Source organism: Myodes glareolus, chromosome 3, assembly GCF_982192425.1.
Source record: "Myodes glareolus chromosome 3, mMyoGla1.1, whole genome shotgun sequence".
NCBI lineage: Eukaryota > Metazoa > Chordata > Mammalia > Rodentia > Cricetidae > Myodes > Myodes glareolus.
This window is the reverse complement of record NC_142028.1, coordinates 262,274-334,362: the sequence shown is the minus strand read 5'-3', so window position 1 is coordinate 334,362 and position 72,089 is coordinate 262,274. Positions and strand designations below refer to the sequence as shown.

Genomic DNA, 72,089 nt, shown 5'->3' with positions numbered 1-72,089 from the left:
CACTAGTTTTTGAAAAAATATAAAACAAGCAACTTGTGGTGTGAGAGGACCTTCTGTCTATGTGCTTTCATTGATTAATGAATAAAGAAACTTCCCTGGCCTATTGATAGGGAAGAACTTAGGTAGGTGGGAAAGATGGAACTGAATTCTGGGAGGAAGAAAGCAGAGTCAAGGAATTGCCATGAACTGCTGCCAGAGATAGAAGTGCTGACTTTGCTGGTATGCCACGACCTTGTTGTGATATGCAGATTAATACAAGTAAGTTAAACTAAGATGTAAGAGTTAGCCAAGAAGTTAGAGCTAATGGGCCAAGCAGTGATTTAATTCTTACAGGTTCTGTGTGGTTATTTTAGGGCTAAGCTAGCCAGGCAGCCGGGACTAACAAGCGGGTTCTCCTTGCAATAAACTTTCAGTTTTTCATACTTACACTCTCCAATAGGAATTTATCAATCTCAGACACATTTTTATATCTTGGCTTTTGCACATAAAACTGAGAAGACACCACCACAGTATTAGCATTTAGCATCTTAAGGGGAGTTCATTCATATATGGTAGAAAATTTTAATTATTTCTTGAATTTTTACAAATAAGTTATCTAGACCAGCTGGAGCATCCCATAGATGACAAAATTTCTTTGGAATGTTAGAGCTTTTAGTTAAAGAAAAAAGTAAGTTACATTCAAATAATTTGCTGAAGATTCCACATGAATTCTGAACATAAGAAAATCTAATGTACTGGGCATGTTAGTTCAAACATTTATTCCCAGCACTTGGGAGCAGAAGTAGGCAGATCTCTGTGAGCTCGAGGCCGTTGTTGTCCACATAGTGAGTTTCAGTACTCCTGAGTTCATGTAGAAAGACCTTGTCTCAAGAGAACAAAATGAAAATAAAAGAAAATATAATATAAAATAAAAATACATAAATTGCCTTGTTCATTGATATATTTTTACAATAATAAAATATAATTCTTACATGGACACACAAAGTATTAAAATCAGAAAGATAACAAGTATTAAAAAATGATAATTCTATAATATGTTACCAATTCTAAGAAGAAAGTTTCAAATACACATACATACTCATATATATCTATATCTGTATCTGTATGTATACATATATATATGTGTGTGTGTGTATATTCAACACTAAATAAATTCAGCAATTGTTACTTATAAATCTATATGTTATATTTGTCTGTGCATATGTTTATGTGTGTGCTTGCAACAATAATAATTAGAGACAAATACATGCATATATGGAAGATTAAGAAACACAGAATGAATTGAAAAGAACAGAAAAGTGATGAAATAACATAAATCCAGATGTATACATGAAATCCCCCTCAAAAGCAAGTAAATTATAAGAGGAAAAATACTGAACTCATAAAATAAATTGAAATTTATTAATCTTGTGCAAACAAATTTCAAATCTTCCTCTAGATTTTCTTCTCTGTTCTTGTAGTTTATATGTAGTTGTTCCCCATAAGTTCATAGGGAGTAGTACTATTAGGAGGTGTTGCTTTATTGAAGTAGGTGTGTCTTTGTTGGAGGAATGATGTCACTGTGGTGGTGGGCTTTGAGGTCTCTTATGCTCAAAATAATGTCCAGGGTCTCAGTCAGCTTCCTGCTGCCTGCAAAATTAAGATGCAGAATATTCTCCACTCCCAGTTTTTTCTCCAACATCATGTCTACCTACAGGGTGTTATGTCTCACCATAATGATAATGCACTACACCTCTAAAACTGTCAACAACACCAAATAAATGTTTCCTTCTATAGAAGGGTCCATGGTCATGGTGACTACAGAGCGGTAGAAACCTTAACTAAGGCATCTGAAAATAACAGGAGATATATGCTCATCATATGAACATTTTAGATAATAATCAATATTTGTCTATGGTTTATGCTGTAACATGTGGTTTTCCCTGGGAATCAAGTCACATAGCTCATCCAAGAGAGGTACCCACATCAATCCTTAGAAATTCTAATTGTCTAGTCATTTTAGAAATTCAGCACCTGACTCAAACTTTCCTCCAGGCATGACGAGTCCCAAGTTTAAAATGTGTTCAAATGATCCAGCAACACTTAGACTTTAGGCTTTAACCGTGAGCCTATGCATTTCTAGGTTCTGAGTTCTCATCATCTCTTATAGGAACCCATTTTCTCTTGGAGCATTCACATATGCTTCTTCTCCTTACTTAAAATACACACTAATTTAGTAAGACAAATTTACTCATTCCAAGTGTTTGAAAAATCACTGTTTTTTTGAAAGAATAAAATTAAATTAGCTTCAATTTTTGCCAACATCTAGTGCATTGGGGTTCCTTGGTAAGGGTTTCGAGCATATCAGGACACAGGGGATGCAGAGTGTGAACAACTGCATAACAAGCTTTATTTTCATGACTTTTTACACAGACTAAAAATCATTACCTCAACTCTCAAACCTCTCTTACCCACTCAGATGATCATGAGATACTCTTGCCTCACCCTGCATGAACCAATGTCTTAATAAAAAGCAGTATACAAAATAAAAAGTATAAAGAAGCAAATCAAAATGTATAAGGAAGCAAAGCACTTTGTTAATCTATATCTGGTGAAGCCTGAAAAACTGAGCTCAAAAGCCACTTCGTTATCAAATGTATAAATTCTGAAAGAACTTTGGGAAATGAGCAGAGAAAGTATGCTTCCATTTATGCTTGGTCTGCCAAGCAATCATTTCCCAACTTCATCTCATCTGTCCCAGGAGGAGCCTGTACTCTAAGCCAGTTCTGTGTCTCCACAAATTTTCATATGTCAATGCTAATTAGTCAATTCATAGTGAAAGTGTGATCTTAGAAACACAGTTTTCTCACACCAGCGTTAATGCATCCTATAGAAAATGATGCCATCTTTTAAAAATAATGACTAATAAATTACTTTTCCTAATAAATAGTGACTTCTTCATATTTTTGTTATTTTGTCTTTTTTTTTTTTTGAAGCTGAGGCCCAATCCCAGGGCCTTGTGCTTGCTAGGCAAGCTCTCTACCACTGAGTTAAATCCCCAACCCTGACTTCTTAATATTTTTAAAATTAGTTTTCTAACTGTAATTATTGATTTGTTTGTGCATGTCTATGTGAATAATGTGCATGTGTATATAAACAAATGAGAAGTACATGTTGTATGTACCTGCACACATGCATGCTGAGACAAAGGAATGCACTGACTCTGTACATTTACTGCTTTCTTCCTTATATCTTTAAGACAAGCTCTCTACTGAACCTTGATGTCACTAGTTTTGGTAATACTTTACAACACCAGTACTTCATTTAAAGTGTACTACCATGTCTGGCTTTTGACACGGGTACTGAACAACAGTAAAAATATTCTAAGTTTGCACTACATTGCTATTACCTAACACTCTGTCTCCAATGCACTGGAAGTATAATAATTTAATAGTCATGAGAAACTGCTATCAATCTCTTACACATTTTCCAGATAGCATTCTTCATTTCCTTATTCCTGAAAGTGTAAACTGTAGGATTCAGAAGTGGTGTCAAGATGGTGGCAAATAAAAATACACTTTTTTCAGAAGAGAAGGCTGATGCAGGTCGTGCATATATTAATATGCATGACACAAAGAACAAAAGCACAACAGTAATGTGGGATCCACAGGTAGAGAGAGCTTTCAGTCTCCCTTCAGAGCTGTGGGCTCTCAGAGAGTACAATATGACACCATAGGAGACAAGCAAAATAGAGAAGATTATGATGCAGATAGATCCACTGTTGGCAAACACCAAAATGACAAATATGTGTGTGTCAGTACAGGCAAGCTTCAGTAACGGGAACAAGTCACACATGTAGTGATCAATGACATTAGGTCCACAGAATGGCAGTTGCAAAGTGAAAGTAATTTGTATGACAGAATGCAAGAAGCCTCCAGCCCAGGATATTGCCACCAAAATGCCACAGAGCCTCCGGGTCATAATGGAAGAATAGTGTAAGGGCTTGCAAATGGCCACATAGCGGTCAAAGGCCATGGCTGACAGGACAATCACCTCTATCCCAGTGAAAAAATGTATAGCAAACAGTTGTGTCATGCAACATTCAAAAGATATGGTCTTCCTCTCATAGAAGAAGTCCACTATCATCTTGGGTGTGACAGTAGAAGAAGTGCATGCATCCAATAAGGACAGGAATATCAGGAAGAAGTACATGGGGGAGGCAAGCAGTGCAGAGCTGTAGATGATGGTCACCACAATTATCATATTGCCCCAAAGAGTTGCAAGATAGATCAACAAAAATACAATAAACAGTATTTTCTCAACTTCTGCATTCAGTGAAAGTCCAAGGAGTATGAACTCAGTGACAATGCTCTGGTTTTGCATTACTCTCAAGGAGATCCTGAAGTAAAATCTTTTCATATAAGTCTGAATTTATGAGAGAAGAATACATCTTTAAAGTTATATAATCACCATGTACAAGCTGGTACTTTATTGATTGTTTTGCCATTAAAAATAATATTTTAAGGCATAGTTGCATAACATGTAGTTCTAAAGTTGAGATAAATTATTGAATACTCTAAATAGCCACATTTGATATTTTGAAGATAAAATTATCTACTTTGGTGATACTAAACCCAGTAGTCTATCTATGAAGGGTCACTTATGATGGGTCAGTTTTCATTAGTCCTTAAGTGATTCTCAAAGTAAAACATTGAAATACATTATTAAATATCCTATATATAAGTGAAGAACACATTGTAAGTCTCATTATCTGATCACAACACTGACTTATTTACCAGCAGAAAAGGCAAAATATTTTAGGACAAACCTCAAAATCATAGATTCAGTTTAAATGTGTGTACACATGTTGATTTATTGGAACTTCCAATGAGTTAATCTGCTTTTATAAAACAAAAAATTATTTAAAAAAGTATGCAACACTCCTCTGTATGAATGTGTTGAAAGGTTGTAAATTTCACAAAATTCATCATTTTATAAAATAACAAGAACTTTGCAAAACTTATCCTGTTTTCATAACAGCTAAGTGAACTACTACAAAAAACACAAATAAAAAAAGTTGCTCTGACCTTAAATACCTACACCTAGTCAGTATTGTCATAGTGGTTTGTAAGTTTTAATTTTTCAAAAATTACCAAACAATTTTATGATCAAACAAGAAAAAATACTCAATCTGGGTTGTTACAGACAGAAGATCTAACATTCCTGATATCTCCACAGAATTAACAGGGTCAGGAATGAGATTTTTCTCCTTTGTAAAAACTTCAGGTAAGGGGTGTTCTTCCTAATCCCTTTCACCGTCTAAAGGGTAAAGCATAGTCTTCTTTTGTCCTTTTGTAAATGAGACATCTTGATAAAGCAACAGAGTCAATAATGAAGGATCAGAAGGCCAAGGACTCAAATGAAATTTAGAGTCTTCTAACTTAATTATTTGCTATGATGCATGCTTTCAAATTTAAAGAATTCACTATAAAACTTCTCATAATGTCTTATCTGCTCATCTCCAAGTACTAAATGTTTAAATTTGGAAAATATCAAAATGTTACTCATGGTAGCGTTCCATTATAGTGTTAGGTGTGATTAATTCACAAAAAACCCCACTCAACTGTATCATCCAAAGCAAGTACTTCCACAAATCCTTTATGTAAATATTCCAGCTTTCTAATATATTTTTTCTGGTAGTTACCACCCAAAAGATGTCTGTATCTTTTTCTGTGAATTATCCTCATGTATGAATATATTCATGCATATATATTTACATGAATATATTTGTATATACGCATGTCTACTGGTAAAATATCTGTGTGTATAAAAAAATGTTTGTTCTGAGATGAAATGTGAGATGTTTAAATAAGTGACATCTAAAGAAAGTAATCATCATTTCGAATATTCATAAATATATTATATGATATCGACAGGCTATTTATTTTCAACAATAATTTACATGATGTCCTGAGTTCAGTTCCTTATTACCTTATTTAATATTATTCACATGCTATAATCAAGGAAACAGTGGTCTGAAAGAAACCCTATAAAGTCATTGGATCAGGAGGTAATCCTTTATTATACATTAGGATGATCACCACTTAGATTACCAATTGTCCTTCAGAGCTAATTCAGGAAAAACAAAGACAACAAGATGTGATGCTCATTCATGAAATGTCAGAATGAACTTAGCATTCTACACAATGTAAATGTAATTGAAAACAACAGCTACTCCAAATCTGAGACATGTGCTCAGATCCAAAACTGTCACCGTGGATTGTATTACCTTATATTATCAAAGTTCTAGACACCTTGAATTTCATTCATGGATTTTATAAGTAGGTACATTCTAAGTTTTTTAGGGAAAAGTCACAAAAATAAGGATGGAATTAGAGGCATAGATATAAATGAGTGTTAAAAACAAATTGTCACATAAAATCAGAGAGAAGTTAAGAAACTGTTAGTTATTATAATTCCTGCTCACATGTGGTCAAAATTGACAATTGCTTTTTTTCATAATAATTCACATGGCAAATTATTTTTAAATGTTTTAGTGAGTTGTGACAATTTTAATACACAGTGCCTCCTCATGTTCTTTAAAATTAGTGGTCCAGGTTAGTTACTCCCATGTGAGCCTTCTTACAAGTAGAAAACTGAGGAATTCCAAAGAAAATAAAACCCTATGCTAATTTTAATATTAAGTGAATTTCACTTCATATTTCTAATTTTAATTAAGATATTCATTGCTTATTTGTTACAAACAAAAATGACACTAACAATTCCCAGTGAGTCAAGTTTCAAAACTCATGTTAACACATCCACTATGGAAAATAAACGTAATGTAGTTGTGGTTTCCGATCACAAGCATCACATAGACAGAAGTACCCTTCCCTGTACCATACCTAGTGTCCAATTATGGAAAAAAATATGTTTAATTTTATCTATCATTGACAAACACCCCAACTAACCCAGGTCCTGTGTCATCATTCCTTACAAAACTTCAAGCATATTGTTTTCTAAACAATGTTATCAGAAGAGTAAGAACACATGTGTTACTTGCTGAAACAATTTTTCCAAAAAACAAATAAGCTGCTAGTGGAGAGATAATATAAAACAGCATTTATCATGTCTTTTTGGTTTCAACTTAAAGATGACAAGTTGAAAATGTATTTAATTTTATTAGACTTAAAGAAGCAGACATTCACAGGAAGGAAGGAGAGAAGGAGGAAGAATAAAGGAAGGAACGACAATGTTCTCACTCTGACAACTGAGTTTTTGGAGCATCTGAGAAATTATTAGTTGAAAATTTCCGTCCTCTGAGTTCTTAATATGTCATTTTCATCACTTCCATTTTTCACAATAATATAATCATAATATCCAGACTAATGACGAGGAGTCTGAACACCAGAGTGTATGTAACCCCATATGCACAGCTGTGAATAGTATGCACTTTCCTTGCTTTAAACACAGTACCTTTACACGCAGCATCCACACTTAAAGCACTCCATATAATTTAATGTCATTAGTAAAATGTTGAAATGTACCTTAAACAGATCATCAGGAAGCACAACTGAGAAAAGTCTGAAGTTAGGTTATCACCTATTCTTTCTAGCGATGTCTATTCAGTGGTGACCAAAATTCCATTTGTGTCTGACTACCCTGTACACCTGAGAGAGAAAACAGTGATTCTGGAAGTTTATGCAAAGCATGTTAGCATGTCTTCTCAGGTTCTGCCATCAGCATGGTCTCAGGATGCAAGAAAAATACAAAAACCAAGTCTTCCTATTGTGTTATCAGTAGATTTATAGAGGTTTCTCTAAAAGGTGACCAATCTGGGAGAGTTATTATTATTCCCCTGAGTTTTTAATATTTATTTCTGCTTGTGTTTGAGATATAATTTTTTGCTTGAATACTTGCTTGTTTAAAACTCTTTTATTAAAATAGCTAGAAAGACTTAATGTTTCCAAAAGAAGTTCTTTTTTACTTTCCTTATATGCTGAATTCTGTCGCTAGAAAGATTTTTGTATCCTTGTTTTTCATATTCAATATTTTTTTAAATAAGAATTTTGTAAGTCCACATATGGTATTTTTCTTTTGAATAATAAGTTTCTATACAATAATTGTTTCATATAACACTGTATTTAGAGAGAAAACATTGTTATATGAGTGTTTTACAGTGTTTCTCTAGTAAATTTAAGCAAATTGTTCAGTTACTCATTAAACAATAGTTTATGGGTCCTTTTATAAGTAATGATTTCATTAATTCCTGTGTGAAATGTATATTGTTTGAGAAATAAAGTATCCAAGACAACTCTTCAAAGAAATATATTTTATGAAAACCTTTTTTTAAAAGGTATATGTTAATTTGAATGTTGCTCACTTATGCTAAATTTCTTGTGCTTGTGTATCTATAGCATTTGTGGCTAGGTTGGGGTTTGTCTGTTTTACTCCATAGTCGAAATTGAACTTGTTCTCTCTTAGCTTCAGAAACAATGGAATCTTAGGCTTGGGCCAAAATCTTTGACTTATATCTTAAGTTAAAAAGCATAAATGGATTTTCTAGATTTGGATGGATATAGTGTATTTTTACAATATGGAAAGGATCTTGAAGAACATTTTAAGATAAGGAATGTAGTCTTGACATTGCTTTTTGAGAGGAAACTTAAAAGTTATCTCTCAGATCACTTAAACAATGAAACAAGTCATATAGTCTGCAAAATTGTATAATTCTTAAGTATTGGTTTCTACACTTCTTATCTGTTTGTATGACTTCAAAAAGTAGAAATTGAGTAACTTATGAAAAGATTGTGAATAATGGTAGTGAAGCAGCACTAGTCTACGAGTTTAAGAGGAATAGATTATATTCTTTTAATTAAAATGTCACACGTCTGTCCCAACACAGAATAATCATCTGACATGAATTATACCCCACAGTAGCTGATAAGAGATCTTTAATGTTTAGCATTCAGATTCTAACAATTTCTGTATTCAAATCAATTTAAGCTACTAGTACTTTGCTAACAAAAAATAACAAAATGTAACTTTTTCCTTCTTTGCTTAATTCTTTATCATCTATTTGTGTATGAAAAACAGAGTTCAAAAAGTACAAATAATACTTTTAAACTTCATTAAGGAAGAAAATCGAAAAAATATGCTTATGATTATTTATAACATTTATATATAATGAAGAAATCCTATAGGTTTTTTTTTTTTAGTTCAAAACATAAAACTTAAAAAGGGGAAGAGGGGAAGGAGAAGTAGCTCAGTACTTAGGAGTACTGTCGTTCTTGGAGAGAAACCATGTTTGATTCACAACACCTACATGGTGGCTCAAAAACAACTATAATCCAGTTGCAGATGAATACAAAGTTTTCTTCTGACCTCATCAGGTACCAGGCACATACATGATGCACATATGAACATGCAGGCAAAACATTGTTAATTATGGAATTTTAAAAATCTAAGCAATTAATATAAAAAGAAATTTGGAGTAACAAAAAAAATACAAACAACAGGACTTGAAATGCCAGTTAACTCTGTGGAAGTTATATTACATCCCCCACATTTTCCCTGATTTATAATTCAATATTTCTGTATTAAATATTTGAAAACCAATACATATGCAGATGTTTCTAAAGATGAATAGTTGAATTTTTGATGTCTTCTAATAATTATATTATAAAATTACATAGATTAAATGTGTTGAGGCAGGAATATATATATATATATATATATACATAAAGAAATACTCAGAGGTAGCATAATTCAGTAAATATACATATTTGGACATTTTTTTAATAAAATATATTTAGTCTGATCACGGTTCCCATCCTTCTTATCCTCCCTGATTATCCCTCCTCCACATCAATCCAAATTCACATATGATAATCCATCTCAAAAAATCATATGACTATTATAAATGAAGCAACAATAAACATGGCAGAGTAGTGTCTTTGCAGAAGGAAGAAGCATCACTGGATGTATACAGACAGCCACCATTCTGTGGAAACATCACACTGATTACCATAGGACTGTACAAGTTTGTACTCCCACTAGCAATGTGTGTATGTTACTCTACATTCTTGCCAGCAGAAGGTGTCATTGGTTTTACTGACTTACTTAAGATGAAATCTAAAAATAGTTTTGATTTATATTTCCCTGATGAACATTTCTTTAAGTGTTTCAGAGCCCCTTGATATTCCTCTATTAAGAATTCTGTTTAGGTTTGTATCCCATTATTAAACTGGGTTATTTGTTTTATTGATATTTTCTATACTGGCATTTTTTGTATGTCAAAACAACACAAGCTAGAGTCATGACAGAAGAAGGAGCCTCATTAAAGAAATGCCTTCATGAGATCCAGTTGTAAAGCACTTTTTCAATTAGTGATCAATAGAGAAGTGTTCAGCCAATGGTGAGTGGTGACAACCCTGCGCTGGAGGGTCTTGGTTCTATAAGAAAACAGACTGAACAAGCCATGGGAAGAAAGGCATAAGCAGCACCCCTCCATGGCCCCTCCATCAGCTCCTTTCTTGAGGATCCTGCCTTGTTTGGATACCTGCTCTGACTTTCTTCAGTGATGAACAGAAATGTTGAGTCATAAGCCAAATAAACCATTTTTCCTCAACTTGTTTTTTGGTCCTGGTGTTTCTTCACAACAATGGAAACTCTAACTAAGATATCTACTTTGTTGGGGTCTTTATATACTTTAGGAATCAACCCTTTCTTGAGGTTACAGCTTTGGTTATATCACAGTGTCCTATGCATTGAAGAAGCTTCTCAGTTTCATGAGGTTCTGTTTATTAACTGTTGATCTTAGTGCCTGTGATAACTTTGTTCTTTTCAGAAAGTATTTATCTGTATCAATGAGTTCAAGGGCATTCCACATTTTCTCTTTTGTTATGTTTAGTATATCTGATGTTATGTTGAGGCCTTTAATCCATTTGAACTTAAATTTTGTGAAAGTTAATAAATCTGGATCTAGTCTCATGCTTCTACGTGAGTCATCAAGTTTGATCAGAAACTTTTCCTGAAGAAGCTGTCTCTTCCAAGTCTGTGTTTCTGGTCTCTTATCAAAAATTAAGTGTGTGTGTGTGTGTGTGTGTGTGTGTGTGTGTGTGTGTGTGTGATTTTAGTGGAATATAAGTATCTTCTCTGTAGAACAATGTGTTCTCTTTCTAAATTGTGATGAAAACACAAAATACTTGCATAAATAGATATTGACTCTTATTCTTGACAATAAGTTTTCTAAGTGTAGTGTTCTTTTTGTTTGTGTTTTTTTATATGGAAATTAGTGCACTTGCACAAGTCAACAAAGCCCAGATAAGGGCACTGACTGTGTCCATCTACTCACAAGGGTTTTATTTTCTTGAGATAAGTTGTCTGAATGAAACTTCTGCTTTTACATTCCTGAAAGATTAGCTGCCTTATCAGCCCCTGGGTATGTTTCTGTATTTCAGCATCCTTAGGTTAAAGATATGGCCCCATGTCTGTCTTTGTCCTAAATTCTGATTTGCCAAACTCAGTCTCTTACACTTGCAAAGCATGTGAGCTTACCAATGAGACATCTCCCCAGATCTGTAAATGTAGCATTTTAATACTTATCATAAACAATTATCAATGTCTTTCCCTTTTTCCTGATGGCATTCTTGATTTCCTAAAGAGGTAAACCATAGTTTTGAGGAATGATTTCAAGACAACAGCATATATGACGATGTATTCTCAAAGAATAGTGGTGATATAAGTAGTTCAAAAATAAATACTTCCAGAACAAAGAAGAAAACTAGAATAGGGTGTAGGAGCCAAAGATCGAGATAACATTGCATTGCCTTTCTGATCTGTAGGCTCTCAGACAGAAAAAGATGACATCATAGTTGTCAAAGAATAAGAATATAAAACCATTGTTGTCATTGACAAAACCTGTATGTTAGTGCTTGTAAGCTTCAGTAATGGGAACAAATCATATATGAAGCTACAATTGGCACTGGGTCGCCAGAAGGGCAATTGTAAATTAATCTGTCAGACAGAACAGATAGAACTCAAAAAGCCCCCTGCCCAAGTCACTCCTACAAGAGAGTCTTTGGAAGCCGGGCGGTGGTGGCACACGCCTTTAATCCCAGCACTCGGGAGGCAGAGGCGGGAGGATCTTTGTGAGTTCGAGGCCAGCCTGGTTTACAAGAGCTAGTTCCAGGACAGGCACCAAAGCTACAGAGAAACCCTGTCTCGAAAAACCAAAAAAAAAAAAAAAGAGAGAGAGAGTCTTTGGTTCATGACCCAAGAGTAGTGCTAGGCCTCTCAAATGGCTACATAGTAGTCTTATGTTATGGTTGTTGTAACAATCACCTCAAACTCAGTAAAAAAGGGTTTGCAATACTCACATTGTGTGAGATGGTCTTCTCACAGAAGTTCACAATCATTTTTTGTGTAACATTAGAAATTAATTCATACTGAAGGGACAAGAAGTACATAAGACATGAAAAACTATAAACGATTGGGTGTGTGTGTGTGTGTGTGTGTGTTTATGTGTCTGTGTCTATGAGAGAATTTGGGTGTGTGTGTCTGTTGTATTTGTGTGGGGTTGTGCATCTGTGTATGTGTGGTCCCTAACAATTTAATTGTATAACCATAAAAATGTCAAAAATTGTATTTTCTCAACTTCTGGTTTCTGTGGAAGCCCCACAGTATGAATTCAGTGAGAAAGCTTTGGTTTTGCATGATTCTCCAGAGAACTATGAAAGGAAAGTTTATTAAAAGAATTGTCTTCCTATATCCAGATGTGAATGAGGCTTCTCCATCAAGGAGTCAGTAAATGAAGAAGAATCAAAACATGAGGGACCAATTACCTGCATGTGAAAACTACACAGATAAAAAACAGAAAAATGTGGAACAGGGAAAGAATCAAATAAATACCTTGTATGAAAATCTCAAAGAATAACTGAAAAGAAAATGGTTAGAAATAACTAAATATAATTTGATAATGCAACTTTATTTGACAGAATACTGTTTTACAACAAACATGGTTTGAAATTTATATGAATTTATTATAACACATGTTCACAAATATTTTCCTGCTATGTCTTACTTTTATTCTTTTATTTATTACTTTAAAAATACCAATCCAAATTCCCTCTCTCTCCCCTCCTCCCAGTTCCCTCCCTCTCCCTCCACAGACCCTCCCTCCACCCCTCCAACTCTAAAGGAGTACCATGTACCCTGCCCTATGGAAAGTCCAAGGCCCTCCCTACTATGTCTAGGCTGAGAAAGGTTTACATCCAAAGAGAATAGCATTCTATAAAGCCGGTATATGCAAGTAGAGACACATCCCAGTGTCACTATCAGTGGCCCCTTAGTCTGTCCCAGCTGTTAACCCCCTTCAGAGGAGCTTGGTTGTTCCCATGCTTGTTCACTCCCAGTCCAATTGGAGTTGGTGAGCTACCATTAGCTCAAGCAAACTGTCTCAGTGGATGACCCCTTCATGGTCTTGAATTCCCTCCATTCTTCAACTGGATCTTGGGAGTTCAGTCCAGTGCTCTGATGTGGGTCATCAATCATGCTACAAGAGCATTTGTTCAACTATGTTCACAGCAGTATTATTGTAATAATCTGGAAACAACCCAGATGCCCAACTGAAAAATGGATAAAGAAAGCATGTCACATCTATACATTAGAATACTACTCAGCAGTAAAAAATAATGACATCTTGAATTTTGCACACAAATGGACAGAATTAAAAAACATCATCCTGAGTGAGGTAACCCAGCTCTCCCCAAATGAATATGGTATGTACTCACTCATAAGTGAATGCTAGTCATAAACAAAGCACAATAAGCTTGTAGCTCAGGATCCTATAGAAACTAAGTAATAAGGTGAACCCAAAGAAAAACATATATAGACCCACCTGGAAATTGGAATCAGACAAAAATTTGGGAGCAGGGGGTAAGGGGATAGAGGGCAGGGGAGAAGAGGGATGGAGGAGAACTTAAGGGAATGGGGTGGTTGAGATGGAAGAAGAACAGATATGAGAACAAGGAAAGAGATATCTTGTTTGATGGAGCCATTATAGAGTTAGCAAGAAACCTGGCTCTAGAAAAATGCCCAAGAACACACAGGAATGAACCCAGCTGAGACTCTAAGCAACAGAGGAGAGGGTGTCTGAAGCAATAGAGGAGAGGGTGTCTGAACTGACCTTACCCTGTAGTCAGACTGATAATTATCTTAACAACAGATGGGGACCAGAGGCAATGTCTTACTTTTATAATACAGGGAGTTAAATTTAACAAACAGGGAGTTAAATTTAACAACATCACAATGTCACTATTGGAATTGCTGTTATAATTTATGAGTAGTCCATTATCTTGTAAATTCTGTTGTCTTCCCCTCAGAAATCCTTCCAATAAGTTCTCTCCATATTTATATTGAAAACTATTTATCATCCCCAGCAGTTGGGAACATGCAAACCAAGTGAGCTTATTTATTTATTTATTCATTCATTCATTCATTCATTCATTTATTTATAGTTACCACAGACTTAATGACAAATATCACAAAAGAACAGCAAACAAATGCTGAGAGAAGGGGTCAGTTAAAAATGTCATTATTGGTTAATTTGCTTGGAGTCCTCCTGAGACATGCCATCTTAAACACATTCAGCCACTGTTATGAGGAGCATTTCAGTGTCAAGGTTTTATAGTTTTAAAGATGGCAGCTCAACACAAGGTGTCTCATATACTTGTAATTTTGTTGTTGTCGTTGTGTCTTTTGCTGATCAAACCTTTTCTAGTGCCTGGAGTGTAACCCTCCCTATCCCTATCTGCCTCTTGACATCTGAAGTAGTTCCCTCCTTTGAACTGAGGTTTCATCCCAGATAGACAAAGCTGACAATTTGCTTGAGGTTCTGATTCTTTATTACAACATTAAAATCCTTGGATGCCCTTACCATGTGTTATATGTCAGCCTTCTTCATGTTTACTTTCATACCAAAGCTTTCACTTACTTCCACAATTCTATTTACCATTGTCAGCAGCTCATTTGTACTTTCAGCAAATAGTGATGTATCATTGACACAACACAAGTTATTGATTCACACACCACCTGTCTGTATGTCTATCTCCTCATCCTCCAGGACTATTGCTATTATTAATGTAAGAATATATTTAAGATTAGTGGTGAGAGGATACATTTATGAAACGCTCCAATGATTACCTTAAACTGATCATTTAGTTCTCCACAGTCTTTGACTGATGTAAAGGCATCTTTGTAGGCATTTTCTAGTATTCTTATGATTTTCCCTGGATATCTGAAGAGCCTCATTGTTTCCCAAAGTCTCTTCCTTCAAATGCTATTGAATGCCTTTCTTAAATCAATGTGACAGACATAAAGTCTTTAGCAAATTCTTCATATTTTTCTGCCAGTTGCCTCAAAGTGAAGTTCTGATCATTTGTGCTCCTGTTAGTACTGAATCTGCACTGGGCCTCTGCTAGGATTTCTTCTGTTCTTCCCTTGGTTATTTTAGGAATAATAGAGGAAAACGTCTTATTGCTATGGAACAACAAACTAATGCCCCTATAAATTGAGCAGTCCAGCTTGTCCTTCTTGTGTATGGGAATTGTGACTGAGTGCTTTCATTCAGTGGGAATCATGTTATGCTCCCATATACCTCTGAAGAATCTGAGAAGTTTCTTGGCCCCTTATCCTACTGTAGACACCTCCAGGTCTTCCACCATGATGCCCTCCACTCCTGGGGTCTTCCTGCGTTTCACTTTCTTGATAACTTTCTCTATCCTTATCCTTGTGTGTACATCAGTGTGTGTGTGTGTGTGTGTGTGTGTGTGTATTAATAGTATGTACATGAGTATACAAATGAGGGGTTGATGGTATGTGTACCTGTCCATATGCATGCTGAGAAAATGGAAGGCCCTGATTGTCCAGTTGTTGCTCTCTCTGCCTTATTTCTTTAAGACAAAATCTCCACTGAACCTTGGTCTCAATGGTTTTGGTAAGAGACTTTGGGCTCTACAATAACTCTCTTCACCAGTATTTTTGTGAAAAGTGTGCTATTATGATTAATTTTTACTTGGGTGCTGAAAATCTTTAATATTTTTTGTTTGTACAACAAAAGCTCTTAAACACCAGGATGTCTCTCCACAATTGAAAGCAAAATATTTTAATAGTCATCAGAAGACACTATTAATCTCTTACACATTTTCCGGATAGCATTCTTCATTTCCTTATTCCTGAAAGTGTAAACTATAGGATTCAGAAGTGGTGTCATGATTGTAGCAAATACAAGTGCATTTTTTTCAGAAGAGAAAGCTGATGTTGGTCGTGCATATATTAATATGCATGATACAAAGAACAAAAGCACAACAGTAACGTGGGATCCACAGGTAGAGAGAGCTTTCAGTCTCCCTTCAGAGCTGTGGGCTCTCAGAGAGTACAATATGACACCATAGGAGACAAGTAAAATAGAGAAGATTATGATGCAGATAGATCCACTGTTAGCAAACACCAAAATGACAAATATGTGTGTGTCAGTACAGGCAAGCTTCAGTAACGGGAACAAGTCACACATGTAGTGATCAATGACATTAGGTCCACAGAATGGCAGTTGCAAAGTAAAAGTAATTTGTATGATAGAATGCAAGAAGCCTCCAGCCCAGGATATTGCCACCAAAATGCCACAGAGCCTCCGGGTCATAATGGAAGAATAGTGTAAGGGCTTGCAAATGGCCACATAGCGGTCAAAGGCCATGGCTGACAGGACAATCACCACTATCCCAGTGAAAAAATGTATAGCAAACAGTTGTGTCATGCAACATTCAAAAGATATGGTCTTCCTCTCATAGAAGAAGTCCACTATCATCTTGGGTGTGACAGTAGAAGAAGTGCATGCATCCAATAAGGACAGGAATATCAGGAAGAAGTACATGGGGGAGGCAAGCAGTGCAGAGCTGTAGATGATGGTCACCACAATTATCATATTGCCCCAAAGAGTTGCAAGATAGATCAACAAAAATACAATAAACAGCATTTTCTCAACTTCTGCATTCTGTGAAAGTCCAAGGAGTATGAACTCAGTGACAATGCTCTGGTTTTGCATTACTCTCAAGGAGATCCTGAAGTAAAATCTTTTCATGTAAATCTGAAATTATGAGAAAACAGTATCACATTCAAGTTTATGTAATCACTATGTACAAGCTGGTTTTTCTTTGATTGTTTTGCCATTTAAAAAGAATATCATACAATTTTAAAAGTATAATTGCATAACAAAGTACTGAAGTTGAGAAAAATTATTAAATACTTTAAATAGCCACATGTAAAGTATTGGCGATAATAGCATCTACTTTGCTGAGAAAAGAGTCAATAGTCTATCTTTAAATGGTCAGTTTTCATCTGTCCTTATGAGGTTTTTGAAGTGCAGCACTGAAATGCATTTTAACCTATTCCAAAGATAAATGAACATCAGAATGTAAGTCCTCATTAACTGACCAAAGAACTGCCTCACCTACCACCAGAACAGGCAAAATAAATCTTAGAGTATAGTTCAAAATCATTTTCAGTTTAAATGTTTGTAAAAGTATGACATTATTGGAACTTCCAATGAATTGATATGTTCTTTATAAAACAGAAAATTCTTTTGGAAAGTATGTAGTACTTCTTTTTATGCACATGATAGAATGTTGGAAATTTCATTAAATTTATCATATTATATATAGCATAAAAACTTTTCAAAACCTACCCTGTTTTCATAATAGATATGTGAAATACTGCAAAATAAAATCCATTGCTCCAGACTTAAGTACCTAGTCAGCAGTATGTCATAGTGGTGTGTGTGTTTTAATTTTGCAATACTTATCATAAAAGCTTTTATGATCAAACAAAGAAAAGAAGCTCAACCTGGGACTTTAGAGACACAAACTCTAAACATCTATGTTGTCTCCACAGAATCAACACTCTGGAGAGTGAGATTTTTCTCTTTTGTAAGAACTTCAAGAAATGGGTGTTCTTTCTAATCTCTTACACCCTCTAAAGAATAAAACATAATCTTCCTTCACTCTTTTGCAAATGAGGCATTGCAATAAAGTTAACAGAGTCAATGATGAAGAATCAGAAAGACGAGGACCAATCAACTATGAGTGAAATTTTATGATAACACACAGGTGAAAGAGAAACTCTACCTCAAATCAATTTAGAGACATTCAACTTAATTATTTGCAGGATACATCCTTCGAAACTCATAAGCATTCATATAAAACACATTACAATGTCTTAACTGCTAATCTCCAGATATTAAATGGTCAAATTTGAAAAACATCAACATATTACTCATGGTAGCATTTCATTACAATGCTAGGAGTAATTAAGTCGCAAGAAAACTTGACTGCTTCATCCATAGCAAGTGTTTTCACTACTTAAATTACCAGTTGTCCTTCAGAGTTAAAGCAGGATGGACAAAGAAGAAAATATTAAGCCATGATACCAATGTGTGAAATGTCAAAACGAACCTCAACATTTCACACAATGGAAATGTATAGGAAGACAACAGTTATGCTATACTCTGAGATCCAAATCTCTTACCTTTTACTCTACTGTGGATAGAGTCACATTATGTTCCCAATGTTCTAGAAGCCTTGTGTTTCATTCTATATGTATTTGACAGGCAGATATATCCTAAGTGTTTTAGGGAAAAGCCACAAAAATAATGATGAAATCAAAAGCATAGATGAAAATGAGTGTTAGAAATAAGTTATCACATATAATCAGAGAGAAGTTAAAACACTTTTAGCATTAATTCTTGCTCACATGTGGTCAAAACTGATAGTAGTTTTTCTTCTTATTTATTCACATGGTAAATTATTTTTTATATAGTTCAGGAAGTTATGACAGTTTCAATACACAGTACCTTCACATGTTCTTTAAAATTAATATTGCAAGTCAGCTACCCCTGCATGAGCCTTTCTGTAATTAGAAAATTGAGAAACTCCAAAGAAAATATATCCCTGTGTTAATTTTAAAAATAAGTGTATTTAGCTTAATATTTCTAGTTATAATTAAGATATTCAATGTTCTTTTGTTGTAAACAAAATGACAGCATCATTTGTCTAGTGAATCACTTCCACACCTTATGCTAACACAACCACTATGGAAAATAAATAAAATATAATCATGGTTTATGATCACAACTGTTTTGATTTTAAACCATTGAGACCATAATTGATCTAACCACAGGGCATAATACAGGCTTACTCCCACAAAATAAAAGAGGTTGTATTTAAAAATTAAGATAAATATAAATAAAATGTTTAGATAAGTATGGTTTGCTCATGTTCATTTCATGATCTTGACAAAGGTATTCACAGTAAAGCAGAATGTCTAATGATGTAAAACTATGTTAGTTATGTCCTGTAACCTTCTATACTGTTTTCTGCTAACATAAATAAAATGAGTGTACTAACATAAATAAAATGCTAAGTAGAAAAAAAGCAGCTTATTTTCTATTATTAAACAAGCGAGAGAAAGACTGTCTGTAGCCATTTGCCATTTATTGAACTACTAGACTTCAGTGTTTTGGGTCCATGACAGACAAAGGAGTAGATCCACATTTTGTGGTAAGGGCAGTACTGGAAAATGGGAGGGTTCCGAGGTCTCATGCAGCCAAGGCTGTCCTCAAACACACCACTTAGACTAGGATGACTTTAAATTTAAGATCTCTTCTCTCTCTAGAAGCTGACGTATCAAGCTTATATCACCACACCAAGACAAAATCATAGCTCTTATCAATATATTCTAAAACGTCTTAATAAAAAATTAATATGAAATACTGAATATTTAAATGCTTTCTGCATACATAAACTGATGAAATTTGAGTCAGTCAAAGAAAAATTGTCAGTTTTAAATTCATTTTAGGGGCCTGAGATGACTCAATGGTGAAGAACACTTATTGTACTTCTCAGGTATTAGATACAGTTCCAAACACCCAAGTCAAGCCTTTTAATTCTCCATAACTCTAAATAAGGGACTGAACTCCTTCCTCTAGTTTTTATTGATTCCTGCATATAAGTGCATATACCAAGAAGACAAACACAGATACCCATGAAAAAATAAAATAAAATGACATTTTCAAAATTACACTAATTATTATAAAATTGATCCACTCAAATAATAATTAATGAAAATAAATTAATTGGTGGCGGAAGTCCTACTGTCTATGTGTTGCTTTTATAGGTTAATTAATAAAGAACTGCTTTGAGCCTATGGCAGGGAAAAACAGAACTAGGCAGGAAAGCTACACTGTGTTCTTGGAAAAAGAAGGGCGGAGTCAGAGAGAAGCTATGGAACCTCCACCAGAGACAGTCATGCTGAAATTTTGCGGGCAAGCCACTATCATATGGCAATACACAGATTAATGGAGATGGGTTAAATTAATATGTAAGAGGTAGCTAATAAGAAGCTAGAGCTAATATGCCAAGCAGTGATTTAATTAACACAGTTTCTGTGTCATTATTTCGAGTCTAAACAAGCTAGGTGGCTGGGAACTAACTGGCGGCCTCCTTACTACAATCAACAAATAAATTTAAAAGCACAAACATGTTTGTACTCTTTTTGTTAGCATACCAAACCACAAAATTATACTCTAAAGTAAACTTAAATTAAGAATTTTTGCAGTAAAATATAATGTGTCTCAAAAATGTTGATGACAGAAAAATATCTACAAACCTGATGAAAAATGACTATATACAGAAGACTGTTACAATATAAACGGACACCATAAACTATAGCCAAAGCACTAATAATATAAAAATCTCAAGCTCTTTAATAGTAAACTAAGTAAAAATATAAAGTATCCACTCATGTATATTTGAATGTATTTAATTAAATTAAAGGAAACACATAAAATGAGACTTTCTTTATAACATGGATGGATACTATATCCTTGAAGCAAATTCCTAACATCAAAGCTTGTAAAATTTATCTTCCTTTAAATTTCTGTAAAGGACAATGAGGTTTGAAGAACTTTCACTAGCAAAACTGAAACCAACTGGGTAAACACATAGCATCTGGCAGTAATATTTATCCTTTTTAAAATTATTAATTTTATTTTTGAGATTATATTATAATTATATCATTTCCCCTCACTTTCTTCCCTCTATAGTATTTCATATACCCATTATTTCTCAATTTTAGATTCATGACCTTTCCTTTCATTATTTGTTGTTACATGCATAAAGTGGCAGGCATATAAAATATAGTATTAAATACTGACTTCTCAGTTCATATATTATTACTAGTGTTTTGAAATAGTATAATACTTCCATAAATATCAATACTATAAATTCAACCATTTAACACTTTCATTTAGTCTTTGACTTCCACTTCCATATTCTTATAAAGAAACTAGATCATTTTCTCTGTATTTCATCCATTGCTTTCTTTTCTGTAACAACCAGGCATTGTAAGAACCTATTCTTTATTCCTTGTCTTGCTCAGAATCTCTCACTGGATAACTGTGGTCACTGAGTCATGTTCTAGAGTAGTGAATATAAGAAGTGTGACTCCCATGTCCTGCTGTTCACATTGCAAACTCCTTCCCTCACATTCTTTTAGCAACAGAGCTTCTGACAGCATTAATATATCAGAAGATCGTGGAATGTCTTTGCTAACTGTAAAGTATATAAAACATTTAGAATTATCATCTGCATAGATGCTTTTAAGTAGATTTCAAATGAAAAACTTAATATTGTGGTCACAAAGAGTAATCATAAATTTAAAAGTTACTTGAATTGAATTTATGGTAAAATTCTACAAAGTCGACATATTTTTACCTAAGATTATTATCTAACACTAAGAAGTTTGTTACTGTGTAACTAAGCAAACTCCTTACTGCCACTCTTGGGGAAATAATTTTCTTCAGAATGCTAACTCTTTTCTCACTGCAGCTTTTCCAAAATGCCTCAGTTTTGCTTGTCTTATTGTTTCTGGCAAACAAGTAAGGACTTCACTGAACCCTTGCAAATGGAATTCTAAATCTTCTCTTTTTCTTTCTGGGTTATTATTCTCAGTTTTAGTGAAACCAAGTCACAACCATGAGAACTGAAGAAGTTCATATCTTCAACTGATTGAACTTTCTGAACAGGTCAGAGGCACTCTCTACCACTTAGAGAAGATAAGTGAATATTCTTAAATCAGCAGCCTTCACACTGACTTAAAACACTCTTCTTGATTTAGTGTCCTTCCCTGTACCAAACCTAGTATTCAGTTATTGAAAGAGTACATTTTACATTCTCTGTCAATAGCTATGTACTAAAACAACACCCCAACTAACCCAGCTCCTGTGTCTTTACAAATCTTCAAATATACTATTTTCTAATCAATAATATCAGAACAGTAAAAGCACTTACTTAGTGCATTACTTACTTATTGTATTACTTACTAAAAATGTTTTTTTTAACAAACTACTAGTGGAGAGCTAATCGAAGAACAACATATATGACATTTATCTGTTAATTGCATTCAACTTTAAGATGACAAGTTGGAAATGTGTCTAATTTCATTTGACTTAAAGATGCAGATGTAGAAGAGAAAGGAAGAAATAGAAAGGAAGGAAGAAAAAAAGAGAAGAAAGGAAAAAGATCTCACTCTAACAACTGAGTTTTAGGTATCCAAAGAATTATTAATTGACAAGCACAGGACTCTGAACTCTGAAGATAGCATTTTAATCACTAATGTATTCATTACCCATAATCATAATATTCACATTAATAATGAGGAGTCTGAACACCAGAGTGTATGAAGCCCCATACAAGCAACTCTGTGTCATATGCTCCCTGTTTGTTTTAAAGAATAGCCTGGCATACAGCATCCACACTTAAAAAACTCCAGATAACGCCATCAGTGAAAATGTTGAAATGTACCTTAAATTGATCACCTTGTATCCATCTGTGAAAAGTCAGACATTAGGTATCACTTATTATTTCTGGAGAAGTCCATTCAGTGGTGAACAAAAATCCATTTGTGTCTGACTCTCCTGTACACCTGGAAGAGAAAACAATGATTCCAGAAGTTGACACAAAGCATGCTAGTGTTGCTTCTTAGGTTCTGCCATCAGCATGGTCTCAGGATGCAAGAAAAAATGAAGAAGCCAAGGCTTCCTCCAGTGTTGTCAATGGATTTATAGAGATTTCTCAGAGATATCATCAGCCTGGAAGACTGATAATTCTTCCACTGGGATTTTATGATTTATTTATGCATGAGTTTATAACACATTTTTGTGCTTGAACACATGAATGTTTAAACACTTTCTATTAATATAGTTAGAAAGAGCTTAATTTTTCCAGAAGGAGATTCATTTAAATTTTAAATGTCTGCCACTAGAAAGATTTTTGTAATTTTTGTCTTTCATATTCAATATATTTTTAATTTTATTTGTTCATGGTTGTTATCTTTCTTTTGAATGATCAGGTTTCTATCTGATGATGATTTCATTCAACACGTATTTAAAGGGCGAAAAGTGCTGTCAAATGCACGCTTTCTCTCATGACCTTAAGCAAAATGCATGGGTACTCACCAAACATAATAGAATATGGGTTCTTTCATAAGGAATGCTTACATTAATCTCTTTGTGAAATGTGTATTGTTTGAGAAAACAATTCCTCAAAGAAAAACAGTTTATGAGGACCTATATTTAAAGTATATGTTAATTTGAATATTATTTACTCAACCTAAGATTCTTGAGCTTGTGTGTCTCTAGTATTTGTGGCTTTGGGTTGGGGTGTCTTTTTCATTCTGTAGCCAAGGGTGAACTTGAATTCGTAGCAAACTTTCTCTCTTAACATTCAGAACACTGGATTTATAGGCTTGGGAGAAAATATATATATAGCTTATATCATAAGTCAAGAATCAAAGTAGAGTTTCTAGAGGTCGAAAGACATTGTGTATCTTCACAAAATATGAAAGTTGCTTGAAGATCACTTTAACCAAGGGGATGCATTCTTTGCATTTGTTTGAGGAAAAAATATAAAAGTTGTCTTTACATCATTTCAGAGATGGAGCAAGCCAAACGGACTTTCAAATTGTAAAATTCTCAAACATGATTCTTACCCTTTAAAAAAATCTCTTTTTTACTATGTTGATTCTCCCAATCCAAGAGCAAGGGAGGTCTTTCCATTTTCTGGTATCCTCCTCAATTTCTTTCTTCAAAGACTTAAAGTTTTTGTCAAATAGGTCTTTCACTTCCTTGGTTAGAGTAGCCCCAAGATATTTTATGCTATTTGTGGCTATCATGAAAGGTGATGTTTCTCTGATTTCCCTCTCTGCTTCTTTATCCTTTGTGTATAGGAGGGCCACTGATTTTTTGGAGTTGATCTTGTATCCTGCCACGTTACTAAAGGTGTTTATCAGCTGTAGGAGTTCTTTGGTAGAGTTTTTGGGGTCACTTATGAATACTATCATATCGTCAGCAAATAACAAAAGTTTAACTTCATCCTTTCCAGTACAAATCCCCTTGATCTCCTTATGGTGTCTTATTGCTATTGCTAGAACTTCAAGCACTGTATTGAAGAGGTATGGAGAGAGTGGACAGCCTTGTCGCGTTCCTGATTTTAGTGGAAAGGCTTTGAGTTTCTCTCCATTCAGTTTGATGTTAGCTGTCGGCTTGCTGTATATTGCTTTTATTATATTTAGGTATGATCCTTGTATCCCCAGTCTCTCCAGCACCTACCAAAAGCAATCTATAGATTCAATGCAATCCCCATCAAAATCCCATCAAACTTCTTCACAGACCGTGAGAGAACAATAATCAAGTTTATATGGCAAAACAAAAAACCCAGGATAGCCAAAACAATCTTATACAATAAAAGAACTTCTGGAGGCATTGCCATCCCTGACTTCAAACTCTATTATAGAGCTACAGTATTGAAAACAGCTTGGTATTGGCATAAGAACAGAGAAGTCGACCTATGGAATCGAATAGAAGACCCAGATATTAACCCACAAACTTATGAACACCTAATTTTCGACAAGGGAGCTAAAGGTATACAATGGAAGAAGGAAAGCATCTTTAACAAATGGTGCTGGCATAACTGGATGTCAACCTTTAAAAGAATGAAAATCGATCCATATCTATCACCATGCACAAAAATCAAGTCCAAATGTATTAAAGACATCAACATTAATCCGTCTACTTTGAACCTGATAGAAGAGAAAGTGGGAAGTAGTCTACAAGATATAGGCACAGGAGGCCTCTTCCTAAGTAGGATCCCAGTAGTACAGACAATAAGAGAAACAATGAAAAAATGGGATCTACTGAAACTGAGAAGCTTCTGTAAAGCAAAGGACACTGTCAGTAGGACAAAAAGGCTGCCTTCTGACTGGGAGAAGATCTTCACCAACCCCTCATCAGACAAAGGTCTGATCTCCAAAATATACAAAGAACTCAAGAAACTAGACACTAAAACTCTAATTAACCCAATTAAAAAATGGGGTACTGAACTTAACAGAGAATTCACAACAGATGAACTTCGAATGGCCAGAAGACACTTAAGGTCATGCTCAACCTCCTTAGCGATCAGGGAAATGCAAATCAAAACCACTTTGAGATACCATCTTACACCTGTCAGAATAGCTAAAGTCAAAAACACCAATGATAGCCTATGCTGGAGAGGATGTGGGGTGAGGGGAGCACTCATCCATTGTTGGTGGGAATGCAAACTTGTGCAGCCACTGTGGAAATCAGTGTGGTGGTTTCTCAGGAAACTGGAAGTCAACCTCCCTCAGGACCCAGCAATTCCACTCTTGGGAATATACCCTAGAGATTCCCTAACATACTACAAAAGCATTTGTTCAACTATGTTCATAGCAGCACTATTTGTAATAGCCAGAACCTGGAAACAGCCTAGGTGCCCCTCAATAGAAGAATGGTTAAAAAAGGTGTGGAACATATACACATTAGAGCTTTACTCAGCGGTAAAAAACAATGACATCTTGAATTTTGGATGTTTTGGAAATAGAAAACGCTTTACTGAGTGAGGTAAGCCAGACCCAAAAAGAGGAACACGGTATGTATTCACTCATAAGTGGATTCTAACCATAATTAAAGGTCTTTGAGCCTATTATTCGTGATCCTAGAGAAGCTAAATAAGAAGATGAACCTGATGAAGATTATTTAGCTATCCGCCAGGAGGTAGGAAACAGACAAGAGTCCCAGGTACCCTCGGGTGCATGGGGGTGGGGGGGTGGGAGGGTTGATGGAAGGGGAGAGGGTTAGAGAGAAGAGAGTAGGGGAGGAATGGGGAAAGCTCGGTGGCCTGGGATGGGGGGGTAGGGAGGAAGGATGAATATGGGATCAGGGAAGAATATATTTCAACTAAGGGAGTCATTTTAGGGTTTACAGGAGACTTGATTATATATGGGATCCCAGGTCCAAGGAGAGATCCCCCAGATTGTTCTCTGGACAGAGGAGAGGGTGCCTGAACCGGCCGTGGCCCATAACCATACTGATGAATATTTTGCTTATCACCATAGATCCTTCATCTGGCGAAGGACGGCGATACAGATGGAGACCCACATTGGAGCACCGGACTGAGCCCCCCAAGGTCCAAATGAGGAGCAGAAGGAGGAAGAACATGAAAAAGGAAATCAGGACTGCGAGGGATGCTGTCGCCCACTGGTGCAGGGGGACGGATCTGGTGGGGGTTTGCCGGGGCCAGTTGGACTGGGACTGGGCGGGGACGTGGTCTAGCCGGATTCTCGGAGTTTGACCGGATTCTCTGGGTGTGGCTGGCCCGGAGTCTTTCTGAAGGGCCATTGACTGTGATACTGGGACTTGTTTTCTCTGCATGTGCTGGATTTTGGGGATCCAGTCTGTTTGGATACTCGCCTTCCTGGACCTGGAGGGAGGGGGAAGGGGCTTGGGATTCCCACGGGGCGGGAAACCCTGGCTGCCCTGGGGGACGGGGGGGGGGGGGGGGGGGGGGGGGGAGTGGGGGGAAGTTGGGGGAGTGGGAGGGTGTGGGGGGGGCGGAGGTGGAGACTTTTATAGCTTAATAGAATTTACTTTCAAAAAAAATAAAAAAATCTCTTTGTACAAATTTAAAAGTAGAAACTATATAACTTATTAAAAGATTGTAAATACTGGTGCTCAAGCAGCACTAGTATGGCATCATCTGAATGCAAGAGAAATAGATTGTCTTCCTTTAACTTAAATGACACAACTCCATCCATACACTGAATAATTACCTGATATGAATTACATCACACAGTAGGTAATATGAGATCTTTAATGTTCAGTGTTCACATACTAACAATTTCTTTCCCAACTCAGCTTAAATTTCTAGAATCTTGCTGACAAAACTAATAATAAAAATTTCTTACTTTACTCAATTCTTTATCATCTATTTTTGAATGAAACACAGGGTAATAGAAGTGTAAATAATACTTTCAAAGTTCATTATGGAATATTATAGAAAAAAATATGTTTATATTTACTTATAACATTTATACAAATTGTAGAAATGCCATAATTTTTTTAGTCTAAAACTTAAAACTAACAAAGACAGAAAAAAAGGGGCTTGGAGAAATGGCTCAACACTGAATAGCACCTTGTCTCTCAGAGAGGAATCGTGTTTGAATCACAGCACCTGCATGAGGCCTCAAAAACACATCTAATTTTATTGTCAAGGGATACAACGTCTTCTCATAACCATGATGGACATCAGGCACAGACATTTTAAATATAATTTATCCTGATTATACATTGTCCTCTACTACTCCAATTTCCTCCCCAAATCCCCCTTCCAGATCCACTCCCCTTCTGTTACTCATTATTAAAAGCTTCTAAGAGATACCAACCAAACATGACAAAATATATTCTAATAAGATTAAACAAGAATGCTCATACTGAAGTTGGGCAGGACATATTGAAACCAACATATGAAAAAGAGCCCAAGACAAGGCACAGGGTAAAAGATATACTTGTTCACATTTAGGAGCCCCATAAGAACACTAATCTAGAAGCCATAGTATATATTCAGAGGACCTGCTGAAGACTCCTACTAGCCCTCTGCATGCTGCTTCAGTCTTGGTGATTTTTTTTTGAAAGTAATTATATTAAATTATAAAAAGTTTCCATTTACGCCCCTCCTCCCAACGCCCTCCAACTCCCCCCCTCCCTCTCCTCCTCCCTCTTTGTCCCCAAGGGCAGTCAGGGTCTCCTGCCCTGTGGGAAGTCCAAGTTCTTCCCCCCTCCCTCCAGGTCCAGGAAGGTGAGCATCCAAACAGACTGGATCCCAAAAATTCAGTATATGCAGAGGAAACCAGTCCCAGTGTCATTGTCAATGGCTTCTCAGAAAGACTGCAGGCCAGCCACATTCAGAAAATCCGGCCACATTCAGAGAATCTGGTTGGATCACATGCTCGTTCAGTCACGGTCCATCTGGCCTTGGTAAACTCTCATTAGATCCGACCCCTTGTATCAGTGGGTGATAGTATCCCTCGCAGTCCTTCGTCATTTTCTTCCTCCTTCTGCTCCTCATTTGGATCTTGGGGGGCTCAGTTCGGTGCTCCAACGCGGGCCTCCATCTGTATTGCCATCCAACGCCAGATGAAGGATCTATGGTGATAAGCAAAATATTCATCAGTATGGTCACGGGACAAGGCCGGTCCAGGCACCCCCTCCTCTGTCCAGAGAACAATCTGGGGATCTCTCCTTGGACCTGGGATCCCATATATAATCAAGTTTCCTGTAAACTCTAAAATGACTCCCTTAGTTGAAATATATTCTTCCCTGATCCCACATTCATCCTTCCTCCCTTCCCCCCATCTCAGTCAGCCGAGCTTTCTCCATTCCTCCCCTACTCTCTTCTCTCTAACCCTCTCCCCTTCCAACAACCCTCCCACCCCCCCCATGCACCCAAGGTTACCTGGGACTCTTGACTATTTCCTACCTCCTGGCGGATAGCTAAATAATCTTCATCAGGTTCGTCTTCTTATTTAGCTTCTCTAGGATCACGAATAATAGGCTCAAAGACCTTTAATTATGGTTAGAATCCACTTATGAGTGAATACATACCGTGTTCCTCTTTTTGGGTCTGGCTTACCTCACTCAGTAAAGCGTTTTCTATGTCCATCCATTTGCATGCAAAATTCAAGATGTCATTATTTTTTACCGCTGAGTAAAACTCTAATGTGTATATGTTCCACACCTTTTTTAACCATTCTTCTATTGAGGGGCACCTAGGCTGTTTCCAGGTTCTGGCTATTACAAATAGTGCTGCTATGAACATAGTTGAACAAACACTTTTGTAGTATGTTTGGGAATCTCTAGGGTATATTCCCAAGAGAGGAATTGCTGAGTCCTGAGGGAGGTTGACTCCCAGTTTCCTGAGAAACCACCACACTGATTTCCAAAGTGGCTGCACAAGTTTGCATTCCCACCAACAATGAATGAGTGTTCCCCTCATTCCACATCCTCTCCAGCATAGGCTATCATTGGTGTTTTTAAGTTTAGCTATTCTGACAGGTGTAAGATGGTATCTCAAAGTGGTTTTAATTTGCATTTCCCTGATCGCTAAGGAGGTTGAGCATGACCTTAAGTGTCTTCTGGCCATTCGAAGTTCATCTGTTGTGAATTCTCTGTTCAGATCAGTACCCCATTTTTTAATTGGGTTAATTAGAGTTTTAGTGTCTAGTTTCTTGAGTTCTTTGTATATTCTGGAGATCAGACCTTTGTCTGATGAGGGGTTGGTGAAGATCTTCTCCCAGTCAGAAGGCAGCCTTTTTGTCCTACTGACAGTGTCCTTTGCTTTACAGAAGCTTCCCAGTTTCAGTAGATCCCATTTTTTCATTGTTTCTCTTATTGTCTGTGCTGCTGGGGTCCTACTTAGGAAGAGGCCTCCTGTGCCTAAATCTTGTAGACTACTTCCCTATCAGGTTCAAAGTGGACGGATTAATGTTGATGTCTTTAATCCATTTGGACTTGATTTTTGTGCATGGTGATAGATATGGATCTACTTTCATTTTTTTACAGGTTGACATCCAGTTATGCCAGCACCATTTGTTAAAGATGCTTTCCTTCTTCCATTGTATACCTTTAGCTCCCTTGTCGAAAATTAGGTGTTCATACGTTTGTGGGTTAATATCTGGGTCTTCTATTCGATTCCATAGGTCGACTTCTCTGTTCTTATGCCAATACCAAGCTGTTTTCAATACTGTAGCTCTGTAATAGAGTTTGAAGTCAGGGATGGTAATGCCTCCAGAAGTTCTTTTATTGTATAAGATTGTTTTGGCTATCCTGGGTTTTTTGTTTTTCCATATAAACTTGATTAATGTTCTCTCAAGGTCTGTGAAGAAGTTTGATGGGATTTTGATGGGGATTGCATTGAATCTGTAGATTGCTTTTGGTAGAATTGCCATTTTTACTATGTTGATTCTCCCAATCCAAGAGCAGGGGAGGTCTTTCCATTTTCTGGTATCCTCCTCAATTTCTCTTTTCAAAGGCTTAAAGTTCTTGTCAAATAGGTCTTTCACATCCTTGGTTAGAGTAACCCCAAGATATTTTATGGTGTTTGTGGCTATCGTGAAAGGTGATGTTTCTCTGATTTCCCTCTCCGTTTCTTTATCCTTTGTGTATAGGAGTGCCACTGATTTTTTGGAGTTGATCTTGTATCCTGCCACGTTACTAAAGGTGTTTATCAGCTGTAGGAGTTCTTTGGTAGAGTTTTTGGGGTCGCTTATGTACACTATCATATCGTCAGCAAATAACGAAAATTTAACTTCATCCTTTCCAATTCGAATCCCCTTGATCCCCTTATGTTGTCTTATTGCTATTGCTAGAACTTCAAGCACTATATTGAAGAGGTATGGAGAGAGTGGACAGCCTTGTCGTGTTCCTGATTTTAGTGAAAAGGCTTTGAGTTTCTCTCCATTCAATTTGATGTTAGCTGTCGGCTTGCTGTATATTGCTTTTAGTATATTTAGGTATGATCCTTGTATCCCCAGTCTCTCCAACACCTTTATCATAAATGGGTGTTGAATTTTGTCAAACGCTTTTTCAGCATCCAATGAAATGATCATATGATTTTTTTCTTTCAGTTTATTTATATGATGGATTACATTGATAGATTTGCGTATGTTGAACCATCCCTGCATCTCTGGGATGAAGCCTACTTGATCATAATGGATGATTTTTCTAATGTGTTCTTGGATTCGGTTTGCCAGTATTTTATTGAGAATTTTCGCGTTGATGTTCATGAGTGAGATTGGCCTGTAATTCTCTTTCTTGGTTGTGTCTTTGTGTGGTTTTGGTATTAGGGTGACTGTAGCTTCATAAAAGGAGTTTGGCAGTGACTTTTCTTTTTCTATATTGTGGAATACATTAAGGAGTATAGGTATTAGCTCTTCCTGGAAGTTCTGGTAGAATTCTGCATTGAAACCATCTGGTCCTGGGCTTTTTTTGGTAGGGAGATTTTTGATAACAGCTTCTAGTTCTTCAAGACTAACAGGTCTATTTAGATTGTTCACCTGGTCTTGGTTCAACTTTGGTATATCGTACTTATCTAAAAAAATGTCCATTTCTTTTACATTTTCCAACTTTGTGGCATATAAACTTTCGTAGTAAGATCTAATGATTCTCTGAATTTCCTCCGTGTCTGTGATTATGTCCCCCTTTTCATTTCTGATCCTATTAATTTGCAAGTTCTCTCTCTGCCGTTTGATTAGTTTGGATAGGGGTTTGTCAATCTTGTTAATTTTCTCCAAGAACCAGCTTTTTGCTTCATTGATTCTTGGAATTGTTTTCTGTGTTTCTATTTTGTTGATTTCAGCCCTCAGTTTGATTATTTCCAGTCTTCTACTCCTCCTGGGTAAATCAGCTTCTTTTTTTTCTAGAGCTTTCAAGTGTGTTGTTAAGTCTCCAATGTGTTCTTTCTCCGCTTTCTTTAGGTGGGCACTTAGTGCTATGAATTTCCTCTTAGCACTGCTTTCATTGTGTCCCATAGGTTTGAATACGTTGTGTCTTTGTTTTCATTATATTCAAGGAAGACTTTAATTTCTTTCTTTATTTCTTCCTTGACCCAGGGGTGATTTAGTAGTTGACTGTTTAACTTCCATGAGTTTGTTGGCTTCCTGGGTGTACCATTGTTGTTGAATTCTAATTTTAATCCATGGTGATCTGACAAGACACAGGTGGTCACTAATATTTTTTTGTATCTGTGGAAGTTTGCTTTGTTACCAAGTATGTAGTCAATTTTCGAGAAGGTTCCATGGGCTGCAGAGAAGAAGGTATACTCTTTCCTATTTGGGTGGAGTGTTCTATAGATGTCTGTTAAGTCCATTTGATTCAGTACCTCCAGTAAATCTCTTATTTCTCTGTTAGGTTTCTGTCTGATTGACCTGTCCATTGGTGAGAGAGGAGTGTTGAAGTCTCCTACTATTAGTGTGTGTGATTTGATGACTGCCTTGAGTTCTAGAAGAGTTTCTTTTACATATGTGGGTGCCTTTATATTAGGGGCATAGATATTCAAGATTGAGACTTCTTCCTGATGAATTGTTCCTGTTATGAGTATGAAATGTCCATCTCCATCTCTTCTGATTGATTTTAGTTTGAAGTCGATTTTGTTAGATATTAGAATGGCCACACCCGCTTGTTTCTTAGGTCCATTTGCTTGGAAAACCTTTTCCCAACCCTTTACTCTGAGTAGGTGTCTGTCTTTGTGGTTGAGGTGTGTTTCTTGTAGACAGCAGAATGTTGGATCCTGTTTTCGTATCCAATCTCTAAGTCTGTGCCTCTTTATAGGTGAGTTGAGACCATTGATATTAAGTGATATTAATGACCAGTGATCGATGACTCCGGTCATTTTTTTGGGTAGTAGCGTGTATGTGTTTTCCTTCTTTGAGTTGTGCTTGTGAAGGGTCGCTAGATGTCTGAGTTAATGTAGGCAGTGTTGGGAATGTTGGATTCCTTGGGTTGTGATTTTCCTTCTAGTATTCTCTGTAAGGCTGGATTAGTAGCTACGTATTGTTTAAATTTGTTTTTATCCTGGAATATTTTGTTTTCTCCATTGATAGTGAACAATAGCTTGGCTGGGTAAAGTAGTCTGGGTTTGCATCCATTGTCTCTTAGGTTCTGCAGTACCTCTATCCAGGACCTTCTGGCTTTCATGGTTTCCATCGAGAAGTCTGGTGTAAGTCTGATAGGTTTACCTTTATAAGTTACTTGACCTTTTTCCTTTGCAGCTCTCAATATCCTTTCTTTAGTCTGAATGCTTTGTGTTTTGATTATTATATGATGAGGGGATGTTTTTTTCTGATCCAGTCTATTCGGTGTTCTGTATGCTTCTTGAACCTTCATAGGAATATCGTTCTTTAGGATGGGAAAGTTTTCTTCTATAATTTTGTTGAGTATATTTTCTGGACCTTTGAAATGCAATTCTTCTCCTTCTTCTACTCCAATTATTCTTAGATTTGGTTTTTTTATTGTGTCCCACAGTTCCTGAATGTTTTGTGAATTTGTTCACAAAAGAATTTGTTGGATTTGCTGTTTTCTTTGGACAGAGTGTTTAATTTCTCTATGGTGTCCTCAGAGTCTGAGATTCTTTCTTCTATCTCTTGTATTCTATTGGTTAAGCTTGTTTCTGAAGTCTCTGTTCGTTTACCCAGATTTTCCATAGCCAGCCAGCCCTCGGTTTGTGATTTCTTCATTGACTCCATTTCAGTTTTCAAATCTTGAACTGTTTCTATTACCTGTTTGATTGTTTTTTCTTGGTTTCCCAGAATTTCATTTACGGATTTACTCATTTCTTCAAACTTTTTGGTATATTTCTCTTCCATTTCTTTACTCATTTCCTCAATTTTTTTGTTATACTTATCTTCCATTTCTTTACAGCAGATTTTCACCTCCTGTTTAAGTTCCTCTATTATTTTCATAAAGAAGCGCTTAGAGTCGATTTCTTCTATTTCTTCTGGAGTAGGGTGTTCAATTCTTCTAGTTTCGAGCTCCCTGGATTCTGGCGATGTCATGTTGCCTTTCAGGTTGTTGGAGGAAATCGTGCATTGGCGCCTGCCCATCTCCCCCACTCTGGATGAAACTCCTCAGCACTCTCTGGGTAGGACTTCACAGCACTCTCTGGATAGAGCTCCTCAGCCCTCTCTGGGAAGAACTCCTCAGCAGGGCAACAGGGCTAGCTGGTCTTCCCAGGACCCAGGAGACAAAGGGCCCGCAGCAGTGGGGGGAGGGGAGGGGTCCCTTGGAACACCGAAGACCCTGCCGCAGAAGCTGAGGGGGGAAGGGCTGTGCTCCCTTCCCGGACAGGCAGGCAGGCTGCCCAGGCTAGCACCCACTCACCTCTCTGGGAAGAACTGCTCAGCAGGGCAACAGGGCTAGCTGGTCTTCCCAGGACTCAGGAGACAAAGGGCCTGCAGCAGTGGGGGGAGGGGAGGGGTCCCTTGGAACACCGAAGACCCTGCTGCAGAAGCTGGGGGGGGGGGGGCTGTGCTCTCTTCCTGGGCAGGCAGGCTGCCCCGGTGAGCACCCACTCACCTCTCTGGGAAGAACTGCTCAGCAGGGCAACAGGGCTAGCTGGTCTTCCCAGGACTCAGGAGACAAAGGGCCCGCAGCCGTGGGGGGAGGGGAGGGGTCCCTTGGAACACCGAAGACCCTGCCGCAGAAGCTGAGGGGGGAAGGGCTGTGCTCCCTTCCCGGACAGGCAGGCAGGCTGCCCAGGCTAGCACCCACTCACCTCTCTGGGAAGAACTGCTCAGCAGGGCAACAGGGCTAGCTGGTCTTCCCAGGACTCAGGAGACAAAGGGCCCGCAGCAGTGGGGGGAGGGGAGGGGTCCCTTGGAACACCGAAGACCCTGCTGCAGAAGCTGGGGGGGGGGCTGTGCTCTCTTCCTGGGCAGGCAGGCTGCCCCGGTGAGCACCCACTCACCTCTCTGGGAAGAACTGCTCAGCAGGGCAACAGGGCTAGCTGGTCTTCCCAGGACTCAGGAGACAAAGGGCCCGCAGCCGTGGGGGGAGGGGAGGGGTCCCTTGGAACACCGAAGACCCTGCCGCAGAAGCTGAGGGGGGAAGGGCTGTGCTCCCTTCCCGGACAGGCAGGCAGGCTGCCCAGGCTAGCACCCACTCACCTCTCTGGGAAGAACTGCTCAGCAGGGCAACAGGGCTAGCTGGTCTTCCCAGGACTCAGGAGACAAAGGGCCCGCAGCAGTGGGGGGAGGGGAGGGGTCCCTTGGAACACCGAAGACCCTGCTGCAGAAGCTGGGGGGGGGCTGTGCTCTCTTCCTGGGCAGGCAGGCTGCCCCGTGAGCACCCACTCACCTCTCTGGGAAGAACTGCTCAGCAGGACAACAGGGCTAGCTCCAGTCTTGGTGATTTAATATGAGCTTTACTCATGGTGATTTAGGAGGTCTTGTTTTTTTGTTTGTTTGTTTGTTTGCTTTGATTTTGGTTTTTTGGTGCTTCCTCTTCTTCTTGCTCTTATACTCATTCTGCCTCCTTTCCCACAGGCTTCCTCAGCCTGTGAGAGGAGGGATTTCATACAGACATGATGTTTGGACTTGAGTGTTCCCAAGTCTCTCACTCTCTATGTATTATCTGCCTGTGGGTTTCTCCATTTGTTCTATGTGCTACAGGAGGAAGCTTCTCTGAAAATGGCTGAATATAGTACTAATCTATGAGTATTATACAGTGTCACTGTGAGTCATTTTTTCACTATTTTTTCTTTTATCAAGCTAGTATTATTTGATTAGACCCTAGGTCTCTGGGCTATCTAGTCTCAGGTTCCTTGTCACCCAAACAATCTTGAAAATGTACTGCTTACTACGGCATGGGTCTTAGTTCTAATCAATTACTAGTTGGTTATTTCCTCAAGTTCTTTGCCACCATTGCCCTAGTGTGTATTGCAGACAGGACACCATTATAGATCAAAGAATTTATAGAGAACTTGTTGTTTATGTTCCCCTTTTGGTAGTGCATAGAATACTTGCCTGTACCAGTCTCTAGTACTTAAGTGTGAAGGCTCTAAGTAGGTACCATTTTATCTTCTCTATGTTCAATGAGTTGTGTAAATGTTGTCCTCAACAGTGAACTTTGTTGTCAGTTTGCAGATATCAGCCCATTTTCTTGTCAACAACCTGGGTTATTTGGGAATTCCCATGGAACCCCTTTGCCCAAAAACTAAATTAGATTTTACCCAATCCCAGTTCTGGAAGTTTCAATTAATGACAAGAGATGTGCAGTTAGGACTCTATTTTTTTCTTTTATGGCAATTGCATTTAAATTGCCTTCACATTATGTACATATTTATTATATACATACTATATTATGCCTGCAACTGCTTATCAAATATTGTTTAATTTTAGCTCTGTCTCTGTGTATACCTTCATTTTACCCATTTATCCTCCCATTCAAGTTCCCTGAATCCATCTATAATTATTTATCCCATTGTCCTTTCCTAGTGTAATTTATTTCTGTTCCTTTTTGTCATTTATTCTATTCCTACCCTCTCTGGTTCTACAGACTATAGCTTGGTTACCTTTAAACTCCACAGTAACATCCACATATAAGCAAATAAACATTGTATTTGTTTTCCTGGGCCTGGGATACTTCACTCATTTTTTTTTAGTTATTCCCACTTACCTGTAATTATTATGATGTGATTTTTAATGTATTGACAATATTCAATTAGCTTTGTTACCACAATTTCTTTATTTATTAAGTTATTGATGAACATTTGTTTGAAATTTCTATTAGTCAGGCAGTGCAGGCACAAACCTTTAATCACAGAACTTGTGAGGCAGAGGCAGAAGTTTCACTGAGTTTGGTCTAAAGGGCAAGTACCAGTTGAGCCAGGGAAACACAATGAAATCCTGTCTTTAAAAAATCTAACTATTATAAATAGAGCATCAATAAACATGGCTGAGCAAGTGTCTTTGCATAAGGAAGAACCATCATTGGATGTATATCGATGTCCATTGTCCTATTAAAATACCACCATGATTTCCATAGTGACTGTGAAAGTTTGTTCTCCCACCAGCAGCGTGTGTGTTACTTCACATTCTTGCCAGCAGGTGTCATTGGTTACTGACTAATGCAAGATAAAAATCTCAAAATAGTTTTGATTTGTATTTCCCTGATGGGTAAATATGTTGAATATTTCTTTAAGTGTTTCACAGCCCCTTGAGATTCTTCTATTAAAAATTCTCTGTTTAGGTTTATACCCCATTTTTTAAACTGATTTTTATTGAGCTCTTAACTTTTTTCTCTGCTCCTCTCCCTGCCTCTCCCCTCCATCCTTCAACCCTCCCCCAAAGTCCCCATGCTCCTAATTTACTCAGGAAATCTTGTCTTTTTCTACTTCCCATGTAGATTAGATCTATGTAAGTATCTCTTAGTGACCTCATTGTTGTTTAAGTTCTCTGGGATTGTGGCTTGTAGGCTGGTTTTCTTTGTTTTATGTTTAAAAACCACCTATGTGTGAGTCCATGTGATAATTGTCTTTCTATGTCTGGGTTACCTCATTCAAAATAATGTTTTCTGGCTCCATCCATTTGCCTTCAAAATACAAGATGTTATTTTTTTTCTATTGTGTAGTACTCCATTGTGTAAATGTACCACATTTTCCTTATCCATTCTTTGGTCGAGAGACATTTAGGTTGTTTCCAGGTTCTGACTATGGCAAACAATGCTGTTATGATCATAGAGGAGTACATGCCCTTGTGGCACAATTGAGCAGACCTATAAAACCTGAAGAAATAGAAACAGTCATCAAAAGTCTCCCAAACAAAAAAGCCCAGGACCAGATGGTTTCAGGTCAGAATTCAACAAGCCTTTTGTTTTGTTTTGTTTTGTTTTGTTTTGTTTTGTTTTGTTTTTTGATCACATGCCCCATCAGTCCGAGTCCAGCTGGCCTTCGATTCAATTTCTTTCTTGCTGTATATTGCTTTTATTATATTTAGGAATGAACCTTGTATTCCTAATCTCTCCAAGATCTTTATCATAAAGGGGTGTTGAATTTGTCAAATGCTTTTTCAACATCTAATGAAATGATCATATGTTTTCTTTTTTCCTTCAGTTTATTTATATGATGGATTACATTGATAGATTTTCGTATGTTGAACCAGGCCTACCTCTCTGGGATGAAGTCTACTTGATCATAATGTACAATTTTTTGGATGTGTTCTTGGATTCAGTTTACCAGTATCTTATTGAGAATTTTTGCATCAATGTTCATGAATGGGATTGGTCTGTAATTCTCTTTCTTAGTTAAGTCTTTGTGTGGTTTTGGTATCAGGGTGACTGTAGCTTCATAAAAGGAGTTTGGCAATGACTCTTCTGTTTTTATTTGTGAAACACATTAACACATAGGTATTAGCTCTTCTTGGAAGTTCTGATAGAATTCTGCATTGAAACCATCTGGTCCATGACTTTTTTTTTCTTTTTGGTAGGGAAGTTTCTGATGACAGCTTCTAATCCTCGTGACCTACAGGTCTATTTAAATTGTTCACGTGGGTTTTTTTGAGACAGGGTTTCTCTGTAGCTTTGGAACCTGTCCTGGAACTAGGTCTTGTAGACCAAGCTGGTCTCGAACTCACAGAAATCCACCTGTCCTGCCTCCCAAATGCTTGGATTAAAGGTATGTGCCACACCGCCCAACAAACAAGACTTTCAAAGAAGAACTAATAACAATAATCCTCAATTTATTCCACACAATAGAAACAGAAGGAACATTTCCAAACTCTTTTTATGAGGCTACACCTACCCTGATACCCAAACCACAGAAAGCTGTTACTAAGAAAGGGAATTAAAGACCAGTCTTACTCATAAACATTGATACAAATATACCACATTTTTTAAACTGGGTTATTTGTTCTATTCATAATTCTTCTACTGGCAGGTTTTGTGAGTCAATTTGACACATGCTAGAGACATCATAGAAGAAGAAGCCTGTGTTGATAAAATGCCTCCATGAGATTCAGCTGTAACCTGAGGGCCTGCTTGTTGTTAGGGTTTCTGTCCTGCCTGGTTTCTGCAATCAAGTTCCAAAGAAAATCACACAGATGTCTATATAAATTATAAACTGATTGACTCATTAGCTCAGGCTTCATATTAGCTCTTATAACTTATATTAACCCATTATTCTTATCTATGTTAGCCACATGGCTCAGTACGTTTTTCAGTAGGGCAGGTGACATCCTGCTTCTTTGGTCTATGGACAGGACTGGGGAGGAATGGGCTTCCTCCTTCCCAGAATTCTCCAGTTCTCCTTCGCCAACCTCTACTTCCTGTCTGGTTGTCCTGCCTATACTTCCTGCCTGGCTAATGGACAATCAGCGCTTATTTCAAACATAATTGACAGAATACAGAATTGTCCTGCACCATTCAACTATAAAGCACTTTCTCAATTAGTGAACAATGGGAATGTTCCAGCCCATAGTGGGTAGTGCCATTCCTGGGCTGGTAGTTCTGAATTTGGGTTCTATAAGAAAGCAGACTGAATAAGCCTGGGGATGCAAACCAATAAGCTGCAGCATTACATGGACTCTGCATCAGCTGCTGCCTCTAGAATCCTGCCCTAGTTGAGTTCCTATCCTGACTTCCTTAAGTGATGAACAGCTATTCTTAGGTGTAGAGTTCAACTTATTTTGGGGACATGGTACCTCTGAAGAGCAATAGAAACCCTAACTAAGATATCTACTTTCTTGGGTCCTTTATATAGTGGGTCCTGCATATATTATACATATATTGGAGCTCTAATTGCTAAAAAATCTTTTACTATGCTGTAAGCTGTAGTTTTGACAGACAGTGTCCTTTGCCATGCAAAAGCTTCTCAGTGTCAAGAGGTCCCATTTATTTACTGTTAATCTTAGTGTTACATAAGTGTATGTAACACTAAGTTAAATAACTGTATGAATACAGTTATGAAGCAAGTCCCAGTATATATTCTGTATATGAAAGCTATATAACTAAATGAAAAGTTATATGATGACCATCTAGAGATAGATGTGCCCAGTACATGGAATATTTTCATGAGATAAACACACAAGCAGTGGGGAAACACCCACTATTCTTATGAAAAAAAAATGTAGCAACTTATGAGAGAAATTACAGACAGGAGCAATTCAAATCCATAGCCAGTAAGTAACTCCATGGCCTTTCCATGTGAGGTTTCCTATCAGAGAATCACTCATCTGGTATGTCTGCCTGTTAAAAACTTGCTAACACCTGATGTATCCCTTATGGAGTTACAACCAAGTAAAACATCCCCCCAGCTCTGTAAGTGTAGCATTTTAATACAAGAAACTATTATCAATGTGTCCCCATTTTTGCAATGTTATTCTTGATTTCCTTATAAAGGCAAACTTTATTTGTGAAAACACAAACAAAATATCACTGTAGTGAAATACTAACTGGACTACTTCCTCTCATAGAAGAAATCTATAGGCATCTTGTGTGACATCAGAAGAGATGAATTCATCCCAGAGGGACAAGAAATACATGGAACTGCCCAGATGACTGTGTGTGTGCATACATGTATGTGTGTTCCCTAAAAAAATTGTATTGTACTTCCTAAGAAGAGTTCCCACTTAATCAAGTTGCCAGCCTGAAAGTTTTACTATGCAGAAAATCCAAGCCCTTGACAGACAGGAAAGGATACTTTGATTTGCTTTTTTTCAGTCAAAAGTTCTTCCTGTTACAAGAGCTCTGTCCCAAGTGGCCACTTGTTTTCATCTTATTCCCAAACTTAATAGATCTGTTTAGCTTCCTTCTTGAGTAGATGGTACGTTGTCTTCTGAGAAGGAATGAATTTCAAATCTGTCCCCACCCATAGTTAACATTTCCTAAGTGAAATCAAATGTAGTGACACATTCTGGCCTTGAGTCTTCCACCAGGGTCTTTTACTTCTTTGCTTGGATTTGGGCAATTCATGGATGGTTACTTACTGCTTCTGCTTCCAAACAAATCTTGCAAGTAGCAGTTTAGTTTCCATTTTAGGATAATATGTCTTAACTTCTTTTTTGAACCCCTTCTATAATGAAAATAATTGCAGGTAAATTTTTATGTAAATTAAGTTCACAATTTATACTTAAAGATTGTGCTATTGAGTTTTATGTTTAAGTATTTCTTCAGATAACTGTGCTGCATTCATACAATGTGTAAGTCCTAAACAAGTAAGTTTTACACAAGTCTTAACAATATCTATTTTTGAATATCCATCGTGAAAAATTATGAAATGTTGGATGAATTAACTACTTAGCATAGTAAACACCATGTTAAGAATTTATGTTCGTTCATTTATTTTTCAACAATACTCCACACTTCTTTCGTTTGAATACTGGCAATGTAATAATAAATAAAAATGTTTTTCAAGGCTTCTTTTTTATCAATAGTCACTATAACTCAAGTGATTAAAGAGAAAGCTGGAGCCTGTAGTCACTAAGTTGTAGTTTTATTCCCTTCAAAATACTTATTCATCTTGGTTGGCTGCTCTGATGGAATTTTGCCTAAGAGTCTTAGGACTTACATTGGAAGGCATGTGTGACTTCATTTTGCTTAAATGCTTATTAATTCTAGATAGGACAACTAGTCTAAAAACCAAAGCGTATACATCTTAATCAAAAAACTGCTATCCCTTCAAAGTGAATCACAACATTCCATGGGAAAGGGCTTGCATTATTATTTAGGTCTAATAATTATTTATAATACAAATGGAATTTTGAACACTGATAGGGGAGTTCAGCCAATCACATTCTGTTTTGGGGGCATGTCGCCCTTAGGCTAAATCTTGCCTATAAACCTGGCAAGTGTGCTCCTGCTAGCTCTCTCTCGCCTGGCTCCTGCGTCCGGATGGATCGTTTGGATTCTGGTATAAACTGGTGTAAGTCTTACTTCTGTTTATTAAAGCTGTATATTTTGTATTAAGATAGTCTGGGGACTTTTCATTACCGATCGCCCTGCGGCTTCAGAACACTATTGAAGGCTGCTTGCTTCGAAGCAAGATCATATCTTATGAAGTAGGTAATTGTAATGGCTATTCCTATTTTACAACTTCCACATATGGAAGATTGATGAATGATTGACACTGACATAATAAAATGTGAAACACCAGGAAAAAATTATGAAGCCAAAAAGATAACCTATTTTAATAACTCACTGTCAGGATAATTTTCCTTACATTAGACCTAAAATTCTCCATCAGCTGCTAAATACATTAAAGGCCATTCTCAGTTTTACAGGTTTTGGCTGATTACCCCTTTTTTATGCTCAGAACTCTATAATTTCAGGTTGCTCTTCAACCACACTTATTGGTCTTTCCTCATGCATACACCAGTATTTTAATATTTTTCCATTTTTTACAGTTCCTCATATTGGAGTACATAATTATTAAGGCGTGTTCAAGGTTACACAGAAAATTACAAACCAGCAGAGAATGGAACACATAGCACCTGGTTTCCAAGCAAATACATAGTGTACTAAGTCAGAGAGGCTCTCGTGCTATCACTAAGAAAGAAAAATAAGCCAAAACTAGAAAATAAATTTAAATATAATAAAAAATGGTATTGTACACTGATAAAAGTTTCCAAAATTATGTTTTTTTTCAATTTCTGTGTTCTATGAAAATCTCACATTAAGAATTCAGTGACAAGGCTCTGGTATGCATGATTCTTAAGAGAACTGTGAAAAGACATTTTATTTTAAAGAATCATATTCCTTGGTCCATGTGTGAATGAGGCATATCAATCAAAGAACCAGTTAATGCTGAAGAATCAGAATGTGAGGTACCAAATTCTATATATGATAAATATACACATGAAGAACAGAAGAAAAATTGTGGATAGGAAGGAATTTAATAATGTATGAAAATCTCAAAGAATATCTAAAAAGAAAAAGATGAGAAATAACTGGTTGACTATAATTTAGTCTTGAGACATAAGCATTCAATCATCATTTGTACAATATAACCTTATTTGTGCTCTACAAAAAAAACATAGTTAGAAGTTTATATAAACATACTACATATCTGTTCACAAACAGCTTTCCTGCTCACATCTTACTATTAAAATATAGAGAGGTAAATTTAACTACATCAAGAAGAGACTTGTCATTGCCATTATAATTGTATGAGTAGTCAATATTCATGTAAATCCAGTTCCCTTCATACAGAAATCATTTCAATAAATTCTCTCCATGTTGATATTGAAAGCATCATCCCTAGCAATTACAGAAATGCAAAGGAAATCATCATTTTTTATTTCATCTTATCTCAGGCAAAGATCTATACAAGAATTAAAAATAAATGCTTAGAAAAGGTGGCAGTTAAATATCTCATTGTTGGTGAGACTGCAAACTGGTGCAGACAGTATGAAAATTACTGGGCAGAATTTTCAAAACTCTAAAAATAAGTCTATCCTATTGTGGAGATTTGGAGACTGTGATATAAAATGCAGGGATCGTGCCACCTGCGCCAGGGGAGGTGTTGAGTACTGTCTTGGAATCTAAGAGAAGTTCCATGGAATGCTATGGAACATTTCAGAGTGACAAGTCCTCTGACCTTGCTTCTAAATTGCAAGTTTCACAACCCTGTGTTTTGCAGAAGTGACTGCCCTGAGGCACAGTCTCAGCTTGAAACAGCTGTTCTGCTTACTGAAGGAAATCTTAGAATAGATTGAGACAGTGAGATAATGTCTCTGTAGACCCTTGTTTAAAATAGGCTAGGATGTCTTGCAAGACTCCGGACCACCCTTGCTACATTAAGCTGCTTTGTGTGCATAATCTAAATAAGTCCTTGGTTAACACATGATCTATAGTTTCTCTTTTGGATAAAACTCTGGACCGAAGCAATTGTTTCCAAACTGTTTAAAAGGATTGCTTAATAAATGCGCAGCATGCAGTGCAGCGCAAGGTTGTTTTTGCTCTTCGTCCTCCGTGTCCTGATTTGTTCGCAACCCTTACCCAAGGACCCCCGATGCACTAGACATCGACATCCTATGATCCAGCTCTACCAAACCTTGTTACATGCCAAAGACCTCAACATTCGACTGTATAAATATTTGTTCTGCCATGCTCATTGCTGCTCTTTACACAATAACTAGTAAAGACCTAAAAATCCAATACAAATTAAAAGGGTGAAACATATACTCTATGGAATATTATTCAGCTATAAAGAAAAACAAAATCATGGATTTTGCAGGTAATTTGGACAGAACTACCAAAGAACATACTGAGTGTAGTATCTCAGACTCTGAAAGACAAATGTCACTGGATGCTTCTAAATTCAAATAATCAAAATTGAATACATATCCTGGAATATCTGTGGAGAGAAAAAAAGCAAAAGGAACCAGTGGTGTTGTGGTAGAGGGACAACAGTGAAGGGAATAACAGCATACAAATGAACTGGTTGGAAAATAAGAAAAGCGGGCCTCAAATTAGGCATGGCAGAAGTATATAAACACAAGAGAAGGATGGAGAGGGTTAAACAAAAATAAGGATGTCTGAAAAAATCACAAGGGATCATGCTATTAACTATTTATCTAAAAATGTAATACATATAAGTTTTATATGAATACACATACACACTTTAAATAAAATTTTTTCACCTGAGCTGGCAATGCTCACTCCACAAACCAAAGACCAACTCTCAAAAACCCCAACAGCAGGAATGAGAAGGCCTCCTTAACGTTTTGGTTATGTGCTAAGAATTTGTTGTATTTAACACTTTTTTTTCTTTTTTTTAAAAACTTCAAACAATTTATTGAAGCTTATGGTTCTACAGAGCCCATCTTGGTTGGTAAACCTGGAGGCAAGTTGTAAGTATGAATGCAGGAACAGGAAGTTGAGAATTCACATCTTCTACATAATAAGAAGATAGAGAATGAGAGCCAGAACTATGACAAGACCATATAATCTCCAAGCATGTCCCATCCCAGGCAAGTGATATACTTTCTACAGCAAGGCTATACTTCCTAAGCCTTACAAACACAACCACCAATTGAAAACCAAAATTCTAAATACCTAAACCTTTGAGAGAATATTTCACACTCAAACTTCTGCATGTATATTACTTAATTTAATAGGCATCAATATAAATAAAAAGTTTTGGATGATCAAACATTTATATGATGTAGTTACCAAGTTCTTTTTCCCTTCTCCTGGCGATTCGCAGGGCCAGGGCCGTGTGCCCTCCGGCTCCCTGGAGATTCTGCACTAGCACTGGCTTGAGGGGATAGCTTAGCAAGAACCTGGCTCTCTTTGTTATGGTGATTCCACCTGTATTCAAGGTTCTAGCAGTGGGCCCATAGCCTGCCTCCCCCAGCTGATTCTGCCTGAGGTGCTGGGGCCTTTAATCTTTTCCTGCTCCTGGATGGGAGGAGGCCTTGCCCTTTCGATCCCTCTAGCCCACTGGTATAAATACCCGACTTGAGTTTAATAAAGTGGCCATTTACCCTTGGTAGATGAGCAAGGTCTCTTTTTTGTGTGTGTCTTTTTAAACCCTCAGGACAATCATCCATTCTCGTGAGCCCGAGTTCGGGAAGGTGCGCGCCTGGATCGGGTGTGGGTATCCACTGGAAGGCGGGGTCCAACAATATGAAGATAAAATAAATATAAAAACATATATTAGATATTAAATATAATTATAAGTACCATAAAAGTTATATGTACACAATCCTATATATAGTTTTAAATGCTTATCAAATAATAGCCTTGACAATTTATTTTTTTTATTTTTCATTACTTTATAAATAATACCAAACAAAATTTCCACTTCCATCTTCCCACAACCCTCCAGCTCCCACACACAAGTCCCCCTCTCCCCCTCCAGTCCTGAGAGAAGGCAAGATACTCTGCCCTATGGGATGTCCAAGGCTCTCCCCCCTACATCCAGGCTTAGGAAGGTATGCATCCAAATAGAGTAGGATCCCAAAAAGTCAGTACATGCAGTCTAGACAAATCCCAGTGCCGTTATCATTGGCTTCTCAGTCTGCCCCAATTGTCGGCCACATTCAGAGGGTGAGTTTGATCCCATGCTCTTTCAGTCCCAGTCCAGCTGGCTTTGGTGAGCTCCCATTAGCTCAGGCACACTGTCTCAGTGGGTGGACCAAACCCTCGGGGTCCTGACTTCCTTGGTCATATTCTCCCTCCTTCTGCTCTTCAGCTGAACCTTGGGAGCTCAGTCCAGGCTCCGATGTGGATCTTTGTTTCTATCTCCATCCATTGCAGGACGAAGGTTCTATAGTGTTATTCAAGATAGTCATCAGTTTGACTATGGGACAAGGCCAGTTCAGGCACCCTCTCCTCCACTGCCCAGGGTCCTAGCTGGGGTCATCCCCATGGACTCCTAGGAACTCCTCCAGAGCCAAACCTCTTACCAACCCCAAAATGGCGCCCTAGTTTGTGCTCACTTTGGCAGCACATATACTAAAATTGGAACAATACAGGGGGCTAGTTCAGTCCTATGCAGGCTCCCCAGCTGTCATTCTGGACTCAGTGAGCTCTACTAGCTTAGGTCAGCTGTATCTATGAGTTTCTGCATCATTGTCTTGACTCCGTTGCTCACATTGTTATTCCTCCCTCTCTTTGACTGGAATCCGGGATCTCGGCCCAATGCTTAGCTATGAATCTCTGTATCTGCCTTCATCATTTATTGAGTGAAGGTTGTATGACAATTAAAGTAGTCATCAGTTTGGTTGCAGGGGAAGTGCAGTTCAGGTATTCTCCCCAGTATTGCTTGGATTCTTAGCTGGGGTCATCCTTGTGGATTCCTGGGTTTCTTGCTAACCCCATAATGGCTCCCTCTATCAAGATATTTCTTTCCTGGGCGAGAGAGATGGCTCAGTGGTTAAGAGCACTGCTTGTTCTTCCAAAGGTCCTGAGTTCAATTCTCAGAAACCACATGGTGGCTCACAGCCATCTGTAATGAGATTTGGTGCCCTCTTCTGACCTGCAGGCATACATGCAGAATACTAAGAATACAGTGTACATAATAAATAAATAAATCTTTTTTAAAAAGATATTTCTTTCCTTGTTCTCTACCTCTGTCCTTCCTCCAACTCAGCCATCTCAATCCCTCATTTTTCCCTTCCCCTTTTCTATATCCTCCTTACTCTTCTATCATCTCCCCTGGCCCCCAAGCTGCCAAATTAATCTGGAAATCTTGTCTATTTTCCCTTCCCAGAGTGATCCATGTATGTCTCTCTAGCATCCTACTCTTTTTTTAGTTTCTTTGGGGTTGTGATGTGTTATCCTTTGCTTTATGTGTAATATCCACTTATTAGTGAGTATATACTGTGTTTGCCTTTCTTGTTCTGGGTTGTCTTATTCAGGTTTGTTTATTTATTTTTTAGTTCCATCCATTTACCTGCAAATTTCAAGATATCATTGATTTTTACCACTGACTAGTACTTCATTGTGAAAATGTACATTTTCTGTATCCATTCTTCTGTTGAGGAGAATTTAGATTATTTTCAGTTTCTGGCTATTTAAAATGACGCTGTCCTGAATGTAGTTGAGCAAGTGTCCTTATAGTATGAGTGTACATCTTTTGTGTATATGCTCAAGAGTGATATTGCTGGGACTTTAGGTAGATTGGTTCCAAATTTTCTGAGAAACTGATATATATTTTTCCAAAATGATTGTATAAATTTGTATTCCCATCAGCATCAGAGGAATGTTCACCTTACTCCACATCTTTTCCACCATAAGCTGTCATCAGAGTTTTGATCTTAATGATTCTGACAAGTGTAAGACAGTATCTCAGAGTTGTTTTGATTTTTATTTCCCTGATGGTTAAAGATATTGAGCAATTCTTTAAGTGTCTTTTGGACATTTGAGATTCCTCTGTTGAGAATTCGCTGTTTAGATATGTTCTCCATTTTTAATTAGATTATTTGGTATTCTGATTCCCATTTTCTTGAGTTCTTTTATATTTTGGAGATCAGCCTTCTTCTGATGTGGGATTGGTAAAGATCTTTTCCCATTCTGTAGGCTACCATTTTGTCTGGTTGACTGTGTCCTTTGCCTTACATAAGCTTCTGAATTTCAGGAGGTACCATATATTAATTGTTGATCTCAGTGTCTGTGCTACTGGATATATTTCCATTCACCTCTTCTAGGTGGAGGAATGTGGAACCAAACCTAGGTGGATGCTGATTCAATGAAGATGTTTAGGGATGTGAACAAGCTGCTGCCAGGTCTCAGGAGCTTCAGTGGGTGTGCCTGCAGGGGTTAGGACCTAGGGCCCTCCAGCTAGGTACCCAGACATTCACTCTTCTAGGCACAGGCTGGTGGGGGTAACATTTTCTTTTATCAACGAATCTATTTCATTTAGCGTGTCTTCAATGTCTGTGATCCTGTCTTCAATCTCTTGTATTCTGTTGGATATGTTTGTATCTATAATTACTATTCATTTACCAAGGTTTTTTTTCCTTTGATTAGAATTGTATAAGATACTCCCAAAACATACAGTATATTTCTTATGCTCTTTTTGCCCCCCAGAGGTGTATGCAAGTCCCTACTGCTGAAGGCACCATGCCTTTCTGGCTCAGGGTTCAGAGACCTCTGAATGTAACTGACATAAATACCTCCTCCATGAAGACTAGTTTCAATGGTACCAGAAGGCACTATGCAAGATTCCAAAAGAGTGGAGAAACCAGTAGTTTTATCTATAAATATTATCAACCACAATGACCAGTCTGGGAAATTACACTAAGTGTGAAGTAGTGGTGTGCATACCTTTGTAGTAACTGACAAATCTCTAATTGGATGTAAAACCTGCTCAACGCATGATAAATGATGTCTAATATCACAAATCAAATACCCATAGCTACATAGTCATTCATCTAGGAGGAGACCCTATATCACCACTTTGCAAAAAAAAAAAATAGTATAACCTCTAACTGCACTCTAAATAGTCGTCATTATGTGCTCAGATAAGAGTATCCCTGACTCTTTAAGGGAAGCTTCTTTTTTTAACATAGAGATATTGTTATAGGAAACCAAAGGCTATCATAATGAAGAGTTATGGAGCCCAGTCTCAGTGGGTATATCTATAAAATAGTTTCTCACACCTAGAGTTCTAAAAAAAATTTAATGTGGTCAACAACATTGTAAGAAACAGAGGATCAGGGCTTGGCTGTAAGACTGTGAATCCTAGTAATTTCAGAACTTAAATCCATAAAATCATTCCAACATGATCACAAAGACATGAACTACACAAAGAAAAAACAACAGATATGCCAAAGTAGAAAGGAAAAAACTATTGGGCCTAACTCTACAGCCAGCTAAAGAAGGCCGAGTGTAGAAGAAATAATGTTCCCCAGGGAAGATCTCACAAACTTATTCTATAATACCAAATATTGAGCCCTGAAAACATATATACGAGTAACATTATACATCCGGAAATGTAGGGCCCTGTCTTCCCTGTTCCTCGAGGCCAAAGCACAGGATGCAAGAATTGTTTACTCTAACCAGCTTAGCTTACCATGCTCTTTCTGCCAGCCGGAGGGAATTAGTTCAAAGCCTTGTTTCTGTCTTTGCTATGATAATTTCACCTACTAAGGAAGGTCCTCACAGGCGCCCTAAATCTCCTCCCATCTGTCTGTCAGGGTTCCCAGCTTGATACTCCCTACATGGAGGCTCCAGCTGCTGGCGTCAAGTGGTCAACACTATGATCTCACTCTCAGATGGGAGGGGGCTCTTGTCCTCTTGCCTCCAAGTATTTAAGCCGACATGTTCTAAATAAAGTTCACATTTACCCTTTGGGCAAATGATCCAGGTCTCTTGTGTGTCATGTGTCTGTTTTCAACTCCTAGGATATTGATCCCGACTCGCGGTCCAGTACGGGAAGTGCGCCCTGTACCGGAGAGTGAGGTTTTGCAGAGAAGCGTGGGATACGGAAATGTTATACTTAGGAATATACATATATATGCATATTCATACATACATGTACAAAAATCAATGAGAAAAAAAGAAGGTCATGAGCATGAAAGAGAGAAAAATGGGGGATATTGGAATGTTTTTTGAGAACAGAAAGGGAAGGTATAAGTGATATAATTATAATCTCAAAAGCCTCAAAAGAGGTTTTTTTTTATCTTTTTTGAATCTGTGCGTGTCACAGTCTCTGAGTTTTTATGTATGTTAATAAAGTATAAGAGAAGCTCATGGGGTTCTAATATTTAAATGAAAAGGAATAAAGAAGAGTAAGTGGGGTCCAGTTTATATTTCATAGCTAAACTGTAACTTCTTTCCTCCTAGGATAGCATTACTAGCATCTTCAACTGTGCAACTGGATTTAATTCTTGAATGCAATGCATAATGAAACAAAATAACTGTGTTTTAATTACTGTGTTCAGTATTTCATTTCATAGTTTTATTTCATCTTTGCATTCACAACTTCCAAAAAAACACCCAATACACTGTTATCAAATCTTCATCTCCTAAGCTAATTTGTAGTTCATAGGGACAAATGGATGACTTAACCAAGAACATCTATGAGTAGGGAACGAATCTTAAGATTCACCTGCTATGAGAAAGAAATAAAAAGCACAGAAATTAATTGGGAAAACATTCTACTATATCCAAACTTTTGTTACACATTGGTTTTGATAACATCTACGCCCATTGTTTATATATTGGTTTTAAACAACTTCTAATTCTTTATGCATAGACTTTCTGATGGAAATCAAAACCATCTCATATAAGATTTTTTATCTTAGCTCAAGTATATAAAATTAAGGAGAGACAATCACAGTATTAGCATTTAGAACTAAATGCATTATACAATGAATTCATTCATGTATGGCAGAAAATTTTAGTTCTGAATTTCTTGACAAAAGAAATGTCTATAATAACTGGAATTTCCAGTGGTGACAAAATTCCCCTGGAATGTTAGAGTTTTTTATTAAAGGGAGAAAGTATGCTGCATTCAATCAATTTGCTGAAGATTCTACATGAAACCTGAGCATAAGAAAATATAAAGTGTTGGTCATAGTGGTTCATGCCTTTAATCCAAGCACTTGGGAATCAAAGTGAGGCAAATTTCTGAATTTGAGGTCAGCATGGTCTAAATAGTGAGTTTTCAGGACTGCCAAGGTGATGTATAGAGTACCTGTCTCAAAAATATAAATAAATAAATAAAATAAAAGGATAAAATACAGAAAGATAAAATATATAACTTTCATTGATTATTGATGTCAATTGTTAATTATAGAATGTAATTGTTTATTTAAAAACACCAAGTTAAGAATATTAAAATCTGGGGGGCTGGAGAGATGACTCAGAGGTTGAGAGCATTGCCTGCTCTTCCAAAGGTCCTGAGTTCAATTCCCAGCAACCACATGGTGGCTCACAACCATCTGTGATGGGGTCTGATGCCCTCTTCTGGCCTGCAGGCATACATACAGACAGAATGTTGTGTATGTAATAAATAAATAAATGTTTAAAAAAAATAATCTTCTAAAAAAAAAAGAATATTAAAATCTGGAGAACCAGTCTTCTCAAAAGATGAGTCTGTGATATATTACTTAATCCCAAGAAGTAGGTCCCAAATATATATTTATATATAAGCATCACTAAATTAATCCCACAGTCTGTTTATAAATATTTTATTATGTGTGTGTGTGTGTGTATTTCTCCATATGTGTAACAACAGTGATTGAATAATGAAAGGACATGCATTTGAGAGGGAGTGAGAGACATACAAGGAATTTAAGAAAGTAGGAAATGGAGGAAATGGTGTAAAAATGTATTTATTTATGAAATAATATGCAATATAGATACACATATAATATGCATATATACACATATATATGGGGAAATGAATGCTAAATAAATGCTAAATAAATTCATAAAATTGAAATACACTACTCTTATATTAATTTAAAATCTGCTTCCTCTGAATTTTTTTCTCTGTAAATAGCAGGGGAATATATGAATAGTGTATTCAATATATGAATATCTTAGAAAATAATCTATACTTGCCTTTGGTTTATGCTGTAAAATGGATTTCTCCTGTGGAAGCAAATCATAAATCTCATTTAAATGGGTTAGTAACAACACCAAATGGAAATTATGATTGTTTAATTCTTTTAGAATTCAAGACCTAACTCAATTTTTCCTATAGGAATTAATAAAGTCACCTTTAAAATATGTTCAAATGATTCAGCAAAACTTAGACTTCAGACTTTGCCTACAGTTTAATGCGTTACTAGTTTCTAAGTTTTCACAATGTTACAAAGGGATGCCTTTTCTCTCAAAGCAATTCCATATGTTTCTTCCCCATACTTCAAGTTTACATTAATTAATAAGTCAATTTATTTCTTCCAATATTTAAAAAAATCACTGAAATTTTGAAAGTATAAAATTAAAACGACTTTGATTTTTACAAGTTAATGCTAATTAATCAATTCATAGTAAAAGTGTGATCTCAAAAACAAAACTTTCCCACCACATTGTTAATTGTTATAGAAAATGATGTCATCTTTTTGAAAAATAGTGACTAAATAAAATAATTTTCCTAGTAAATAATGATTTCTTGATTTGTTAGATTTGTTTTCTAGGTGTAATTATTATTTCGTGTGTGTGTGTGTGTGTGTGTGTGCGCGCGCGCACCTGTTTGGGTATACAATGAGGGGTTTATGGTATGTGTACCTGTCCACATGTATGTTGAGTCAAGGTAAAGCAATGAGTCTGTCTTATTTCCTTAAGACAAGCTCTCCTATGAAACTTGACTACACTGGTTTTGCTAAAAGCCTTGGGTTCTACAATACCTCACTTCAACAGTATTTTATTAAAAGCGTGCAACCATGACTGCTTTATGATATTGGTTATAGGAATCAGAAATAATTGCTTATGTTTGCACATTGAATGCTCTTATCCACTGTTCTATCTATCCAGCATTGAATATGTAATATTTTAGTACTCATTAAAAAACATTATCAATCTTTTCCATATGATCCTGATGGCATTCTTTATTTCCTTATTCCTGAAAGTATACACCATAGGATTAAGAAGTGGTGTTATGATAGTGGCAAATACAAATGCATTTTTTTCAGAAGAGAAAGCAGATGTAGGTCGTGCATATATTAGAAAACATGGGACAAAGAACAAAAGCACAACTGTAATGTGGGATCCACAGGTGGAAAGAGCTTTAAATCGCCCTTCAGAGCTTTGGGCTCTCAGAGAGTACAATATGACACCATAAGAGACAAGCAAAATAGAGAAGATTATGATGCTGATTGATCCACTGTTAGCAAACACCAAAATAACAAATATGTGTGTGTCAGTACAGGCAAGCTTCAGTAATGGGAACAAGTCACACATGTAGTGATCAATGACATTGGGTCCACATAAAGGCAATTGCAAAGTGAAGATCACTTGTACAATAGAATGTAAAAACCCACCTGCCCAGGATACGACCACCAAAATGCCACAGAGCCTCCGGGTCATAATGGAAGAATAGTGTAAGGGCTTGCAAATGGCCACATAGCGGTCAAAGGCCATGGCTGACAGGACAATCACCTCTATCCCAGTGAAGAAATGAATAGCAAATAATTGTATCATACAACATTCGAAAGATATGGTCTTCCTCTCATAGAAGAAGTCCACCATCATCTTAGGTGTGACGGTAGAAGAAGTGCATGCATCCAGTAGAGACAAAAATATTAAGAAGAAGTACATGGGGGAGGCAAACAGTGCAGGGCTGTAGATGATGGTCACCACAATTATCATGTTGCCCCAAATAGTTGCAAAGTATATCAACAAAAATACAACAAACAATATTTTCTCAACTTTTGAGTTCTGTGAAAGCCCAAGCAGTATGAATTCAGTGACGATGCTCTGGTTTTGCATTATTCTTAAGAAGACGCTGAAGTAAAATCTTTTCACTTCTATCTGAAATTATAACAAAACAATATATCATTCAAGTTTATATAATCACCATGTACAAGTTAGTGTTTCCTTGATTGTTTTGCCATTAAGAAGAAAATGTTACTTTTTAAACTGTAGAGTTGCACAACATATAGTACTGAAGTTGAGACATATTTTCAAATACTTAAAACAGGTGCATTAAAATACTGGAGATTAAAACATCTACTTGGCTTAGAGGACAGCAATAGCCTATCTTTGAAGGGTCAGCATTAATCATTCCCTATGAGATTGTTGAAATGAAACAGTGAAATGCATTTTAAACTATTCTAGATATGAGTGAAGAAAAAAATGTAAATTTGTATTGACTAATAAGAGTATTACCTCATCTACCAACAGAAGAGACAAAATATTTTAGGACACACTTCAAAATCATAGCTTCAGCTTAAATGTTTGTAAAAGTATGAGGTTATTGGAACTTCCAATAACTAAGTCTACTATTTATAAAACAGAAAATTCTTTGAGAAAGCATGCAGCACTCCTCATTATACATATGCTGAAATGTTGGATAAAGTTTTCAATTTAAAGCATAACAAGAACTTTATAAAACGTATTCTGTTTTTATAATGGAGAAGTGAAATACTGAAAAATAAAATAAAAAAAAAACAATTGCTCAAGACTTAAAAACCTAGTCCTAGTTAGAAATATATCATAGTGGTTTGTGTGTTTTAATTTTTCAAAAGTTATAACCAAAACTTTCATGATAAAAGATTTAAAAGGTCCACCTGAGACTTTAGAAACTCAAGCATTATCATCCATGTTGTCTCAACATAATCAACATGGTAAAATATGAGAATTTTATCCTTTCTAAGAACTTCAGAAAAGGGATGTTCTTTCTAATTTTTTTTTTACTCTTTAAAGGGTAAATCATAGTCTTCCTGTATCCTTATGCAAATGAGTCATCTTGAGTAGCAGAGTAAATGATGAAGAATCAGAAGCCCAGGGATCAATCAGTAGTGATTGAAAATTTGTCACAACTTTTAGCTGAAAAAGAGAAACTTACCTTCAAATGTAGTTTCATCTTCCAACTAAGTTATTAACCAAGTCACATGCTTTGGAATTTGTAGGAATTCACTATAAAACATATCCATTAAATCTTACCTGCTCATATTCAGTGATTATATGGTCAAATTTCAAATGTAAAAATGTTAGTCATAGTAACATTTCTTTACAATGATCAATTAATTACAATTGTAATTAATTCACAAGAAAACTCAACTGTGTCATCTACAGAAAGTAATACCACAAATTGTCTATGTAAATATTCCAGCATCTGACAACCCTAAAATCATCTATAAAATGTTCTCATGTGTGAATATATATGTAAGCATATACATATTCATGAGTATAGTTTTGTATGTACCCATGTCTACTGTTGCAGATATATGTTCATAAGAAAAAATGTGTTTGTCCTGAGAAGAAAAATGAGATGTTTCAATGACTGACATCTAAAAAAACTAGATGTCATTTCACATGTTTATGATTATATATAGTGACAGTTTATTCACTTTAAATAGTCATTTGCATGATGTCCTAAGGTCAGTTCCTCAGTGCTATGTGCAAGATGAATTCCATCCACTTCTATGACATATTCAAGGAAACAGTGGCCTGAAACAAACCCTATAACCTCATTGGATCAGGCAGTAATCATTTACTATAATATAATATGATCACTATTTAGCTTACTAGTTGTCATTTAGATATAAAGAAAGAGAGACAAAGAGACTTAATAAAAAGTCACAAGGTTACAAGTCACGGTGCCCATGCAGGGAGAGTCATAATAAAAATTAGCATTTTGCATAATGAAAATGCAAGGGAAAATAAAACCTACTAACACTCTTCGCTCTCCTGTTTTCTCAAAATGCTTCATCATCACTTGTCTTTCTGTTTCTGGCAGATAGAAAATGACTTCACTGTTCCCTCTTATTGCCTTGCTTATGGACTTCTAAAACTTCCCTTTTCCTATCTGGGTCATTTTTCTCATTTTAAGTGAGACCAAGTCACAACCATGAGCATTGAAGATGTTTGGATCTTCAACTAATTGAAGTTTTCAAACAGGTCAGAGGCACTTCTACCACCTAGAGAAAGTTAAGTAGACATATATAAACCAGTGGACTTCACATTGACTTAAGGCACTCTTCCTGATTTAGGGTCCTTACCAGTTCCTTACTAAGTGTCCAGTTATGGAAAGAGTAAGTTTTACATTGTCTATGAATAGCTATATGGTATAGACAAATACCCAAACTAATCTGGTTCCTGTGTCATCATCTTTACAAAACATTGAACATACTATCTTCTAATCAATGATATCAGAACAGTAAGGATATTTGTTTTACTTACTGAAAATTTAAAATAAAACAAATTAACTACTAGTGGAAAGGTAATGGAAGGACAGCACTTATGACATTTCTCTAACACTTGCTTTAACTTCAAGATGACATATTGAAAATGTGTTTAATTTTATTGTATTTAAAGAAGCAGATGTTCAAGGGAAAACAGGAAAGAGAAAAGTAGGAAGGAAGAAAGTGGAAAGAAAGAAAATGTTCTCATTCTGACAACTGAATTTTGGGCACCTTAGGAATTATTAGTTGACAAGCACTGGACTCTGAGCTCTGAAGATATCATTTAACCACTAATGTATTCATTACTCATCATAATATAATCATAATATACACACTAATAAAAAAAAGTCTGAACACCAGAGTGTATGAAACTCTATACACACAGCTGTGTACACTAAGCTTAGTTTGTTTTAAATAGAGTAGCGTGTATCTGTATAGAGTAGACATACAGTATCCACACTTAAAGTACTTCATATAACTTAATGTCATCAGTGAAAATGTTGAAATGTACCTTAATTAGATCACCATGTATCATCACATATGTGAAAAGTTTGAAGTTAGGTATCACCTATCATTTCTGGAGAAGTCCATCCAATAGGTAACAAAATTCTCTTTGTATCTGACTCCCCTGTACACCTGAAAAAGAAAACAGTGATTCTGGAAGTTGATGCAAATCTTCTTAGCATTGCTTCTAGTATTCTGATATCAGCATCGTCTCAGTACGCAATAAAAGTGAAGACACCAAGGTTTCCTCCTCTGTTGTCAGTGGATTTATAGAGATTTATCTGAGATGTAACCAGGCTGGGAGACTGATTCTTATTCCCCTGGGTTTTTCTGATTTCTTCATGCATGAGTTTATAACACATTTTTTGTGCTTGAACACTTGAATGTTTAAACATTTTTTTATTAACATAATTAGAAAGAGCTTAATTTTTCCAAAAGGAGATTCTTTTAAATTTTAAATGTCTGCCACTAGAATGATTTTTATATTTTTTTGTCTTTCATATTCAATATTTTTTAATTTTATATGTTCATGGATGTTATTTTTCTTTTGAATGATCAGGTTTCTATCTGATGATGATTTCACTCAACACTGTACTTAAAGGGAGAACAGTGCTGTAAAGGGAATGGAATACAAGGTTTCTCTCATGACCTTAAGCAAAATGCATGGGTACTCACCAAACATAATTAGAATATGGGTTCTTTCATAAGGAATGCTTACATTAATCCCTATGTGATAAATGTATTGTTTGAGAAATAGACTATCAAAGACTATTCCTCAAAATAAAACAGTTTATGAGAACCTATACTTAAAATATACACTAATTTGAATACTTTGTACTTACCCTAAGATTCTTGAACTTGTGTACCTCTAGCATTTGTGGCTTTGGGTTGGGGTGTCTTTTTCATTCCATAGTCAAAGGTGAACTTAAATTCCTAGCAAACTTTCTCTCTTAACATCCAGAACACTGGATTTATAGCGTATATCATAAGTCAAGAAGCAGAGTTTCTAGAGGATGAAAGACATCATGTATCTTCACAAAATCTGAAAGTTGCTTGAAGATCATGTTATGTTAGGGGATGCAGTCTTTGCATTGCTGCCTGAGAAAAAGATTAAAAATTGTCTCTTAGGTCATATTAGAGGTGAAATAAGCCAAATAGTCTGTCAGAATGTACAGTTCTTAAGCATTGATTTGTACACATTCAAATCTGTTCATACTTCATGTCAAAAAGTAGAAATTATGTTACTAATGAAACAATTGTGAATTATGGAACTCAACTAGCACCAGTTTAAAAGTCTATGCATTTAAGAGGAATTGATTATTTTCCTTTAACATAAATGCCATATCATTGTCTCAAAACAGAATAATTACCTAACATGAATTACATACACAGTAGGTGATAAGAGATCTTCAAATATCAGTATTCAATGCTAAAAATTTCTGTATCCCTCTCAATTTAAACTACTAAATACTTACACTTCATATTCTTCCTACTTTGCATAATTCTTTATCATTTTTCTATTAGAAAAATGTATTTTAATAAATGCAAATAACATTTTGAAATTGCATTAGGACAGATAGTAGAAATTTTTTTTACTTATTTATGACATTTACGTGTATTGTGTAGTCAGACATACTTTGAAATGTCAGCTCCTGATAAATGACATGGATTCTTCATACTAAGTATAAAAGCTTGGCCTTATCTTAGCATTTTTCTCTACAAGCTCTGAAAACTTAAATGAACACGTATCTATTAATTTACATTCTGCCACAAGGCTCATTATCTATCCTCATTATTGTGTGTCTGACTTCCCTCATTTCTCTGTGAATCCCACCTCTCTTATTCTTCCCCCTAGTTACTCTATCTCCCCAGAAGTCCTACTTATCCTCTCCTGCCTAGTCTTGACCACCAAACTCTTTATTAAACCATTCAGAAAGCACCTTAGGCAGGTGAGATAAAATAAAGACATCTTCATAGAGTGAAATCAAATATCAAATATCTCACAACATACTGTAGAAATAGTATAAATTAAAGTTCAAAATATAAAACCTGAAATAAGAGAGAGGAAGCCAGAGAAATGACTAAGAACTTCAGACAATTGTAGATCTTGCAGAAGATGTACTTGATTCACAGAACCCACATGCTTGAAAATAAGCACCTGTAATTCCAGTTCCAGTGGATCTAATGTCTTCTGCCCTTGGTTTGCAGTAGGCACACACATGATGCATATACACACATGCAGGCAAACATGCATGGAAACAGACACCATAAAGTGTAGGGCCCGGTCTACCCTTGTTCCTTGGGGTGCATCTTGAGGACAGTTTCTGGTCAGCCAGCTAAAGCATCCTGTTTGTTCCTGTGCTCCCTCTGTCCTAGCCTGGTGATTAGCTGTAGGGCATTGTTTTATCTTTGGTATGGTAATTTCTCACCTGCCTGGGAGGAAATCCTTATGCAGCAGCCAGGTCCCACCTGCCTGGGAGGATATCCTTATACAACAGCCAGGTATAATAGGTTTTCCCCTAGACTGAATAAATGGCATTCGTCTGATCTCCTTTCGAATGACCCAGGTCTCTTGTGTGTTTCTTTCAATCTCCAGGTCTTTGCCTGGACTCGCTATCGGTACAGAGGCGTGCGAACTGTAACGAGGGGATAACGCAGAAGCGGGTGTTACAATAAAGTAATCACATACTAGCTTAGAATTGAGTATAATAAGGGGTTTTTTATTTAGAGACAAACACACAGATCACAGTCTTGTGCACAAATGGGGAACAGGAACTGAATCCAGCAGCCAAGAGAGCACATGCAAACTTTATGGCTGCATTTATAGTATAAGAAATTACCCCTAAGTGGGCTGATATCTTAAAGGTTATTGACTGAAGGAGTTCCTACAGCATGTACATATTCAAAACAATTTAAAATTCTAAACAATAAATATAAAAATAATTATGGAGTCACAAGAAAATATAAACTACAAGATCTTGAGATGGTAATCAGATCTGTAGATGTTGCATTCTACAAATTCTTATTGATTTATAATCTCATCTTCCTGTATTAAATTTGTAAAGTTTAATAAACAGTTGAATTTTTGACAAATTGAAACATGAAGTAGATTTGACAAAAACTAGTCCCTCTCCTCCTACTTCTGAGAAGCAAACAAAGAGTAAAATCCCTTGTCTCCATATCCACACCCCTTTATTTCTCTCTTTAGAAAAAACAAGCATCTAAGAAAACAACATGATAATATTAAATAAAATAATATAAAAAAATCACATCAAAATTGAACAAGAAAAGTCAACAGAAGAAAAAGTCCTCAAGATAAGGCACAGGAGTCAGAGATTCACTCAAGAATCACATATAAGCACTACACTGGAAGCTATAATACATACTTAGAGGATCTGTATGTATATGTATAATACATATTTAGTCCCATGTCAGTCCTGTGCATGCTGTTTCACTTTTTGTGAAGTCATAGGTGTCTTGCTCCTTATGAGTTAGAGTAGTGGTTCTTAACCTGAGTCATGACTCTTTTGGGAATAGTGTATCAGATATACTACATATAAGATATATACATTATGATGTATAACAGTAGCAAAATTACAGTTCTTAAGTAAAAACAACAGTAATTTTATGGTTGGTGGTCATCACAGCATGAGGATCTATATTAAATGATCACAGCATTAGGAAGATGAGAATGACTGACTTCAAGTTTTTTGTTTTCTTGGTGTTCTCTACCTCTGGCTCTTATATTTTTTCTTCTTCTTCCACAGCATTTCCTCAGTTCTGAGGGAAGGGATTTGATGGATACATTATGTTTGGGCATGAGTAGAAGTTTTTACATATTTCACAGTCTGCAAAATCACTGATATATGAATATAGTAGAATAGCATTTTCAGTCAGTTATTTCATCATTGCAAAACCCCTTTTTAATTTTGTTTTTTAGATAAGTAGCATTTAGGTTGACCCTAGAACCTTGGACTATCTAGTATCATGTTTTTGGTCACCCAAACAATATTGAGTATGGATCTTATCTGCTTGAGTGGGCTATAAGTCAAATCAGTTACTGGATGGTTATTTCCACAAATTTTGTGCCACCATTATCATAGCATATTTTGCAAGCAGGACATCATTATAGATCAAAGGGTTTGTGGCTGGCTTGGTGTATGTGCTTTTCTTTTATTAGCAAGCAGAGCACTTTCCTGTACCAAAGGTTCTACTTTCTAAAGTCTAGAATGTAGGAGTAAAGACTCTTTGTAAGTACCAGGTAGATAATTCAATGTGCAAAGAGTTTTGAAGATGTTGTCCTCAGCAATGGGTCTTTTGCAGAGAGAAACCTCTTGTCTTGGCAATGGCCTGGGTTGTTTGAGTATTCATATTGGACCCTTTGAGCAACAACTCAGATAATTCAATCTCTGTTCTGGAAGCTTCATTTGATGACAAGAGATGTAGAGTTGGGACTCTGTCTTTTCCTTTATTTGGCAATTTTATTTAGATTTCCTTCATATATGGATATATTTTAGAAATATTAGGTTTCCAGACCTTCTCTCACATGGTCCTTAATTTTAGCTTTCTCTCCCCATATCATCTCTCCTTCCCAACTTGGTTCACCCATTCCAAGTATCTCCATTCGTCCATAATTATCTGTTCTATTTGTGTTTACTAATGAGATATATATCTGTTCCATATATTTCTTACTCTATACCTACCCTCTGTGATTCAACAGAATATAGCTGGTTATCATTGACTTAATAGCTGATATCCACATATAAGTGAATATAAAACATATATGCTTTCTGGATCTGGAATAGATAAGTCAGGATGACTTTTGTTTAGTGCCATTAATTTGCCTGAAAACTTTATGATGTGATTATTTTTATAGCCAAATAATATTTCATTGAGTAAATGTATCATACTTTCTTCATCCATTTATCTGTTGATGGATAACTAGTCTATTTCAAATTTCTCACTGTTTTAAATAGAGCAATGAAAATGGTTGAGCAAGTTTCTTTTGGGGATGAAGAAACATCCTTTGTTATTTTCTAAAAGTGGTATAGCTGAATCTTGAGGTAGTTGAAATACCAAATTCCTGTGGAACCACCACAGTGATATCCATAGTGGCTGTACACATTTGCATTCTCAACAAAAATGGATGTTGATCCATATTATTTGTACATGAGATGTCATTTGTTTTATTGATCTTATTCATTCTGATATATTTAAGATAAAATCTCAAAACAGTTTTGATTTTATTTTTCTGGGGACTAGATGTTAAATACTTCTTTTAAGTTTTCACATTTCTCTGAGTTTTCTTCACTTATATTTTTCTGTTTATATCTTTGCTGAATTTTTAAACTGGGTTATTTGTTTTCTTGACATTGAATTTCTTGCATTCTTTATATATTTTGGATATGAACCTTCTGGATTGCAAAAATATTTTCTTATACTGTATATTGCAACTTTGTCCAAATGACAGTGTTCATTGCCATGCAGAAACTTCTTAGTTTCAAGAGATTCCATCTACTAATTGTTAATCTTAGTGCCTGTGCTAAGAGTATCTGTTTAGAAATTATATTTTCCTGCACCAATGAAGGCAATGACATTTCTTCCTTTCCCTTCTGTCAATGATCAATATAACTGGTTTTATGTTTAGGTCTTTCATTCATTTGAACTTGAGTTTTCTGCAGGGTGATGAGTATGGATCTATTTGTATTCTTATAATGCAGATATCAAGTTTGTTTAGCACCATTTCTTGAAAATGCTGCCTTTTTTCCAGTGTGTATTTCCAATCTCTTATAAAAATAATCATGTCTATAAGAGTGTAAATTTACATCTACATCTTCAATTTGATTTCACTAGCTTCCAATATAAATACCTTCTTTGTAGAACAATGTGCTCTCTTTCTAAATAGTGACTAAAGCATGAAGGGTTTATCTAAAGAGATAATGACTATTTATTCTCAACAATACATTTTTAAAGTGTGATTTTCTTTGTTTGTGTTATGTATTATGCATTTGTATTTGGAAATTAGTGCATCTTCAAATGAACAAGTCAACAAAGCTCTGAAGACTGACTTTGTCCATCTATTCACCTGTATTAATAGAGACTTCACATTTGTTCCTGGCCACTCAGACCCAAATAGAAACACTGAAACAGTATAAATTACAACACTGCTTGTCTAACATTCCTGGATAACTCTTATATCTTAAATTAACTCATTTCTATTAATCTGTGCATCACCATGGTGTTGTGGCCTACTGACAAAATTCTGGAGTATCTATCTTCTGTAGTGGCTGCATGGCTTCTCACTGATTCAGCCTTCTTTTTCCAAACATTCAGGTTAGTTTTCCCACCTAGCTCTACTCTGCCCTATTATAGGCAAAAGGAGGTTCTTTATTCATTAACCAATAAAAGCAGCACATATACAGAAGGACTTTCCAAACCATTTCCCTTATTCTGCTCAAATAAAAAAGAATGTTTTAGCTATAACAGTAAAATTACAAAAAAGAAAACAGGTATCAAGCAAAAATTAGAGTTACAATATGTATACCTACTTTATCATACTAAGGAAAGCTGTAATTATAACTCTCTATTCTTCAACTCCATCAAAGACTGCAGAAGGGTATAATATCACCTAAGTTAACAGGAAGTGCATTGTAAGCAACTTTAAAAACTCTAGAATTAACAGAGATATCTTGTTACTTGGGTCAGCCACCCAAAGTGTTTCTGTAATATTGGGATATTCAGTCTTCAAACCTATAGGCCATAGTATCCAGCAGATATTTCCATGAAGCAGAAACCCTGAAGACTGTCTCAATTTTAGGCAAGTTCAGCACCTATTTTTCTGTGGGCCCTGCATGTCCTGTTCATACAGCATAACATCACACAGTCCAAGAAAGAGCAGTTTCTTGTCCAAATGGTTAACCAATGCCATAAAAAGCCTCTTCAATGCACATCATCCTCTTGAAATAGATTGGCACTGCCAGGAGCATATGTGTCTCATTGTCACAAAAAATCTTAAGTTCTTAAAACATTTTAAATGTCATATTCTGTAGGTCTTTGAAAGGTTTGAAGATTATCTATCTAACCAAAATATAGCTCTATATATCTAGAAAATCTAACTAAAGAGACTACAAATTTGACTGTTATAGATGATTATATATTCATTGGTATTTCTTAATTACACATTACATGTTTAAATAATCTATACAAACACAATACCTTAATCAAGAGCAGAAATATACATATAACAATGACCTACATTTGCATCAGTAGACCAAGATTTATTCCATTGCAACTATAGGAAATATAATTTCATGGAGAAATAAAGATATATATTTTGCTTTTATGTAAAACTCAGTCTGTGGTGGAAATCAACCTGACCTGGACCTTTATTTGGTATCTAAAATGCATAAACAAAAAATTTAGCAACATTAAAAAAAGCACAATTTTTCCCTTAACCATTTCTTGTGAAAGGATCAAAAATGACTGTGTTATAAAGACTCATGATTAATGTGTTTACACTTAATGACCCAAATTTTAGGTCCTCTATTTGCCAAGCCATACTTCTATTTAATTTTTTAGGTAAAAGGAGAATTTTTGAAAAATTCCATATTTATAAAAAAAATTCTAGGGCTGGAGAGATGGCTCAGTGGTTAAGAGAATTGCCTGCTCTTCCAAAGGTCCTGAGTTCAATTTCCAGCAACCACATGGTGGCTTGCAACCATCTGTAATGAAGTCTGGTGCCCTCTTCTGGCCTGCAGGCATTCATGTAGACAGACTATTGTATACATAATAAATAAATAAATAAATATTTTTAAAAAAGAATTCTAATTACTTCTCCAGTGTCATCTTCCAAGGAAATACTTCTACTTCCTTCCCATTTATAAAACCTACTTGTACATCTCCACAGTTTCACAAGGAAATTTAAAACTTATACAATCTTCTGGGAGCATTAATCAATATAAGAAAAGAGCATGGTAGTCTGAAGACTGGAGTACAACTATAGTAACCTCTAGCTTAAATGGAATGGGGTTATCACAATGCCCTGGGGCCATTCTACCTGAAGAAGAATCCCTGTATTAATATGCGTGGATACAGCCTGTGGCTGTTACATTATCACTAATTTAAATTTAAAAGACTATCTGGTCATAATAGAGATATTTGTTAGAATATTTGGAACAAATTCACATTCAGCAATCTCTTCCAAAAAGGTTTCTTCCTTAGTCAAGTCACTATAGGAAAGAGACTCTGCAAAGAGATAAGATCTGATTTCTTAGTAACCCATAATATAAAAGAAAAATTCTGATCTACAATGATTGATAAAATCTGAGTTATAAATTGCCAAATATTTAGTAAGACCAATAATATTTAGAGCATTCTGAAGGAAAGAATATTCCCATTCTTCTCTCTAACACCCTGACATTTTTCTGCAAGACTCATTCCAACCAAGGAGCTCTGTGTACAAAGCCAGAAAACACAAAACTTTAGACTTCTGCGGTTGGCACTGTACCTCTTCAGAAGATAGCGTATGTTCTGCACTATTAGACTGTAGGTTGTAGTTAAGATCTGAATCAGTGTCAGAGAAAGTTGTAAGGATATTCATGGTTTCAATTATTTTATTTCATTTCAGTAAACTATGAATTGAATTACAAACTGAACAACAAAGTGAATACAGGAAAAGCACAATCATTTTTCAATATATGAACAGTATCTGAAAGGCTTCTGCTGCTGTTCTTTTGCCTTAGCTCTCTATAAGCTCCAGTGAAAACCTGCAATGTACTTAGGTAGACACTGAATTTTTTATGTCATAAATACCCATATAAACAAGCTCCATAATAAGTTGTCTGTTTTTCACTTGCAAACTAATGAAATAATCCAGCTATCCCAAAGATTATATGTATTTTTTCTAAAATAATCACTAAACAATGTTGTCTATCAATTGAGTAAATGATGAAATATACACAACACATATTTAGTTGTGTAAAAATTATCAAGGTATAAAGTCATTTATGATTGTTGCATCATTGCAGAATGAGGACCTAATATATAGAACAGAAGAAATATACTTGGAGGAAATAAAAACTAGCATTTGGAGTTGCTGGATTTATCTCATTTCTATTGAAACTGAACAGTTTCAAATTGAAAACTGAACAGTTTTTCAAAGAACAGATCACTGGATGAAGTTGTTTAATGGATGCAATTGCCTAAGTCTCTCCTAGGTGAATTCAAGGAAATACTCTTTTTAATATGACTGAAGTAAGAGTGTTTGTAGATCACAGGGTGCCTACAAGTCATAATTGGATTGTGCTTGCTTCATTAAGAAAAATATATGGAAATATTAGAATAAAATATTGCCTCCAAATTTGACAGTTTTGTTGGATACTCTATAACCCAGATCTAGTACCACTTCAGAACAATAGGAAGAGATTATGTGTTTGTTGAAGGCGTAAATCACAAAACAATCCCACATCAGTTTGGAATCAGAATTAATAAAATGGTTATTTATTTAAAGGGAAAAAAAATTACAGATCACTGTACCAGGCCACAGCCCTCTGCGTGATCAGGAAAGGAGTCTTAGTAGCCGGAAGCAGAGCAGGAAAGAAGAGAGCGAGCATATGGCTACTGCTGTTTTCTAAAGCAAATGAGACCACGCTCAAGTGTGCTGGTATCTTAAAGGCTATTGGCTGAAGGAGCAGAAGGAGCTCCTGCAGCAGTTTGTCACCTAGGAAGTAAAAAGAAACATTTCTCAGTACCAAATATTAAAAGTAGAACAATAAGGAGAATTGGTGAAAAGTGGTTGAAGGCCTTAAAAAACAATAGAGATAAAGAGCTGTGGGTGTTGTCCTAAAAGACAACAGAAAAAAGAAATTTCGTTTTCTGCAATGAAGTGGACTCTGTTAAACAAACTTGAATAATTTTTTAGACAACAGATCTGGCACTTATACTTACCAAAAAAAAAAGTGGAAGACAAAAAGAACCTGAAAGATAAGATTAAGGAAAACATATAGATGATGCAGATAAAAAGAAGGATCCATCCTTTTGCTTCATATCAGAAACACACCTCTGTAATAGAGTTTGAAGTCAGGGATTGTGATGCCTCCAGAAGTTCATTTACTGTAAAGGATTGTTTTGGCTATCCTGGGAATTTTGCTTTTCCATATGAAGTTGAGTACTGTTCTTTCAAGGTCTGCCATACTGAACCTCATAGAAAAAAAAGTGGGAAGTACACTTGAATGCATTGGCACAGGAGACCACTTCCTAAATATAAACCCAGAAGCACAGACACTGAGAGAAACAATTAATAAATGGGACCTCCTGAAACTGAAAAGCATCTGTAAAGCAAAGGACACGGTAACAGACAAAATGACAGCCTACAGAATGAGAAAAGATCTTCATGAACCCCACATCAGACAAAGGTCTTATCTCCAAAATATACAAAGAACTCAAAAACATCAAAAGAACACATAATCCAATTTAAAAAAATGGAGTACAGACCTAAACAGAGAACTCTCAACAGAGGAATCTACAATCACTGAAAGACTCTTAAGGAAATGTTCAACATCCTTCATCATCGGAAAAATGAAATTAAATCAAATCTGAGATTCTGCCTTATACCTGTAAGAATGGACAAGATCAAAAACACCGATGATAACTTAAGCTAAAGAGGTTGTGAGGAAAAGGGAACACTTCTGCATTGCTGGTGGGAATGCAAGCTGATATAACCCTTTTGGATGTCAGTGTGGCAATTTCTCAGAAAATTAGGACGCAACCTTCCTCAAGACCCAATAATACCACTTTGGGTATATATCCAAAGGATGTTCAATCGTGTCACAAGGACATGTGCTCAACTATGTTCGTAACAGCATTGTTTGTCATAGCCAGAACCTGAAAACAACTTAAATGCCCCTTGACCAAAGAATGGATAAGGAAAATGTGGTACATTTACACAATGGAGTAGTACACAGTAGAAAAAATAAGTACATCTTGAATTTTGCAGGCAAATTAAAGGAGCTAGAAAACATCATATTGTTAGGTGAGGTAACCCAGACACAGAAAGACAATTATCACATGTACTCACTCATAGGTGATTTTTAAACATAAAACAAAGAAATCCAGTCTACAAACCATAATCTCAGAGAACTTAGACAAGAATGAGGACACTAAGAGAGACTTGCATAGATATAATCTTCGTGGAAAGTAGAAAAAGACAAGATCTCCTGAGTAAATTGGGAGCATGGGGACCTTGGTGGGGGGGTTGAAAGGGAGAGGGGAGAACCAGGGAGGGGAGCAAAGAAAAATGTAGAGCTCAAAAAAATCAATAAAATCTAACAAACAGACAAAAAAGAAACACACCTCAACTTCAAAGACAGACATTACCTCAGAGTAAAGGGTTGGGAAAAGATTTTACAATCAAATGAACCTAAGAAACAAGCTATCCTACTACCTAACAAATTAGACTTCAAACTACAAGTAATCAGAAGAGATGAAGAAAGATAGTTCATATTTTTCACAAGGAAATTCATAAAGATGAAGTCTCAATTCTGAACATCTATGTTCCAAATGCAAGGGTACCCACATTTGTAAAAGAAACATTACTAAAACATAAATCACATATCAAACCCTACACACTAATAGTGAAAAACTATGGTATTTTCTAAATACCTGCTGTTAAACTCTATACTACATTGCTATAAACTCTTTGATTATGGGTTATGATATTTTACCAATGGAACTATATACTTTCAAAGTGCCATGATCTCTTAAGGAGACAGACATTGTAAAATAATATGGCATTAAGTTTTCTAAGCTAAGAACATTTTTTGTTATTACTATACAATAATAGCAGCAAACATAGCAGCCACTACATACATTCATATGATTTTTTAATGTGAAAATCAGATTTGGTTATTTTTCTATGTATCTCCATTATTTGTTTGTATTTTTTGTATAAACCTTTCAATATGCCCTTTATCATTAATATTAAAAGAGCAATGTTCAGTTTTCAAAATCAACTGCATTTATTTAAGAAATATAAAAGACATTTCCATTAAATAAGTTTCCATTAAATAAAATAAATTATGCAACATAAATTTATAGTATGTGCAAAACAATTTTGTTAACAAAACTTAATGTACATTTTTCTAAAAATTCAGAAAATCTTAAAAATGTATGTTTCTAATGGGAATAATTCACTTAATAACTGTTTTTGCTCTACATAGTTATTGCCATTGAAGAGAACTTTCTGTTACAAAGTAATTTTTTTACCATTTACTTTTACTTATTTTGAAATTTTATTATTGACACTTTTTGAAAATTTTACTCAAGTGAACTATATTTACGTAATTTCCTCCTGCCCTTTCCTCCATCAAACTCCATTCTTGCCACCCCAGTTTCTCAAAAATTTCATGGCCTCCTATTATTTAGTTATTATTGTTTCATATGTATATTTGAATATTTAGTTATTTATAAATACAACTTGATGAGTTTATTTAGTGTTGCTTGTGTATATGTTATCTAGAGGTGACCACTTGAGAATGGGTACTTAATCAGGGTAACAGTCCTTAGAGAAGATTAATTCTCTTTCTTAGCAGCCATCATTTTATGACATTTCTTTCAATTCATTTCCTTTTTCTCGTCCAAAGTTTTCTCATGGCATTTTTCATCTCTGCATTTCTCAGAGTATATATGAGGGGGTTCAACATGGGGGTGATAACAGTATAGAAAACAGTCAATGATTTATCAATTGGTAAAGTAGAAGGAGGTCTCACATACATAAAAATACAGGGAACAAAGAAGAGGACTACCACAGTGATGTGGGAGCCACAGGTGGATAAGGCTTTGCGCCTCCCTTCCTGACTGAGAGTCTTCAGAGAGTGGAGAATGACCCCATAAGAAATTAGCAACAGCATAAAGATGACAACACAGATTGCCCCATCATTGGCAACAACCGTAAGGCCAATAACATAGGTGTCTGTGCAGGCCAGTTTTAATAAGGGGTACATATCACATATGAAGTGGTCAATGACATTAGAACCACAGAAAGGAAGGTTATATACAAAGAGAAGTTGGACAACAGCATGCACAAAACCCCCAACCCAGGCCAGCAGCAAGAGCAGAACACATACACGTTGGCTCATGATGGTCAGATAATGCAAGGGTTTGCAGATGGCCACGTACCTGTCATAGGCCATGACGACCAAGAGTAAAATCTCAGCACCACCAAATAAGTGTCCTATAAAAAGTTGTGTCATGCAAGCTTGGAAGGAAATAGTTTTTTTCTCATAAAGTAAGTCTATAAACATATTTGGTGTAACTGTGGTTGAATAAACAGCATCCATAAACGATAAGTAGCCAAGAAAGAAATACATGGGGGCATCTAAACTTGGGCTGACCACAACAGTCACAACAATGAGCAGGTTGCCTGCCATTGTCACAATGTAGATAACCAAGAACACAACAAATAATATTTTCTGCCCTTCAGGACTCTGAGTGAGACCCAATAGAACAAACTCAGTCACATTATTTCTTTGTTCCATATATATATATATTATACTTTGTTCCTTCTGTATATTTTCATGTCAGGAGTCAAACAAATTATTTGAAATTTTATCAATGACTTCTTGAATTTTTTAAAAATTGTTTATTTATTCTGAAAACAAGAAAATAGAGATCATGACTTACTTTATCATCGCACTTACAGATAAAACAAACAGGAGTTTCCAAATTCAGTTTTCTTACAGACTAATTGAAAAAAAAATACATATTAAATTTATGAGGGAAAAGAACAGATTGTTAAAGAAATGAGTGGAAACAACTAGACTTTACAACTACCAGATAAAATCAGACATAAATCTAGTATAATAAGAAAAAAAGTAATATGAATTAAATATAATATATAAGGTTAAAACAATATATAAAAGAAACATAAAAGAAACAAAAGTATGCAAGATAATAATGAAAGACAACAACATAAGGTATATTATTTTATAATTTCAAAAAGCAAATTATAAGCAAATGATTTTAATAAAAACTTTAATATTTAAAGTTCAATTAAAAGAAATATTATCAAATGTTTTAAAAAGTATTATAAGATACTAAAATTCACTCATTAGAAGAAAATGAAAAATAAGGGTACTAAAATTCAAATGTAAATCTGTACCTAACAGATCATCAACAAATTGCTTGTGTAGTTGAAAAGGATGTTTTTCTGTTCTGTAGTTCAATGCAAATTTTGCATTTTGGATAAAATTTGGCAATCTATATTGAATAAGAAAATACAAGTATTTATCATCTTACCAGTTCTAGTCTTTAATCTGTTCCAAAACATTAAAGTCACAGAACATGAGGACACAATCTGCTGTTTTATTTATGAGTAGAGAAAGCAAAAAACAAAATAGTAAAAAAATGAGAATAAATAAATAAAACACAATGTTGTAAAATTTATATGCATATATAAAATTTATATATATATGTATATATATATACTGTTGATGTAGGAAGACAGAAGGAACTTTACATTAAAGAATGAAACTAATAGGAAGAAATAATCAATAAAGAAAGACAGAGAGGGAGGGGAAGAGAGAAAAGAGGGGTGCAGGATTGATTTCATATACCAAGTTACCATACCATACATATGTACACATGCTATGGCATACATGAGGAGGTCAGAGGACAATTTGCAGGAGTCAGTTCTCCTTTTCAATCATGTATGTCCTGGTGGAGGATAAAACTCTAGTCATCAGGTTCCATGGCAGACACATTTACCAGTCCAACTCTTTAATACTCTCAAGAACACTAAATGTATTTTCCTCTCCATTTCCCTCATCATCAATCTTCTCCCTGTATTATATTATTCTGTCATCACACTTATGTAAGTCCAATTTAAAAAAGAATCTATCCTCTTGCCCTATATTACCTTTAAGGAAGCACCTACCTCTATTTTATATTCTTTGTATACTCCTCACTTCACTGAACCTGGTGGCTGATTTTGTTCTTCCTCTATTTATTTGTTGTCTTGCTATTTACACCAACTGAAGTAGCAGCAGGCTTAAAAATTATGCTAGTTTCTTTGATTCCCCTCATTCAATGACTGCAGTGTTACTTTATCCTCTAATGTTTAACATACTCAACAATGCTAAGAGAATGGCTTAGTTGAAACTATCAACTGATTGTTCAGTGGAAAATCCCTCAAGTAGTTGCTTTGGAAATTATTTGTTAAGAACAGTAATCAGGAAAACATATTTCAGATTTTTATAGTGCTAAGACATTCAAAAGCATTACAGTTTTATATGGATCCATACAGATTTTAATAGTCATAATGGACCCATAGTGGTAACGATCATCACCACCTCACAGAA

The 72,089-nt window shown here is 36.1% G+C and overlaps 4 protein-coding genes across 4 annotated transcripts; all 4 read right to left on the bottom strand.

Annotated features, from left to right (window-relative positions):
* Window positions 1-3,426: 3,426 nt before the first annotated feature.
* LOC148122453 (olfactory receptor 4C15-like) lies at window positions 3,427-4,398 on the bottom strand. Its single transcript, XM_087903804.1, has one exon. It carries the CDS (start codon window positions 4,396-4,398, stop codon window positions 3,427-3,429), a length of 972 nt encoding a protein of 323 aa, XP_087759930.1.
* An 11,746-nt stretch (window positions 4,399-16,144) lies between these two features.
* Window positions 16,145-17,116, bottom strand: LOC148122452 (olfactory receptor 4C15-like). The gene has a single exon (XM_087903803.1). It carries the CDS (start codon window positions 17,114-17,116, stop codon window positions 16,145-16,147), a length of 972 nt encoding a protein of 323 aa, XP_087759929.1.
* A 35,763-nt stretch (window positions 17,117-52,879) lies between these two features.
* On the bottom strand, window positions 52,880-53,815 carry LOC125399518 (olfactory receptor 4C15-like). Its single transcript, XM_085685936.2, has one exon. The coding sequence runs from the start codon at window positions 53,813-53,815 to the stop codon at window positions 52,880-52,882; it is 936 nt and encodes a 311-aa protein (XP_085542062.2).
* A 15,535-nt stretch (window positions 53,816-69,350) lies between these two features.
* On the bottom strand, window positions 69,351-70,268 carry LOC125399519 (olfactory receptor 4A15-like). Its single transcript, XM_048432938.3, has one exon. The coding sequence runs from the start codon at window positions 70,266-70,268 to the stop codon at window positions 69,351-69,353; it is 918 nt and encodes a 305-aa protein (XP_048288895.3).
* Between the last annotated feature and the right edge of the window lie 1,821 nt (window positions 70,269-72,089).

Coding starts and splice junctions, on each gene's coding strand:
- LOC125399518 (XM_085685936.2), bottom strand. CDS start 53,815: ATGCAAAACCAGAGCATCGTCACTGAATTCATACTGCTTGGGCTTTCA.
- LOC148122453 (XM_087903804.1), bottom strand. CDS start 4,398: ATGAAAAGATTTTACTTCAGGATCTCCTTGAGAGTAATGCAAAACCAG.
- LOC148122452 (XM_087903803.1), bottom strand. CDS start 17,116: ATGAAAAGATTTTACTTCAGGATCTCCTTGAGAGTAATGCAAAACCAG.
- LOC125399519 (XM_048432938.3), bottom strand. CDS start 70,268: ATGGAACAAAGAAATAATGTGACTGAGTTTGTTCTATTGGGTCTCACT.